Source organism: Delphinapterus leucas, chromosome 1 (assembly GCF_059928025.1).
Source record: "Delphinapterus leucas isolate spDelLeu-1000000601 "Yukka" chromosome 1, BTC_Dleu_Yukka2, whole genome shotgun sequence".
In the NCBI taxonomy this organism is placed as follows: domain Eukaryota; kingdom Metazoa; phylum Chordata; class Mammalia; order Artiodactyla; family Monodontidae; genus Delphinapterus; species Delphinapterus leucas.
Window position 1 is genome coordinate 152,087,470 of NC_143129.1, and position 69,164 is coordinate 152,156,633.

The 69,164-nt window shown below is 51.7% G+C and overlaps 3 protein-coding genes across 7 annotated transcripts; all 3 read left to right on the forward strand.

Moving 5' to 3' along the window:
- Nucleotides 1-542: 542 nt before the first annotated feature.
- MKNK1 (MAPK interacting serine/threonine kinase 1) lies at nt 543-33,771 on the forward strand. 3 transcript variants are annotated; one of them, XM_022575613.3, is made up of 13 exons: nt 546-651; nt 8,291-8,398; nt 10,575-10,676; nt 13,222-13,319; nt 16,076-16,155; nt 17,718-17,791; nt 19,865-19,969; nt 23,062-23,117; nt 26,345-26,440; nt 28,573-28,767; nt 29,446-29,610; nt 31,069-31,112; nt 32,468-33,771. In XM_022575613.3, the coding sequence occupies exons 2-13, from the start codon at nt 8,383-8,385 to the stop codon at nt 32,742-32,744; spliced, it is 1,308 nt and encodes a 435-aa protein (XP_022431321.1). In that variant the 5' UTR covers nt 546-651; nt 8,291-8,382; the 3' UTR covers nt 32,745-33,771. The 3 variants fall into 3 exon arrangements, with proteins under 3 accessions (XP_089779327.1, XP_022431321.1, XP_022431323.1); XM_089923201.1 differs by lacking the exon at nt 8,291-8,398 and having other exon boundaries at nt 543-651; XM_022575615.2 differs by lacking the exons at nt 546-651; nt 8,291-8,398; nt 10,575-10,676 and having other exon boundaries at nt 13,222-13,357.
- Nucleotides 33,772-38,092: 4,321 nt separating this feature from the next.
- Nucleotides 38,093-45,789, forward strand: KNCN (kinocilin). 3 transcript variants are annotated; one of them, XM_022575618.2, is made up of 4 exons: nt 38,093-39,660; nt 40,739-40,807; nt 41,499-41,573; nt 42,366-45,789. In XM_022575618.2, the coding sequence occupies exons 1-4, from the start codon at nt 39,510-39,512 to the stop codon at nt 42,443-42,445; spliced, it is 375 nt and encodes a 124-aa protein (XP_022431326.1). In that variant the 5' UTR covers nt 38,093-39,509; the 3' UTR covers nt 42,446-45,789. The 3 variants fall into 3 exon arrangements, with proteins under 3 accessions (XP_022431326.1, XP_022431325.2, XP_089779381.1); XM_022575617.2 differs by lacking the exon at nt 38,093-39,660 and having other exon boundaries at nt 39,830-40,807; XM_089923255.1 differs by lacking the exons at nt 38,093-39,660; nt 42,366-45,789 and having other exon boundaries at nt 39,830-40,807; nt 41,499-42,358.
- A 9,156-nt stretch (nt 45,790-54,945) lies between these two features.
- On the forward strand, nt 54,946-55,862 carry TMEM275 (transmembrane protein 275). Its single transcript, XM_089897473.1, has one exon. It carries the CDS (start codon nt 55,285-55,287, stop codon nt 55,816-55,818), a length of 534 nt encoding a protein of 177 aa, XP_089753599.1. The 5' UTR covers nt 54,946-55,284; the 3' UTR covers nt 55,819-55,862.
- The last annotated feature ends 13,302 nt before the right edge of the window (nt 55,863-69,164 follow it).

Below are 69,164 nucleotides of genomic sequence, written 5' to 3' on the forward strand. Positions count from 1 at the left end.
TGTTCATGCCACCTGCTGCTCTCTGCATCTACTCTGCCTTTCTGACTCTGGTGCCTCCTGCCTGTGAGTCTCGGACCTAACCACTAGGAGGTGAAACCAGAGCTCATTCATCTCTAAAAAAGTGGACAACAGAAAAGTGGCAGCTTTTACCTTCCATGTGAGTCTCCTCAGTGTACAGAGGTGCCCATGTCTGTCATTCAGGTCCAGTTATATCTTTTTGGTTCTGGAATCTCACAATGGAAGCATAATCCGAAAACTTTTACCCAGACCCTTGTTAAATCTTCACATGCTTTGTGTCAGCATTTTACATACTCCAATTTTAAAGACTGGGGAAATCTGTGATTGCCTTGTGATTACTTACTTACTGGTGTAACACATAGATTTGGGGAACACAAGTTGATCTTTATCTTCTCTGGTCATTTTTTTTAAGTCAGCATTTTTACATCCTTTCTGTTTCTGCTTTCTGAAGATTTTCATGCCAGGTATAATGAAGCAGAGGCCAGTGGAAAACTGAAGAATGTCTGCTATGTACAGAGGCCATTGAAACACTTCCTGCAACTGGAAGACAGCAGCCCCCTGACAGGAGCATTACTGCATTTGGAATTTCAAGTTTACAGAGGGTCTGCTTCGCAAAGTTGGGCAGACCTATAGGTAAGATTGGATGCACATTTTATTTAACCTTTTAGATTGCATCAGGTTGAAATTGCAGATTCCCCCACTATCTGAAAGTTGAGTGTTCCCATGAAACCTTTCTTAAGCAGAAATGGTGTAAAGCAATCATCTTAGGACACATGTTGCTAACGGATGCACAGAATAAACGGAGGTCAAGCATAGATGCTCACAGACACAGTTCCAAGCTCTGTCAGCTTGATGCCGAGTGTAGTTCCTGGGGAGGGAGCTTGGCAGTGCCACTCTCACTGCTCCTGGTGCATGGTTCCTCTGTAATGTTCACTGGAAGACAAATGCTGAACCCTATTTTCACTTTTCACCCTTTCTCGTAAATATGAAAATCCTCTTAGTATGTCTTGGAAACAGGTACTTACTAATGTAGGTCTTGCATAAAAGCAAAGTGGTGTGAAGCGAACTTTCCAAAAGTTGGGAGACCTGTATCTGATATTTCCGGAGGAAGGGGTGAGTCAGAGACTCCAGTGTTCAGTTGGGCAGCTGGGATTAGCTGGGCTTTCTGGCATGCCTAAGACAGTTACTCAGTAGGGTGGAGCACATTTCTACCAGAATAAACTGGCAGAGAGGGTCATAAGGAAAACTATGCAGTAAGGAAAACATATTTATTCCCTTTTAATTATAAAGGTAAAATGACTGTATCATAACAAAACAAAATCAAGTACAACCGAAGTATCAAAAGTAAAATTCTGTATCCACTCAATTTCATTCTCCCAAAGTTAACTATTGTTAATAATGGCTTGAGACGTATCTTTCCAGGTTTTAAAAATTTGTGACATATCTGAGGACATTTTGAAGTGTTCTGTATGACACAGTATCCTGAGGTCTCATCATGCCTGGTGGGTTATAAACAATGCCTCATTGTAGATTGTTTCAGATGAGGGCTAGGTGAGAATGGCTTTAGCCTGTTCTGAGAGTTTTCAGACTTTGCTGCTATGTCACCCTCCTTCAACTGAAGCTTTCCCGGGGCACAGTCTTCCCCTGCTCCCCATCCCCAGCCAGCTTCCCTTCCTGAATTCTCCCCTTCTTTGATGGTACTACTGCTCTTACAGTTACCTGATTTTGGTTACTAAGCATATATCGAGGTCCCCCTGTGTGCCTGGTTCCATACAGGGCAGTGGGGATAGAGAGAAATTAGACTCCGTGCCTTCCCTTCAAGGAGGATAGTGGTCTTGGACTCCTCCACCATCTCCAGTCATTGGGCAGGACCAGGACCAGCTTTGCCTCTCTGGCTTCATTACCTCTCCCCATCACACCCCTCACCTCTTCCTCTTCCTTTCTATCCCCACCTCAGCCACACACCTTCCCTGCCTTCCTCCGGGTTGTTGCCACAGCCTTGCTCTGCCCTCTCATCCCCCTCCAGCCTCCAGTTTGTTCTGCCATCACAGCTGGTTTGATGGCCCTAAAGCATAGCTCCAGTGGGGCCCAGTCCCTCCCCATTGCCTAGAATAGTGGTTCACAAGTGTGCTCTACAGACCCTGGGGATCCTTGAAAACCTTTCAGGTATCTGCAAGGTCAAAACTACTTTTACAATAGTGCCAAGATGCTATTTGTTGTTGCAAAGCAACAGTGGGCAAAACTGCTGATGCCTTAGCGCGAATCAAGGCAGTGGCGCTGAACTGCACTAGCAGTCATTGTATTCTTATTGCTATGCACTCACAGTTTTTAAAAAATGCCGTTTCACTTAAGTATGTCCTTGATGAAGCAGTAAACGTTATTAATCTTATTGAATCTCAGCCCTTGAGTACACATCTTTTTAATGTTCTGCGTGACACAGTGGAAATGCTCGAAAGCACTCCTGCTGCATACCAAAGCACAGCGCTTGTCTCAAGGAAAAGCACTTGTGAGGTTGTGAACTGCAAGCTGAACTACCTACTATTTTCATTTTTCCTTGAAAGAATGACTGACTGATGGTTAGTGAGGCTAGAAAGTAGACAGGCACTGGATGTTGGAGGGCCTTGTAGGCCGTATTAATAAGCTTGGATGAGCTGACTTCAGCCTTTTTCAGCTTTTTATACAGTCCTGCTTACACAAATCCAGTCCTTTACTCCTACTTGCTATTTCTTTCTTTCTTTTTTAAAAAAATTAAGGTATAATTGACATAACATTATATTAGTTTCAAGTGTACAACATAATGATTTGACGTTTGTGAAATAATCACCACAATGTCTCATTAGCATCTATCACCATACATAGTTACAGAATTTTTGTGTGTGATGAGAACTTTTAAGATCTACTCTCCTAGCAACTTTCAAATATGCAGTACAGTATTATTAACTGTAGTTGCCATGCTGTACATTCATCCCATGACTTATTTATTTTATGACTGGAATTTTGTACCTTTTGACCCCTTTTACCCCCAATCTCACCTGCCCTCCACCTGCCACCTCCAGGAATCACCAATCTGTTCTCTGTGTCTATAAGCTTGTTTTTTGGTTTTGTTTTTAAGATTTCACATATAAGTGAAATCCTGTGGATCATATAGTATTTGTCTTTCTCTGTCTGACTTATTTCACTTAGCCTGATACCCTCAAGGACCATACATATTGTTGCAGACTGCAAGATGTCATTCTTTTTTATGGCTGAATACTATTCCATTGTATGTATATGTGTATGTGTGTGTGTATCTCCCACTCTTTATCTGCTCATTCATCAGTGGACACTTAGGTTGTTTACTTATGGGGAGCAGATATCTTTTCAGTTTAGTGCTTTCATTTTCTTCAGAAAAATACCCGGACGCGGAATTGCTACGTCATATGGTAGTTCTGTTTTCCTCCTTGCTGTTTCTTAAGTACACACTCCCTTTACCCCCTGCACCATTCCTGTTCTCATTCCTTCCACCAGGTGATGCAGTGACAGCTCTGAAGGCTGCATATGATCCCAGAATCAGAACCGAGGAAGAAGGGGGGCCTGAAGCTAGACCTTTTGCCCCTGGGAATCTTACCATCCCAGCCCTGTTTGAGGCCTGTTGTGAATCACCATCTCTCTGGCACCTTAGTGGGCCTCAAGCTGCTTTCACTGTAGTTGAGTGAGAGACTGCAATCTGCGTAATGCTGCCCAGCCCCACTACACGCTGGACTCTGTGGCAAACCTGTGAAATACCTTAGCCCCTTGGAACCACATTAACAGACCGCCCTTTGGTCAGGACAAGCTGATTTCACAGGGGGACTCCTTTCATCTACCGTGTGTTAAATTTGACTAGCTTCCATTTGAGTGTACCCTTGACCTTGTCCCCTACGTGGTAGTGATACCATCAGAAACCAAATCAACCAACTAATAGGTCAGACAAAAGAAGAATACAGTAGCCTTGTCCTGATACCAGAACTGCCGTGGAATAATGTGGTTGGACTGGCTTGTAGCTCATCCTACAAAACAGGCCAAAACACAGAATACAAAGCTATCTCAGAGCAAGGAGAGGAAACTTCTGATAAATTAGATTTTAGAGTAATATAATAGTGATAATATGGTCGTAATGCCCTTGTGTTTAAGCTGGAGCAGTGCCACCCAACCTTTTGGACATCGTAGCACACAGAGAAAATGATGTTGTTCAGCCTGGTGAGAGGATCAATATCTCACTCACAGCACATCACTGGGGAGGCTCTGTGCTAAGGTTTCTAAATAAAAGCATTCTTGTTGGTGCCCAGCTAACTCTGACTGGCTGTCCCCTTCTGCCTTTCAGCATTAATGTTTAAGTATGCTGTAATAGTTAAAAGCTTGAATTCTGAGCCAGACTGTTTAGATTTAAATCTCAGCTCTGCCACTTACTAGCGATGTGATCGTGGCAACTTACTTAATCTTTTTGCACCCAGTTTCTTCATCTGTAAAATGTGGATAATAATTATACTTACCTCATAGAGTTGTGAAGGTTAAGTAAGTCAGTATATGTAAACTGTGGTATTTGTAAAATGCCTAGAACATTGCCTGGCATGGAATAAGTACCATGTAAGTGTGTGTACTACCACTACTATTACTACTGCTTCAGAGAAGTAAGTGTCCCGGGCTAGTCTCCTCATTCCTCCTCACTGCCTCCTCCTCTGCTCAGATTTCTTAATCTTGGCCTCTTCCTTAGGAGTGTCCATCCCCCTTCCTTTCATTTCCTCAGTTCCCTTTCGTTTTCTCAGTTCTCCATTTGTTTGGGGGCCCTCAGCCAGCTGATGACTGAGAAGGCAGATGAATTGATAATTACCCTCAGCAGCTTACTGTCACCACTATTCCTTCTCTAGAAAGCTCTAGCGACTGAGGGAACTAGCTGTCACACGTTGGGAATTGAATCATAGATCTTGAAAAGAACTCTAGGGTGGTTGGGAGAGGAGCATGAGCTAAGTTTGTCAAGCTGAGTTAGCCAGCAGAGTCATGTTCTTGGGGAAGAATGATCGTCTTTGGTGTGACATACCAGATGTTAGAGCTGCTTAGTTCTCTCTAAGCTCTACCAAAAGGTGGAGAACAGATCTAGTGCCTTTTGGGGGCCATGTGGCTCATAAGACCTCATGGAGAAATGACACAGTTCTTTCAGAAGGGGGGCCTTGAGGTCGACTTGTGGGCTGTACGGTGGCTCAGTACTGGCATGTTAGGAATATCTGTGGCTCTGGTAGTCCCCCCGGGTGAGATCCCTCAGCCACTCCTCATCTGCTCTGTGGGTCCTCTGGGCCCTCTCCCCGTGAAGGAGCCAGGTTGGTGGTTGGATCTGTATCTTTAGCACCTACTACGCCTCCAATGAATACCTGTTTTACAAAGAAAGGAGAATATGCATCCCTACACTTACTTTAATGGAGAAAACAAGATAAACTTATGCCTAGGAATAGAAACACATAATAGTGATGATGGTGATGATACTATGGTGGTGAAGCTGCAAATGATCTGCCCCTGCTCACCCCTTCAGCTGACTTGTCATCACTCCCCACATACTCTATGCTCCAGCCAGCCTGAACAGTTTGCAGTGGCACTAGCCGGCCATGCTGCCTCTCCTTCAGGCCTTAGCTCATGCACCTCCTCTGTCTCTCTTCCCAGCCCCCACCCTGGCTGGTACCTGCTCATCCTTCAGGTGTCAGCTTAGCTGTCCCTTCTTCTAGTGACCAAACTGGTCACTAGTGACCTGTAGTGAGTTAGCCGCCTGTCTTTTGCTCCACAGCACCTGGTACCCCTGTCATAGCACTTGTCCCACTGAATTGAAATCGTTTTACATGTCAGTGGATTTAAATTCCATAAGGGCAGAGACTGTGTCTTCTCTTATATTCTCACTGTCTAGCACTGGACAATCAGTAGGTGCCAAATAAAAAACAGTATTTGTTGAATGAGTAAGTCAGCAGTGCTTTCACTTCTCCTTTCTTATTTGATCCTCACAAAAGCCTTGTGATCTAGGGAGGCCAGGCCTTACTCTGACCTTATTTTGTATATGAAGAAACTGATACTCAGAGAAACTAAGCAACTTGCCAAAGCTCACACAGTGTGAAGACCAGGATTTAAAAGGGTGTATCTCAGGTGCAGATGTTCAGTGCATTATTTGGGGGTTTTTTCACAAAGTTTTTCCTTTTAAAACATAGCATTTATAAAGATAAAAGTTAAAATGCCATTTGTTGTTTTTCCAAGATTATAAAAATTCAGGGCCCCAATATTCCTGAAATGTTTTTTCTTTACCTGCTGTTGAATTTCAATATAAAGAAATCTAGGTATAATTTGTAAAACTGTACAATCGGACTCTAAATTCCAGTGTGCACTGGAGAAATGTTACTGTGTATTTTGTTAAAAATGAAACTTGACTGAAACAATAATAGCACTTTAAAAAAGTAATAAACATCATTGTATACAATTTGGAGAATACTGAAGAATATAAAGAAGAAAATAAAAATCACCCTATCACACAGAGAAAACTACTATAGATAAGATGTGACCTGGACTTGAAAGGGCAGCATTGTGTTTGAATCCAAGTTAAACCACTAACTAGATGTTTGGTGTTTGGTAGATAATTTAACCTCTGAGCCTCAGTTTCCTCACTTGAAATATGGTGAAATATTTACTTTGGAGATTAGTGTAAGAATTAGAGATAATGTATGTAAAATACCTGTGCTTGGCACATAATAGGCACTCTTTCAGATTGTAGTAGTTTAACAATTTTGTGTATTTCTGTTTAATCTTTCTACTCTGTTGTATGTGCATACAGACTTATGCATACATATATGTTTTTTTTGTTTTTTGGGGGGTTTTTTGCGGTACGTGGGCCTCTCACTGTTGTGGCCTCTCCCGTTGCGGAGCACAGGCTCCAGACGCGCAGGCTCAGCGGCCATGGCTCACGGGCCCAGCCGCTCCGCGGCATGTGGGATCTTCCCGGACCAGGGCACGAACCCGTGTCCCCTGCATCGGCAGGCGGACTCTCAACCACTGTGCCACCAGGGAAGCCCCATATATGTTTTTTTGAAGTGCATTTATATTAAGTAGTTCACTGGGTCCTCACAGCATTGCTGGAAAGGGCAGGTATTATTTTTAAACCTAACCTGTAGATGAGGAAACGGAGACTCTAAGAGGCAAAGTAACTTGGTCTTGGTGCTACGTCTGGTAATATCTGAACCGGACTTTCACTTAGGTCTCCTGATGCCAAGCCCACGAGCCTTCCCTGTCAGCAGTGTGCTTCCTCTCCAGCTCTGCCTCCACGGATACACAAGTAGTGGACCGACCACCAAGCCTGGCCCAAGAGGAAAGCAAGGGCTGGAGACAGTGAAGGGCTGGAGGCAGTGAAGTGCTGGGAGCCTCCATGCCAGCTGAGGTCTGTCTACAGACATGAAGGAAGTGCTCACTCCCTCCTCTGAAATAGCAGACACATCGCCCAATCCTATAGCAAAGACCAGGCTTCTTGCTAGAAAGTTAAGGACGTTTTGAGTCATAGGGCTTTGTTGAGAGGGAGTTTATCAGGGAATTCATAGACTGGGTAAAGCCTTACTCTGTGCTGCCTGCAGGGCAAAGGTGCACCTACGTTTCTTTCAGTGTGTGCACTCGTCACCTAGAGGGCCTGGGTGACAGGCCTGCACCTAACCCCGAGGATGTGCGTCCTCTCATATTCTCATTTCAGTACACGTTTTCTGATGCCTGATACATGTCTGACACCACACCACGACTTATAGGAGACGCAGAGATGAACAGGCAAGGATAGCCCTGGCCTTTAGGAACAGTAGAGAGAGCTCAAGGCCAAATAAAACCAGTGCTCTAGTGTAGCTGCTAGCAGGGTGTTCGGGAACAGAGGATGGAGCACCGGATTCGAGCTCTGTGCAGCAACACCATCTGTTTGCATAGATTTCAAAAGTTTGTGCAAACCTTAACTTACTCTAAGGTGGGGAGACTTTTGAGCTGGGTTTTAATGGCTGAGAGGAGTTCTTAGGCCAAAGGAAGGAGGTAAGCCAGCTTGATTGTGGAGCCTCACACCCTGAGGAAGCCTTTCTCAAATGATTGCATGCATAATAAACTAAGGTCCCAATAGAGTGTATTGGACAGGCTCCAGGTGAAGAGCTTTCAGCCCTTTGGTAAGATTATGACACATCTCCATGCCGCTCCTCCGCTGTAAACAGGGAAGTTAAGCATGTTTTTTTCACTTCACTGTCTTCCTACATTTTTTTCTTCCTAGTTTCAAAAACAACTCTCCTTCAACAAGTTCTGTTTCCAAGGAAAAGTCTTAACCATTTGTCCCTTCTGGCGCACCCTCTTCCATTGAAATCTATGCAGAATAGACCAGGTACTCGATCTTTTTGTGTGTGAAGCCATAAAATCTAATACCATGTATGCGGCAGTGCTCAGAGGTATGCTTCTTCCACGAGAGGCTCCCTCAGCCCTGCTGTGGTGAAAACCAAGTATAAATTGCAGCTAACGGGGTTTTCTAGCTAGAGTCATAAGTATGTCTGCGTGTCCCCCATGAACTATAACACCACCAGCTGTCTTGCTGCTCCTCTCCATTGCTGCCTTTGGGCTGTTTTGCTTGTACTTTGGCCCTCCTTCAGAGTGTGGGCAGGGGAAGGAGGAAGAGAAGTGAATCCCAAATCTGTCCCCTCTGCACTCAGCTCGCAGTGCTGGTGAGAAAATAGATGGGGTGGGGAGGGGTGCCACTGGACTGCACTCAAGGGCAGGGCAAGAGGGACAGTGGTCCCTCCTTCTCAGCTGCTGTCCCAATGGCCAGCACCCCTCTCCTGGGGTCCTGGAGATGAGTGACCCTTGTTTTATTTCTGTAGAATTTCTCACTGTGTTGGGCAGCTTTTTTCCTTTTGATTTCCCTTGGTGAGGGTGGATCTTTGGCTGCTGATGTTTGAGTTCGGTTCTTTGAATTCATAGCATGTCGCAGTCCCCAGGTATATCTTGTGCTTGAAGCTGTTGGCTAGAGTAATACTTGGAGATCCTCTGTGGATTCCTTTTCTCCACATGTTTATCTTCTCTAAAGTGTAAATGAAAGTCTACTGTCATCAGATCCTAAAAATGGGAGGAAGAATGCAGCTCCATTGAGCTGTCAGACACTTGGCTGCTTAACCAGGTTCTGGATTGTGGCATTGAAACACGCCGTTGTTCTGTGTGCTTTCTCCTAATGGTTGTGTGTACTCGCTTCTGAGAACAGTGTGCAGTAGACGTGCGTAGGCTCTAATCAATCTTCCTGAGCAGACTTGCCATTTTTCTGATCATGTTCAGCTGGAGTCCTCTGAGAAGAGAGTGGGCCTTTCCCCTCAATGGGCAAAGAGCCAGCTTCCATTTCAAAATCTCAGAAAAAAAAACCTAGCAACCCGGAGCCTGTGTTTATTGAAGGTTGGTCTAAAAGTCTCTCACATTGTATGCCCCATCAGTGCTCGACCGCCTCTATTTTAGAAGGATGTAAAGGTTTAATCACCCTGGTGGGGATTTAGACCCAGAGACTTCAGAGAAATCTTATTATTTCTAACTGCAGGCGAAGAGTATTAAGGCTCCACTCTGGATCAAGGGCATGGCATGTTCTATAAGTAATTTATCTTTAACATGGGAAGGCCCTTACTCCAGTGTCTTAGAAACAGGACTATGATTGGCTGCTGGTTCATTATTCCTCCTTTTCTCTTTCCCCCTCTCAGTCTTCATGCTTATTCTTTCTGTCCCCACCCTTTCCTGCCCAATCTGTCCAATGTCTGAATGTCTGCCTCACAAATCCTCCCTTTAAGGTGGGGAGCCAGGTGCTTGCCAGAGAGATAATAATGTTTTTGCAATAAATGACTGCATCCAGCAACCCGGTGTAGACCCGTCAACTGCAGGCTTCTGAATGGACCCTACCTGCCTCCTCTCAAATAAGGAGCTGAGGAGGGAGAGTATGCGCTGGCCTCCCAAGCACTCAAGTCTGTGCTCTCGGACATGAAGGAATTTAGGGCCATCCTCAAACCCATCCCCTGCCCTGTTGTACCATCACAGAGGCAGCCTCCACTGAGGACCTTTTGAGTCCCTATGCACATCCACAGGGATGTTACTGAGCAGCATACGATTTCATTTGCATGGACCCCCCCCCCGCCCCCGCAAACCCGCCTCCCTTCCTGCTTAAGCTCCCTGGGTCCTGCCTTTCTGGTGCTGAGGCTGAAGGAGGATGTCACATGTGGGATTCTGCTTAAGGATTCGTTGTTCAGTTTGGGGGCAGATCTAAATCCATGTGCTAATGAGCTTGGTTACAGCAGGCTTCTGCTATCCTCTTTTAATCTAGCGTATCTGTCTGAGTTCCTTTCCACAGTTAATGATCTATAATGGTTTTGCTTTTAGTTTTGCCTCTTGGGTCAAAACAGATAAATAGCCCTCATAGATATTTTTAAAATGTGAGTGGAAAGCTCCTGGGTCCCCCCCTCCTTTTTTCCTTTTGGGTGAACTTATAGCCTGATCAGTCTAGTGATATTTCCCTTCTATCTCCTCTTTTCTCCCAGAGATGGGCAGCAGTGAACCTGTTCCCATTGCAGAAAGTGACAAGAGGAAGAAGAAGAAGCGGAAGGCCCGGGCCACTGACTCCTTGCCAGGAAAGTTTGAAGGTTTGTCACTCTCTTTGATCTCTTAGAGCTGGGTTGGTGGCTTCCCAGGCATGGGAGGAGTGTCCTGGTAGCCCAGGGGTAAAGGTCATAGGATGCATCATCTTAGAGCCAGCTTCATGGTTCTCCGTGTGATAGGCGTGAAAGATAGGGGTGAGAGAGTTTACGGAAAGGGGTGATAGAGAGTGCAGGGATGGGAGAAGCTCTTGGATGGTGCACAAGCCTCCTCTGAATGGTCTGAGCATTTCATCAGGGAGCAGAAAGGCCAGTGTGTCACAGTTGCACGTGGAGTGAGATCGCCTGGTATGCTTCAGCTGCTTTTCAGATGTGATCTTTCCCTCAGCTGGTCCTGGAGGAGCTGCCGAGAGGTAGAACAGCCATGTCAGAGGAAGAGGGAACGTCAAGGGCCATGGCTGCAAATGAAACTGAAATCTTCTAGGGAATTCCCTTACGGTCCAGTGGTTAGGACTCTGTGCTTTCACTGCCGTCGCCAGGGTTCAGTCCCTGGTTGGGGAACTAAGATCCCGCAAACCACGTGGCGCGGCAGAAAGGAAAGAGAGAGGGAGGGAGGGAGGCAGGGAGGGAAGAAGGAAGGAGGAAAGAAAGAAAGAAGGAAAGAAACTTCAGTATTCTATAAGCAGAGAATTCAGCTTATAGAGATTGCAACTACTTGTGCTGGATGAGTTTGACTCTGTTTAATAGTGCATGTTGTGTTCAGGGGACACGATGTTGAGTTGTCAAACATTTTGAACAGTGTGTGTGAGGCACCAGGCTCAGTGCTGGTCCTTTTATCACTGGGCACCAGATGGGATGAAGTGACTCATTGGACACTCCTGCGAAGGACTGAAAGGATAAGTAGCTCCTCCTAGAAGTGACCGAGCCCCCATCATCTATTTTGTTTCTTTCATTGTGAAACTTGAAATAGCTTCTCTTTACGGTCCCTCTTTCCAACACTGCAGACATACTGGTGAACTGACTGTTTTGTAGAGTGGTCCTAAAAACAAGCCCTTTATGAGTCAGGAATATTGGACCTCCAGCCACCAACCTATCCTGACACACGCAAAGGCTAATACCCAAGTGTCCATTGTAAGAGAAGCACATCATTTAAAATACTTACAGCTGTGAGACCAAACCTTGATGGAACCAACAGGGTGCTTAGTGTAGGTTTTGTCTGTTTGTCTTTAACAGTAGATGTGTGTGTATGGCAGAGGGGGTTGGGGAATGAACAGAAGTCGCAAGGTTTTTTAGAATAGTTTCCAAATCAACAGGTCTTCCTCTTTCAATGAACACGAGAGTATTTCCTGTTATTCAGGGATGGCTTGTGCAGTTATGGGGTTTCTCATGACTAAGAGTGATAAAATCTAATTTCGTGGTTAAAAGTATTCTTCTCAGTAGTCTGTAGGTTTAAATGCTAGGCTGCCTCAAGAGGAAAAAGCTGAAGAATGGAGACCAAGAGAGGAGAGGCCTCGGCAGAGACCATGATAGAGCTATGGCTTCCTTTGGAAGGGGGTCAGAGAGTTTGTGCTCTTTGTGAGGAGCGGGCCTTGGGCAGGCCACCTAAATATACTTTCACCCCGGCCTATTGCTGTGTTAGAGCCGCTCTGACTCAGCACCCTAAAAACCTCAAGGCATCCGTTTGCATCTTACTCCTGTCTCCTGTTTCCTGCCGGTGACTTCTGAAAATGTCTCAAAAACCTCCGACTTAGGGCTTCCCTGGTGGCGCAGTGGTTGAGAGTCCGCCTGCCGATGCAGGGGACACGGGTTCGTGCCCTGGTCCGGGAGGATCCCACATGCCGCGGAGCGGCTGGACCCGTGGGCCATGGCCGCTGGGCCTGCGCGTCCGGAGCCTGTGCTCCGCAACGGGAGGGGCCGTGGCGGTGCGAGGCCCACGTACCGCAAAAAAAAAACCTCCGACTTCCATTGTGTGTGGTATAAAATAAAACAGTGCTTTATTCCCCTTTGTATCACCAGTTCCTAGCACAGAGCTGGGCACATAGCAGGTGCTCAACAAATAAGTAAATGAATGAATGATGTCCATTCAAATCACATTCCTTCCGTGAGGATCCCCCAGACTCCCTCAACAGATTTAACCTTTCCCTTCCCCCGCTTTTTTTTACTATGTCTCGTCCCTCTGTGATAATAGAGTGCTGACCACTGCCTGGTTTATTCTGGGGTCACTTGTGTATGTGTCTGTCTTCCCCACTGGATCGTGACTCTCAAAGGGCAGGGACTATACTTTATTCCTCGCTGTGTCCCCATCGATGTCGTCTGGCACATAGTAGGTACTCGGGAAGCGTGTGCCGAATTGAACCTCTTTCACTGACCTCATCTCTAAAATGAGGAACAAGATCCTTCAGCGATGTGGCCTGGTTGTTGTGAAGCCGAGTCCCAAGGCGGCTTGGGAGCACTAGACTCTCGTCATTGAGCACTGCAGAGTCCTCGTGCGCCTGCGCTGTCAGACTGGGGAAGCCAAGTGACACAGCTCTTCTTTCCTTCTATGCAAAGGGGTGACTCATCTTGTTATTCTTCTCACCCATTTCACCTCTAGATACGTACAAACTGACCTCTGAGCTGCTTGGAGAGGGAGCCTATGCCAAAGTTCAAGGTGCCGTGAGCCTGCAGAATGGCAAGGAGTATGCTGTCAAAGTGAGTGTCTCATCTGGATGCCAGGCTTTACTTTGCAGGTAGTCAGTCTTAGCTTGTCCTAAACCAGATAAATTTTATATTCTGCGATATAGTGGCTTAATAAGAATGGGAGCTCTGAAGCTGGATTCACTGGATTCACTGGTTTCTCTACTTAGTTGCCATGTAACATTGGGCAAGTTACTTAACCTCTTTGTCCTTCAGTTTCCTCATCTGTATAATGAGTGTAATAACAGAACCGATATAGTATATAGTATTGTCATGAGGATTAAATAAGTTAATATGTGTGAAGTGCTTAGAACAATGCCTCTAATGAATGAAGTTAGCTTCAGGGAGCAGACAGTCAGATTTGGAATTAGAGGGCCTATCTGAATCTCTGTTTTGACAAACTACTACTGTTTGACTTGGGGCAAGTCACTGAACCTCTTTCAGCCTCAGTTCCCGCGTCTCTAGAATGAAGATAATAATACCTGCCCTTCCTGTCTCATGGAGTAGTTATGAAGATGAAAACAAAAATGAACTGGTAGAAGTAGAAACATTTTATAAATTACAAGATGCTATACAAGTGATGTACAGCAATGTGGTGATGAGGACCGAGCACTCAGCTTTGTGGCAGGAGAGGTGACTTCCAGCTGCATGACCGTGGAGTGGCTCACCGTATCCCTCTGTGCTTCCGTTTGCCGACTCTACATGGAAGAAGAGATGGATCTAGAGCAGTGGTTCTCAAAGTGTGGTCCCTGCACCAGCAGTACCAGCATGGCCTGGGAACTTGTTAGAGATACAAATTATCTGGCCCTATCCTAGACCTCCTGAATCAGAAACTAGGGGTAGGCCCCAGCAACATTAATTTTAACAAGCTGTCCGGGCGATTCTGGTATCCAGCAGAGTTTTCAAATCATCTGCCGGAGCCACCACGTCTAAGTGCTGCCTCATATGGGCAAACGCAGCCACACTGGCTCCTGAAAGAAATGTTTCCTCTTTTAACCAACTGGTCATAGTCCTAGTCCCAGCTGGATTTATAAAGGAGAACACTTCTGCTAAGCCATGTCCCTTTTTGCTGGAGTGTTGCTTCATATGGTAACAAAAGCATTATCTCGATTCCTTGTTGGAAACAGGTCAGTATAAATTACAAGTAATTTTTTTAAAAAAATATGCCTAAGTGTGGTAAAAAAACACAAATGTAAATTGATTTTCAAAGATGTGAATACATTTATGGATGACAGAACTATTTCTTCAAGGCTGCCTTTCCTTCATGTTCCATGGCATCTTTGGGCAAATACCAGACCTGGGCTTCGCAATTCTTTGGTTTCAGCAGTTCCGCCCATGTCTCATGTCTCTTCTGTTCTTTGAAAGCTCCCCAGACGTGGGCTACTTCTCCAGCCTGGCTCCACAGTACTTGGTTTTATTAGGACTTTCCCTACAGGCATCCAACTGATGAATCCTAGAGTCTCACGGTTGGAATGGAATTTCAAGGTAATCTGGTCCTCAGCCTCCCCTGTAACTCTTCACATAGTTTTCCGTGTTTGGCACCCACCACCCCCATCTCTGGTAGCAGGAGCTCATTACCTCCTCAGAAAAGTATGCCGTTGCTGAATAGTTGCCTGCTAGAAAGTTCTTCCTGACTTTGATCTGCTTGGTGAACAAACGAGCTGAATAGCTTCTGTGCTCCAGCACCTCACCTCTCTGACAGCTCAGAAAATGGGTTCAGTGGTCTACTAACAGACATGTACTTATTTAGAAAATTACTTGATTGTGGATGTTTGTGCTGCTGCATATTGGAAAAGTGTGAAGTGTCCTTGACAGCAGTCTTAGAATGAAGGAACCAGATGTCTGCCCACTCCGCCCATGGAACTATAAGGCAGAGCCAGCTCTGCAGAAGACTTGCCCACAGGCTCTACTAGCAACGGTTTGGGGCTCTGGATGGGTCTGTAGAGATGTGCACGGTCAGCCAGTCCCTGTGTAAACCACCTGCTCAGCTGTTGGCTCCCCCATTCCTTCAGTCAGTACTTGCCAAGCATCTCCACGTACAGGTGGGGAGGGGGAGCAGCCCACAGTATCGTAGGAGAGACAGAGCCTCTAGGTTCTGTGAGAAAAAGCTGTGTAGGATATAAGCAGGTATAGGATAGCAAGGGCTTTGGAGGCAGCTCTGGGCTTGAATTGCAGCCCTGCCACTTACCAGAGCTGTGGGCAAAATGTTTTACCTCTGCCTATCTTTCGGGATTGTAAGGATTAAGGATTAAGGATTAACTGAGATTATGTACCTAAATGACTTAATACGGTGCCTGCCAAAGGTAGATTCTCAGAAGAATTGCAGAGGTGGCATCTGAGCTGGGCCTTGGGGCTTTAGTTCCTCTTCACTGTATCCCTTATTCCCCTTGCTCTTCCTCCAGCACTAGAAGATCCTTTAGTAGAGCTTGTAAATTCTTATCCTTAAAGCAGACAGAGATGTTTTCAGGGTAGGAGTTTGGTAGAGCTGGTTCTTTGTCTTGCTGGTTGCCTCGGTCTCCCCTGGGCGGCTGGGGGTAGCAACCTCACAGGCTTCGATGGTGATGTACTTGGCCAGAGTCAAACAAGCCCAGGTGAGCTAGAAAGCCCTGGGGCCAGTCGGTTGCTTTGCTGACAGAGCCACAAGGCCTACTCCAGACTTGCGCTTGAAACTGGATTTGGGCTGAATTTGGCCTTGCACTGTCCCAGAGGGCACCCACTGAGAGGTGTTTTGACCAGGTGGGTGTATATGACAGATTTTATTTTTCACACAGATCATTGAAAAACATGCAGGACACAGTCGGAGTAGGGTATTTCGGGAGGTGGAGACGCTGTATCAGTGTCAAGGAAACAAGTGAGTATAGTGTTGGGTTACTTGCTGCTTCTCTGGGGGGATGCTTGGCTGCAGAAAAGGAAGTTATTCTTACCGTCTCCTGACCCCAGCAGTTAGCTCTCACTCTTTTCCCCAGAACTGTGTATAACTCCTTCCATCTTTCAGTGTTGAGAGAGAGAGAGAGAGAGGAGAAGCAGCAGCAGCAAAGAAGCTGTCTTCTATTTAGGCTGAAATACTGTACATATCAGGAATTTATGCAAGTTAGAAGAGCAAGCAATCTGAATCAGTGGCTGCTTGGGAGAAAACGGGGCTTTATTTCTTTCAAGCGCCTGTGGAAAGCAGGCTGACTGAGTGTTGCCTAGTAGAAATCTGTAGGGACCTGCTTTAGTTAATAGATGAGGATGATGAGAACTATTAAGACTATTTGCACTTTCTGTTCCTAGCGTATTTATATACGTGCAGCTACTACTAAGGGTCCTGAAACCTTGTTTAACACTCGTTGCTTGATAACTGGGCCAAGGTGGTCTCTAGCCCCGTCTTAGTCTACTCACCACCCTCTCCAAATGAATGGCTCTCCCACTGTGGCTTTAAATCAGGGTGACCTCTAAGACACCGCTCCCCCCTCTCTCTCCCTCCATGGCAAGGGTCAGCAGGGAGCCAGTGGCCAGTATTGATGGTTTTGTCATTAAGCTTGGAGGAAGGGGGCTGCTGTTGATTTAACTCCAGGCACTGCCTCTACAATCTTCTTTCAAATTAGGCCATTTGGCCATCTTATTCGGACGCGCTTTTGCTAGTAAATGTCCGGTGTCTCCCAAAATGGTCAGCATTTTTTATGAGGAACAGATTTTTATTTTCAGCCCTGCAGCTTCTGAGTTCAGCATTACAGACTCCACTTGGTTTATTTCGTTCTTTAAAAGAAAAAAAGCCCCCAACACCTCCAATATCCAGGCTGGTGGCTTCCCTACTGAGTTACAAGACGACCTTGTTGGCAGAGCGCAGGAACGCTCAGGCAGGCAGAGAGTGCTCACCAGGGAAGGCCACAAGTGCTACAGTGGCCGGGAACGCAGCCGTTTCATTAAGTAGCGCTTAGCAGTTAGGGTCTAGCGGTGCCCACGTTAGGCCCCAAGTCTATTTGACAGATGTTTCCATTTTCTCCAGGCAATGTAAATACTGCCCCGTGATTTATGGGCAAGAGGGAGGGCAGGTAATTATTTGCTGCTTGCCTCCAGGACACACACCTACTATTCAGTGTTATTAGCCGCAATTGCTTCCAGTCGGCTGCAGATTTTATTCAGTTTAATGTGACTGGGACTTTTTTATAACTCTACCTAGTGGGTTTTGGGGTTGGGGTTTGACAGCACAGACTTGGTGAAAACACCAGAGACTAAACATTATGGAAAGATAAGGTGACCTGAATCTTGCTAACACCATTGGCTACTTCTCAAACATGGGGCTTTAATAAGCATTCTGATTTCAAGTTGATTTCTGCCCTGTTACAGGGCATTGGTTTTTGTTTTGCTTTGTTTTTTCATTGTGTATTTGTAAGTGGGCTTCAATATATAATACTGTTTTCCCTATTTAAGGAACATTTTGGAGCTGATTGAGTTCTTTGAAGACGACACAAGGTTTTACTTGGTCTTTGAGAAATTGCAAGGAGGTACTTACTGTTGAGTATGTGTTTGGACTTCTGATTAAGACCCAGGGCGGTGATCATCCATCATGAATCCCAGAGACTTCTAAAATGAGTCAAGCTAATAAAAAGGATGAAGGACTTAAAACTGCCCTTGATTTGGGAGAAGGGAGGCCGGAGGGAAGGATGTAATTAGCATTTTGCAGAACTCAGAATGTCACCTGTGTGGACTTCTATAAATGCCTTCTCATTATAATAGGACTCATATATAGATACATTTAGTCATCAATTTATCAATCCATTGTTTTGATACATTCACTAGTTAATGAAGTTAATTATGGGGTCGGAGCTCTTGCATTCATTGTGAAGTCTAAAAAGGCTCACCAGAAGGTGCCATCCTTCAGATGGACAGATGGTATTCTCGACCATCACCACTATCACCCACACACATAATCACCGGAATATATATTTAAGTTGCTTTTCTGACATAGAGAAGCCCTTTCTCTCCCCATCACTCACCCAGCCCTAGGAAGCATTTGCAAGGTGAAGGTTAGGGAGGATGTCTGGAGCCTAGAGGAGGGCTACACGGAGGGGTTTGGTGGTTAAGGGAGCTCCATCACTTACTAGCTGTGTGACCTTGAGCAAGTCACGTAATCTTTCCCAACGGTATTCTGTTGGGAATTTCCCAACAGTAAATAAGGATAATGACAGCACCTACCTCCTTGAGACACTGTGCAGATTAAATGAGATAATTCATGTGAAATGCTTAGCTCAGTGCCCCATAGGCACTAAGGGTTCAATAAATGTCAGCTGTAACAATTGGGTATGCTGGGGGCTGTCTTAGAAGTGTGTAGAGTATTACTCGCCACTCTCCCTTTTAACAAATTTGAAAACGAGAGACTCACTACAGTAGAGCAAGCCTGAGACCTAGCCAAGAGCCAGTTTTCTCAGAATGTTCCACAGCGTGTTGGGTTGCTTTGATAGTTTAATCTGGCAAGTGAAAGATCTTTCATCCCCTCCCCATGACAAAAACCAGAGATAATAAGTAAACATGTGCCATTTTTAGGATACAGAGATGACACCTTCTGCCCCAAAATGCTGGCTTCCAGTGGTGAGCACAGACCACATGGAGCCAAGCCATATGTTCGTGCCTGTGTCTACCCCGCCCCTCCCAACCACACCACCACCATGAATTACCTATCTGAGACGCTTGATGCAGCCGGGGTCATCAGTAACTATATCACTTAGAGCGCAGCTCTACTGAGGGCAGACTCAGCGGGTAAAGAGAGTATGTGGTTGGCTCAGGAAAACCCATTCCCCCCAGGAGTCAGACCATAGGTCCTGCTGAGGAGAAGTCTGCACAGGCTCCGAGACCTGACTTACTGGGCTTGGGTCCTGAGGATGCCACCACTTCCTGGTGTATGATCTTGAGCAAGTTGCTTAACCTTTCTTGGCTTCAGGTTCCCCATCTATAGCTATGTAGTGGGGATGACTCTCTTTTGTACATTTTGTACAATTGCAGTGAGGATAAGATAATCTATTTAAAGAGTATCACATAGTGCTTTGTATATAGTTAACTACCTAGTAAATGTTAGCCATTGACAACAAAATAATAATAATAATAATAAATGGGAAAGTTCAGGGGGAAAGCCATTTTTTTCCCTTTGCTAGACCTTTACATAACGCGTAAAGGTGTGGCTTTTCCATTTGAAGGCATGTGCTTTTGTTTGGACTGAGATCAGGTGCAAGGGAGGAAAAGTTCCTCTAGAGAGGCCCCCAACCTCGTGTGGATTCACTTTTAGTTCTTTTCAATTTCAGAAGCCGAATCTGCCCCAGTGGCATTAATATTTTTTGGTCACTTAAATGGTATTCTCTCTCCCTTCTGTGCTTATCATAGACAGATACGGAAGATAGGCTTCCAGTTCTGTTTGGTCCAGTTTTGTGCTGGTACCTGCTCTGTGCCAGGTACCACACTGCTGCTGGACATTTAGCGATGAATAAGCCTATGTCCCCACCCCAAACTTTTGAAAACTTGGCCTCTGAGAAGTTACACTTACTAGAGCCTGAAAAGGCATTCCTCTGTGTCCCTCTGCTCTCCAGGCTCCATCCTGACCCACATCCAGAAGCAGAAGCAATTCAACGAGCGAGAAGCCAGCCGAGTGGTGCAGGATGTTGCCGCAGCCCTTGACTTCCTGCACACCAAAGGTTAGCCAGGCCTTGGCCGTGGTGGGTGGATTGGGCTGGTTGCCTCTGAGGACCAAGGGAGAGGGGCAGGCCAGATAGAGGGCTGGGCCAGGAGCTGGTACAGCTGGCAGGCCCACCCAGGTGGGTGAGGGGGCAGGCCAGGGTGGCTTCTAGATCTCTGATGTGAATGGTGGGTAGACATGGAGCTATTAAGCAGGATAGGGATACAGGAGAAAGAGCAAGGAGTAAAAAACAATGAATTTCATGGTGAACAAGGTATGTCTGAGTGTGTGTATGTGAATGATCCTTTACTAATGAAGAATGCAAAACTCATGCATAATATGACCTAGACTCTAATATAAATATTTGGGTATTATTCAGTCTAGTCTTTTAAAATATATCACCTGTATTTCTCTTTTCAAAATTGGCATGGTAGTATACCTGTAGTTTTATATCTTGTTCACAAATGGGAAATGCATTTTTCTATTAACATGGTGAGTTTGAGGTATCTGTTGAACACTGTGTAAATAGCAAGGTACTATTGTTTGAATTACACTTCAGTTTACAGTTCCTTAGCTAGGACTTTTGTAGTAGATTAAATATTTTTGCAAATTATATGTTTTTGCATTTCTTGAAATATGTTTGACTATTACATATGTTTTTAAAATTTGCCTAACAGCAGTGCCATGGCAAAAATGAATTCTGGCTTCACCTTTTTACCAGCTGTGTGCTCTCTCAGTAACAATGCCTACCTCCTAGAGCTATGGTGAGAATTAAGAGAGATAATAATGACATCATCAACAGTAGCTAACACTTACGTAGCCCTTGTTATGTGCCAGGCACTATCCTGGGCCTTTTATATGTATTGATTCACTTACATAATTGTGTGTCTCTTGTGTATGTGTTGTATACTTATAACATATACATATATAGGTGGAGCATAGTGCCCAGCACATAGTAGTTCTTCAGTAACATTTCTTCCACCCTCCTCCCCCACCAGGCAGAAGGCATTTTTACTCCGCATACTGATTCCCTTAAAATTACGCACTCTGCCTGGCGGGCGTGGGGGTCTCATGCTCTGAGACTTAGTTCTGCTCCCTTCACTTCCATGGACGTTGGCCAGCCTCATTGGTTGTGAGCACTCAGGTCCACTTGCAGGCATGCTGCTCCCGCATACCACTATGTGCCAGTGATACCGTGCAGACTGGTGAGACGTGCCGGAGGGGAGGTTCACCAGTCCACCTCGCTTCCTCCCGTGGCTGAGGAGAGTGCTCCATGCTGATGCTGCCCATGTTGGGGGCCTGACTTGCACATGGGATGAAAGTTCCTAGAAGGGGGTGTCTGTACTTTGCACAGCATGATGAATAGCAGCAGTTCTGTTTCTGAAAGCTGGGATGCATGTACGTAACACCGGCCTGACAGAGATTTACAACTGCTCCCCAAGCTGCCTCTGTAGATTGCAAAACTGGGTCACACTTTTTATAAGATCCATACCTTGGAGGGGGGTAAAGGCAGGTTTTTTTGTGTGTTTTTTTTGTGTTTGTTTTTTTTTTTTTTTTACCAGAATGCACTACAGGGAACAGAGGCTGGTGGTGTCTTAGGAGTTCTGAAGTGCTAGTTAACATCTAGCTGGCCAGCTGCCCATGTGACTAGAAGTTGGAGGGGATGAAAAACGATTTGCAGCTGAACTTGGCTGTTTTCTAAATAACTTTATGCTGGAAAGATGAATTGGGCTAGAACGGGTCAGCCTGAAACAAGTTCCGTATTTTAAATACTGGACATACTGCAGCTCAACCTCTGGGAAATGAACCGGAGCAGTTCGATGGCCGGTGTGCTCACGGAGGAGGCCCACTATTACAGCCTGACTCTCAGTTCGCAGGCCGGGGGACAACGGGGCCATCGGCACCTATTTGGAGAGTAAGCCTCCACGTGTGGCTCATGATCCTTTTGTGGGAGCATTTGCTGTAATGGAAAATATCTTTCACTTTTAACGCAGCGAGCTGCAGCCCAGCTCAATTTGTGCAGCCTGGACGTAGTCGCTCTGGGTTCTCATTCAATTATGTGAGTGATGAAGTTACTTAGGCTGCTGGAGCTCAGGTTCTTCTTCCCTAGTGGAGTGCCTCCTGCTGGGGATCTAGAGGGCTGCCTGAGAAGTTGATCAGCAAGGGAGTTGTAGTGAAGCAGAGTCTGCTTTTCCCCATTATTCCACGAATCCTCTGCTGCTTCCCAGTACTTCCAAGCAGTAGCTGTTTGGCTTTTGCTTGACTTTACAGCCCTCTATCTCTGTGCCGTACACTCTGCAGGAGGAAAAAGGAATGGGAGGTTTCTGTGTCCACCACTAGAACACCATGGCCATGAGTTGGTTCTTTGTCTCTGTCTTTGGTTAAAGGGGTTTGCCCCCAGGTGCCTTCTTGGCCAGTTCAGCAACTTTTAATGCCTCACAGGGTAGGCTGTAAATCTGCAGTCTTCTTCAGGGAGGTCTGACCAAAATACAGGAGAGGTTTCTCTTAAGAACAGCACCCTCGGGCCAAAGCTGTCCTTGCTGAGCTTCTGGCAGGACTGTCTTGGACATGCAGAGCAGGTGAGAAGGGAACCAGACAAGCTTTGGGAGACTTGTTAACTAACGCTTGATCCTCTGAACATTCAGGGAGTCCCACTGAAGGAATCTTTTTTTTTTTTTGAATCGGCCACACAAGAAGAAATGAGGTAGAGCAGTCCCAGCCCCCTGAGATGCTCTTAAACAAGGCACTAATTATTTCTTCATTGCTGTTCCAAGCATCGCTGTTTGCAGGGCTCTTTGCTCTGCTTCATATTAGACTGCTTATTCTGGGTTGTCAGTGCGGTGCTGAGAGGTAGGCTGGCTGGGATTCATTTAGCCCTTCTTATCCCTGACTGACTTCTAAAGCTTTCGCTTCAAAAGAACTTGCAGAATCAACTGTGCTTTTGGTTTGCGTCTCTGGTTACTTCTGCCTCCTGCAGCTAGTTGATTTTTTAATGTACCATAATTGGGAATTAATTTGCGAACAACAGCATTTGGAAAAAATTAATTGTGTGTGGAATGTTTGATACTCAAGTGCATATGTTAACCATTTCTTTGCTGTTTGTCATTTCAGGCATTGCTCACCGCGATCTGAAGCCAGAAAATATATTGTGTGAATCTCCAGAAAAGGTACTTAGGGCCTGATTTGGGATGTCACGGTTCATACTGACTCAGGGAAGCCACCCTTACTTTCAGTGTAAATCATTAGCAGCTCTCTCGGCCTCAGGTACCAAGTTGAACTGATTATTATAGGCACATGAGAATATTATACCTAACGGGTAGTGTTTCTACATCCCAAGTAGGGCTAATCCTTGGCCCTTCGGTGCTCTTTATCAGCAGATTGGCTTAAGCCTGAGTGTTTGTAAAATATATGAGACCTGCACAAAATGAATGTTTTCTAATCCGATGCACCTACCTTTAGAGCAGTAGATGTGAGTCAGACAGCACCTCCATCTTACATCAAGCAGGTCCCTGTAAATGATGTTTATGTTATGCTATATATGCCTGCCGGTGTCCACCACTAGAAGTGATAATTAGGAAGCAAGTTCTTGAACAGGGTTTCTGCTTCCATTTTTACTTCCAAAGATGCCCATTAAAAAGAAGGCATTTATACTTGGTGTTGAACAAATGCAGCCTATTTTAATCTTTATCTTAATCTATTAGTAAATGGAAGTGTTTGCATCTTCATAGCATGTATGAATTTGACAAAGTCTTTGTTTGTTAGGAGGGACTTAGGCCCAGGTGGTTTTGATGGCCCACATTCCTAGCTGTGTGTGTATACATGTGCCTATGCATGACACACGTGTCTTGGTCTGGATTAGGGGAGAACTCATAAATAAGGAGTGGCTGTGAGGGAACATGTGAGTCAGCCTGCTACTTACAATGCTTTTGTGGGGAATAGAAATGTATTCGCTCAAATAAATCTTGTGACTTCCTGTCAGTGGCTCTGGCATAAAACTTTCTGATTTATCATGATTATCATTATGGTTATTATTAATAATTATGTTTAACATTTCTTGAGCACTTAACATTGTACCAGGCACTTACACTTGTTTTATCTAGTATTTATAAAATCTCATGAGCTAGACACTGTTATTATATTCATTTTATGGGGATAAGGAAACTGAAGCTTAGGTAGATTTAGAAACTTGCCCAAAGTCACTCAGCTGTTAAGTAGTAGAGATTAAAACTAAGGTAGTCTGACCCCAGACTCCACTGGTGCTCTGAACTACGCTGTCATAGTGCCTCTGGTTTACAGTGTACTTTCATGTCCTTTGTTTCATTTGATCTTCATGACACAGGTTTGTTGCCCCTTTTTATGGCTGACGTTAAAATTAAGAGAGACTGAGTGTAAAAAGACATCATCAAGAAAGTGAAAAAACAACCCATAGAATGGGAGAAAATATTTGCAAATCATATGTCTGATAAGGGTTTAATATCCAAAATATATAAAGAACTTCTAAAACTCAATATCAAAAAGACAACTTAATTTAAAAATGGGCAAAGGGCTTGAAAAGACATTTCTCCAAAGAAGGTATACAAATGGCCAGGAAGAACATGAAAAGGGGCTTCCCTGGTGGCGCAGTGGTTGGGAGTCCGCCTGCCGATGTAGGGGACGTGGGTTCGTGCCGTGGTCCGGGAAGATCCCACATGCCGCAGAGCGGCTGGGCCCATGAGCCATGGCCGCTGAGCCTGTGCGTCCAGAGCCTGTGCTCCACAGTGGGAGAGGCCACAACAGTGAGAGGCCCGCGTACCCCCCCAAAAAAAAAAAACAAAGAACATGAAAAGATGCTCAACATCCTTAGTCATCAGGGAAATGCAAATCAAAACCACAGTGAGATACCATGCCACACCTACTGGGATAGTTACAATACAGAAAATAGAAAATAAAAAGAGTTGATGAGGATGTGGGGAAATTGGGACTCTTCCCCATCGCTGGTGGGAATATAAAACAGTTCAGCCACTGTGGAAGACAGTTTGGCAGTTCCTCAAAAAGCTAAGCATAGCATTACCATAGCACTCAGCAATTCCACACCTGTGTATATACCCAAAAGAGTTGAAGACAGAGACTTGAACATCAATGTTCATAGCAGCACTAGTCATAATAGCCAAAGCCGGAAACAGCCCAAGTGTCCATCAACAGATGAATGGCTGAACAAAATGTGGTATATCTATATAATGGAATATTGTTCAGCCGTAAAACAGAATGAAGTTCTGACGCGTGCTACCACATGGATGAACCTTGAAACCAGTATGCTAAATGAAATAAAAGGACAAATTTTGTGTGATTCCACTTATATGAAATATCTGGAATAGGCAAATTCATAGAGACGAAAAGTAGATTAAATGTTACTGGGGCTGGAGAGAGGGGAAATGGGGAGTTATTGCTTAATGGGTAGAGTTTCTGTTTGATGTGATGTGAGTTTTGGAAACATACTGGTAATGGTTGCCCAACAGCATGAGTGTAATAATGCTACTGAATTGTACACTTGAAAATGGTTAAAATGGCATGTTTCTGTTATATATATTTTAACCACAGTGAAAAAGAGAAGCTAAGTGAAAAAGAAAAGAAGAAAGCTAGAATGTAAGGCAGAGAAAAGGGAGGGAGGAAAGAAAGAGAGGTGGGAGCTGCAGTAGGTAAATGGCAAATGGGGCCTAGCACTTTTGACTGGCTGCTGTGCTATTCCACCACGCAGGCCATTCTCATGCACTCGCACAGCGCCTCCCACTTGGCTCCAGAGATGACTCATGCTCTCTGCAGTCTCAGGCGCAGCATCTAGTCCCAGTGGACTGGGCTGCTATGTTGATGCTGCCTAGAGTGACCAACCATCCCAGTTTGCTCGGGCCTAAGGGATTTCCTGGAATGCAGGACTTCCGGTGCTTAAACCCAACAAAACCCCAAGTAAGCAAAGACGGGTTGGCCACCCTAAGCCACCTGAGGTGGTCAAGGGTTTTATGCAAAACTCCTTTGCCCTGCAGTGAGTGAGCTACAAGGAGTCTTTCAGGAATACGTGCTAACTTCTCTAACTTCTGAGTTGCAACCTACATTGTTGGCGAGAGTTCCATAGGTTTGCTCCTTGTCTTATACGAAGTTCGCAACCACAGTCTGACCCCGTGTAGTGCACACATTTTCTCCTAGTCGGGAAATAAGGAAAGAGCATGGAGAAGAGGACACCTTAGGACAAATCCTCAGGTGATTTCTAGTTCACTCAAGAAGAGGAAACATGACTGCCAGGTAAAGCTGGGCTTCAGTGTGGCAGCCACACTGTGGCAGTATATACCCACATAGACACGCTGTCTCCTTACGCCCCTTGGCTGCTCCTATTTGTAACGTTGCTTCCTGCTTTCCGTTTCAGGTGTCTCCGGTGAAAATATGTGACTTTGACTTGGGCAGTGGGGTGAAACTGAACAACTCCTGCACCCCCATAACCACACCAGAGCTGACCACTCCAGTATGTATGGCTGGGCACCTGTGCCCTCTCCTTCTGAGCTCCTGTCCCTAATGCTCTGGAGACCAGAACAGAGGGCTAAGGAAGGGAAACCAAGTGTATCTGCTGCTGCCTGAGTTGTTGTTTGGCCTCACTTCTTATCTTCACAACCACCCCCATCCCCCACCCCTCCCCTGCTTAGGTGCTAGTGGAACTGACATTAGAGCTTTCAGTTTGGGGTGGGTGCACTGCTAATGCGGAGACTAATTATACCCATAAGAACGGGCTCAGCCCTGACTCCTGACCCAGGTGAAGACAGACACTGCTCTCAGCCCACTCTTGCATATGAGCATGTGGACAGCTCCCATTCCCGTGGTGGAGTCGGGGCACGTCCACCTTACGGTGAAGGTTAGGGAGCGTGGCCTCTGGCAAGAACTGAGAGGTCTTTGCACGTAAGGGCCTGGCTGAGTTATCCTGTTGCTTCTCTTACTTCCCATTTCCTGCCCAGATGGTGCTGCTGGGAGCTATTTCTTACTAAGACATCTCTTGTACATACTGGATATACTATAATTATTATAATTCTTTTGAGATTTGCACACTTCAAAAGTGAGTTTTCCTAATTTTTTTTTTTTTTTTTTTTTTGGCTGCATTGGACCTTTGTTTCTGTGCGCGGGCTTTCTCAAGTTGCGATAAGCAGGGGGCTACTCTTCGTTGCAGCACGCGGGCTCAGTAGTTGCAGCACACAGGCTCAGCAGTGGCGGCGCACGAGCTTAGCTGCTCTGCGGCACGTGGGATCTTCCCAGACCAGGGCTCAAACCCGTGTCCCCTGCATTGGCAGGCGGATTCTTAACCACTGCTCCCCCAGGGAAGTCCCTAATAATCTTTTTTTAAGACGTTTTAAAATATGCCCATGTCTCATTCTAAGCAACATTATTAGAGATGTCTCTGTATTAGCTTCTACTACACTGAGCTACCTTATTCTCAAAGGCATTAACTCTGATTGCCAATAACAAAGAAAATGTCCTTTCTCCACTCACCATCTTCCCATCAAATTAGTTGTGTGTGTTGCAAGGCTGGGGGGAGGGTTGCCTCCTGGTGAGCCTGAAATAATGAAGAGGGAAGCAAAAAGTTTGTTTTGTTTTTATCAGCAGTCTTCTATGCAAGTATGGGAGGAAGGACTCCTGGATTCTTGTCCTGGGTTTGCCACTGATGTGCTTGAACAAATCCCTGTCCCATTCTAGTCCTTGGTTTTCCCATCCATAAATGGGAGAAGTGAGGAGATCAGCTTTGTTCTAAGAGCTCTCCTAGCTTTGATGGTCTCTTAATTCTAAATTCTTATTCTTCCATGCTCAAAGCTAGCAGGGAAGCTTGGCAGGACTTCACTTTAAGAAATCCTTGCTGGGCTTCCCTGGTGGCGCAGTGGTTAAAAATCCACCTGCCAATGCAGGGGACACAGGTTTGATCCCTGGTCCGGGAAGATCCCACTTGCCACAGAGCAACTAAGCCTGTGTGCCACAACTACTGAGCCTGCGCTCTAGAGCCCATGAGCCACAACTACTGAAGCCCGCATGCCTAGAGCCCGTGCTCCGCAAGAAGAGAAGCCACCACAATGAGAAGCCCGTGCACCGCAACCAAGAGTAGCCCCCGCTCGCCGCAACTAGAGAAAAGCCCGCGTGCAACAACAAAGACCCAACTCAGCCATAAATAAATAAATAAATAAATTTATAAAAAGAAAAAGAAAGAAAGAAATCCTTGCTTTATGGAATTGGATCTCCTCCCAAGAGCTATGCTCCTGGTACATTGAAGTATCTGCTCACTGAGTGACTGTTTACAGAGAGCCAGGGCAGGGAGAGATTCCTGGAGCTTCTTGACCAAGGGTCTCTGCCTACTGGAGAAGGACCTGAGAAGATAAGGTGACCTGGAACTAACTGGTCCTGTGGATTGTGGGGAATGATAGGACTCAGTTTACAAATGTCTAGTGGCCCAGCTTTTCTAAGTGCCTGGGTGGCACCAGTCAAGCTCTCTGGCTGACTTTCTCAACAGCTTCTTACTCTGCAACTCCATCCTCTTGCTCAAGTCCCATTACGGTCCCCTCCCTGTGACTAAGCCTCTCTCTTCTCTGCCATTTCCCCATCTCCACCTCTGGCCCCGCCCAGTGTGGCTCTGCAGAGTATATGGCCCCTGAGGTGGTAGAAGTCTTCACGGATAAGGCCACTTTTTACGACAAGCGCTGTGACCTGTGGAGCCTGGGTGTGGTCCTCTACATCATGCTGAGTGGCTACCCGCCCTTTGTGGGTCACTGCGGAGCCGACTGTGGCTGGGACCGGGGAGAGGTCTGCACAGTGTGCCAGGTGAGCACAGGGCCTGCTGGGAGGTCAGGTGGCTGGGGGAGGCCAAGCAGGACTGGGCTTGGTGATTGTGCCTGATCTGGAATGGGGTGTATCGTGCCCTTCCCTCTCAGTCCAAGAGCAGCCACCAGGTGAGATGGAGATCATCAGGCCCTCAGTCCAGAGAGGAGTTCAGGGGAGGATTGTTAGAGAATATCATTCCTGAGCTGAGTGAGTCTCAAAGGAGGAGTCTGGCCCCCTCCAGGAGGGGAAGAGAGGCAAGAAATGCAAGCAGAAGGAACAGCACGAGCAAAGATAGGAGGTTTGAAACAGTGGTGTATGTTGAGGGAGGAAGAGGAAGGATAAGGATTCTGGTGGCGGGAGATGAGCCCGGTCATCTGGATGGAGGGCCCTGGATGAAAGGCCGAGGAATTGGGCATTGTTCTCTAGTTGACATTCCTCACTCATCACCCACCTGGCCCTCCAAGTAGCATTGCCATCCCACCCACCCAGGGTGTTCTCTGTGGTTGGATGATTTAGGGGAGGGTGGGGGTTGGGGAAGGGGCCCTAGTCTGGGAAATACCCAGGCCACTAGCCGCAGGTGCAGCTGAGGTCGATTGGACCCACATGATCAGACCATGACAGGCACACCCTGCCCATCCCCTGGCCAGTGTGGCCTCAGTAGGAATTTTCTTTACCTAGAACAAGCTGTTTGAGAGCATCCAGGAAGGCAAGTATGAGTTTCCTGACAAGGACTGGGCTCATATCTCCAACGAGGCCAAAGACCTCATCTCCAAGCTCCTGGTTCGAGACGTGAAACAGAGACTGAGTGCCGCCCAAGTTCTGCAGCACCCGTGGGTGCAGGGGGTGAGTGACTGGTTGGGGGGGTGGGGGCGTCCACCTCTTCAGGGCTGCTGCAAGGCATGAGGAAGCTCTGACACCCCCGTGGCTGATCTCAGCTGGAGGGAGCCGGATGGCAGCTTCAACCCCTGTGCACGTAGAACTGAACTGACCCCTGGCCTAACCCCACACCGAGTGCCTTACAGATATCACTGACTCGGCTCTAACCTTGGCCACAGACTAAGCCCCAGGCGGCGCATGCCCCTCTGGAATGGAAGAGGCCTCTGGGAGATTCTCCATGTGCGTCCCACTATTGGCAGAGGCACCCAGCAGAGGGAGCAGCCTGGATGGTAGCACCATCCCCTTATACAGAAATTTCCTTAGCTGAGAGCACGCAGAAACAAGGCCTTTCCACCCTGCTTGCTGTGCGGCTGCACTGGGGGCTCATAGGTTCCCCTTGTGCTGCTGGGGTCTGGCTGCAGCTTTCCTGAAAGGCAAAGGCTGGTGTTTTCCCCAAAGGAAAGCTCCAAGTCTTCACTAGAAAACATTTTTAACCATCCTCCTCAGTTAATCATGATACCAGACCTCTGTCCCTCCAAAGGGTCTGCCAAACCTCCTGTGATTTACTGTGTCTTCTTGGTCTGCCAGTCCCTAGCCAGCCTCAGTGGAAGGAAGCAAGCGTTGCCAGCCCCAGTTACAGGTGGGAACCCAATCCATGGGTCTCCAAGTGGCTGATTCCCAACCACCCAAGAGCTGCTGCAGCCACCCAAGTGCTGCACCACTGAGCACTTACCACATGCCAGACACTGGCAGTAGTGGGAGGAGCGAGACCCAAGCTCTGTCTTCATGTTCTGATGGGGAGAGGGAACCAAGGGAATAAATGATAGGATAGTACGTCAAAAGTGTTATCAAAAGTGTTCAGGGGCTTCCCTGGTGGCGCAGTGGTTGAGAGTCTGCTTGCCGATGCAGGGGACACAGGTTCGCGCCCCGGTCCGGGAAGATCCCACATGCCGCAGAGCGGCTGGGCCCGTGAACCATGGCCACTGATCCTGCGCGTCCGGAGCCTGTGCTCTGCAACGGGAGAGGCCACAACAGTGAGAGGCCCGCGTACCGCAAAAAAACAAAACAAAACAAAAAAGTGTTCAGGGCACCAAAGGACAAGGACCCACCTCTGCTTGGGACAGGGGTTGGGGGGCAGCAAGGAAGGGGGACTGTCTCATGGGAGAAGTGACCCTGGAGCTGGGTCTCGGAGGGTGATTAGGACTTTGCCAGGTAAAGAGAGGGCTCTCCATGCAGAGGCAGCTCGGTTGGGGTCTGTACCTTGCTTTCTGTCTCCTTGGAAGGTCTGACCCTGCAGGCATGCATGGGCAAGTCCCTGTGCTGGGCCCGAGCCTCTAGTACCCTACCCACTCTGCTGGCTTGGGTGGGGGCAGCTCTTGAAAGAGGGAGCAGCGCTTACCCACACATCTGTCCTTCCCGTTCTAGCAAGCTCCAGAAAGGGGACTCCCCACGCCGCAAGTCCTCCAGAGGTAAATGCTCCTGCTGCACTCCACGCCCTTGCTCATTTGGCTTTGACTTCCCCTCAAGCTCTCAGCCACACTGGGGCCCATCCCCCTGTGGGGGACGGGGAGTCCATCTCTAGGCGCAGGTATCCTCTTCCTGAATGGGCTCCTGGCCCCCCTCTCCTTGCTCCTCTTCCTTGTCTCCCTCTACACTAGGTCTGGCTCCCTCTCTTCTCTTCTTCCACCTGGATGGCTTCCCCTGCCCCAGCATCTTTAAGATCCCGCCTTAGGCTGTTTGCAGGAGAAAAACCTGTTTTCTGGATCCACATGAATCCTAACTGGAAATCACTATTTACAGCCCGAAGCATACCAAGGTTTCCTTCTACCACTGCGGGTTGGTGAAAGTAGCAGGAACCTGGGGCCTTGTAAGGCAGAGAGACCAAGTGTCATATATACTGCTAGACAAACAATAATAATGGCCACTGTATAGGAAATACTTAACCACCCGCCAGGTATCGTACTAAGGGCTTTACATATATTGAATCTCATAAGCTTTATGATACATTTAAAAAAGAGGTGCTCCTATTGCCCCATTTTATAGATGAGAAAACTGAGGTATAGATAAATCAAGTTAACTTACTCAAGGCTACACAGTAGCCTAGGGAGTGGGACTTTGAACGCAGATGTGTTTGACTCTAGTGCCTTTTAACACTAGATCATGTTCCCAGTGAGCACTCCCTATTCCCCAAGGGCCAGGGCTAAATAAAGCCTCATGGGAAGCCCTCTGGGAACCAACCTCCTGGCCAGTTTCCGGGAGTTAAACAGGGAAGTATTACACCTTTATAGTCACAGTTCATTTGAGCCCAGCTTGGGTTCCTCCCTGATTCTTTAGAGCTGCATCCAGATGCCTTGAGGCTCCAAACCTCAGATCCACCTTAGAAAACTGATTCAGCAAACCCAGAGTGCCCGTTACATGCTAGCCCTGAGCTGGGTTCTGGGGACACAGACGTAAAGGCACAGCCCCTGCTCTTGGAGCCCCCTGTCCTGACAGGGGAGAGCGATGTACGTGGGTGAGTTTCAAGTGCCATGACCCTTCCTCTGGTAGAGCGTGTGCAGGGCTCAGAAGAGGGGGCTCTGGATGGAAGGCGGCACTTGTCCCAACTCTTAAGTCCAGAGACTGTCCTTGAGGCTCAAAGCCTTTCCAGCCCCAGTGAAGTCAGATTCCAAACCCATGCAAGAACTTCAGAGAGCAGCCTGTGCCAGCTCAGAAAATTCCAGTGGGAGCATAGTACTGCAGCAACTGGTGCGGGTGTCGAGGAGCTGGCTGGCGGACCCCACTGAGCCCTGCCTCCCTCTCTTCTCTGCTTCCCCCATCCCTGCAGAAATAGCAGCACAATGGACCTGACGCTCTTTGCGGCCGAGGCCATCGCCCTTAACCGCCAGCTGTCTCAGCATGAGGAGAATGAACTGGCGAAGGAGTCAGAGGCGCTGGCCGAGGGCCTCTGCTCCGTGAAGCTTTCCCCTCCCTCCAAGTCACGTCTGGCCCGCCGGAGGGCGCTGACCCAGGCAGGCCGCAGTGGAGACACGCAACCGAGCCCAACACCCACAGCGCTCTGTCCCACTCCGGGCCCCAGGCCTGGCCCCACTGGAAACCTGTGAGGGGCCTGCTCTGCGGCTCCATCCAGGCCTTTTCATCCACAAAGGCTCTCGTCCTCCTTTCCCCAGAGTCCTCAAGGAAAAAGCTTTTTCCTAAGGGGTTGTCTTTGAAAGGCAAACTATCACTTGTCACTTTGCATAATTGCCTGCGGCAGGGACATCTCTTTACTGGGCTCCTGCCCACCTGCTCACCCGCCTGCGGATCGAGGATCCAGCCCGCTCTCACCGGCTGGGGCTGCGGCCTTCAGGGAGCCAGCCTTGAGAAGCGTCAGTTGACAGAGGCTCTTCCCTCTCTCTGCACTGTCACCCCCCTCTGGCGGTCCTTCCACCTTCCTCTGTCCTCCGGACGTCCTCCCCCTTGGCTGAGGGAAGCCGTCCCCTCGATTCAGGGGAGGGCAGGGAGCCTTCTGCATTCAGGAGGCCGGATCCGTCTTCCAGTCGATGGCTCAGAGAAGCACATAATCTTTCTTTGCCATGACCAAAATGTGTCCGTCATTTATCATCCTCTACTTTGTTTGGGATTGCTGCTGAAGTCAGTATTATTTCGTGTTTTACAATATTTGGCATTTTTTCTAACCGTGCTCTTCCGACAAAGATGAGACTTTAAACTCCCACTGTGAGCCCACGGACTTTGCAGAGCTCTTAGGGTTCATTTTTCTCTCCTGAACCTCCATGCACTTGGAGGGTTTTAATGAGCTACTTCCTGTTACTCTAACTGGTTTTAAGCTGTTCAGATGATGAGTGACTCAGAGACCAGTGTGTCTGCTGCTACCTTCCTCGAGCCTGGTGTGGAGGGCAGCGCAGGTCTGGGGCACTGAGGAGCTCTGTGCCTGATGTGGAGCCAGTCCGGAGGCTGCCCAGCCACCCTGGTCTGAGCCGTGTGGTGCCTTCTGCTGGGGAGCTGATAGCTGAGCATCAGCGGAGCTGCTTAGTTATCTAAGAAAATCGGTTTGCATATGTCAGATGTTTTGACAACACAAGGATGTTATTATGCATTGTGCTTATTTTAATAAAACTGTTTTAAATTCTAGTGCCTTCCTGGTGGTCCTTTCTTCACCTGCAACCCTGAGGAGGAGACAGGCCTTCTAGAGAGGGGCTGGGTCCAGCCAAGGGGGGTTGCCCCTTGTCAAGACCTCTGAATATAGCACAAGGTGAAGAAGGGATCATTGCTTCTCTTTTTTCGGTGAGGAAATGAAATTCATCAAACATTTGTCAATCTCCTTTTCTGTGCCAGGACCCAGAGATAAGTGGGAAACAGCCTCTGCCTTTTAGGATCTCCCTATCCAGTGGAAGAGGCCGTGTCAGCAACCATCACACAAGCTGGCTTCAAAAAGCACTTTAACAGGCGTGCCCTGTACCCAGCGCAGCCCACCCACCCAAGTGGAGCAGAGTCCCGTCTGTCTGAAGCAGCACTAAGCCTTTCTTGTGGCTCCATCGTGTGCCTGGGACTGTGCTTGTCCTGCCAGCGTTAGTAACAAAGAAAAATGGCCCCTCGATCCACAGTCCTCACGTTCTTCGAGCAGAAGGCTTCTGTGCGCATTGCCTTAGTAATCCTCAGAACCAGACTCAGAGGACTGTATGGGGAGGGCCTTTAGAAATTCCCAAGGAGGTGGCAGAGGGAGGTCTGAGTGTCAGGGCAGAAGACTGAGCGCTGCTGCCAGCTTTGCTCCCTGTGGGAGCAGAGAGCCGAGATGGGGTGCGGGGCTCTTCCCTGTGGGGGCAGGTCATGGGCCAGGCTGCCAGGTGTTCTGCACTGTGAATCCTCCATGTCAACGAGGACATACTTTTTGTTGATGGTCCTTCCTTTGCAGGAACCCGTACCATCCTCACGTCCCCTCTTCATCTACCCGGTGTGGGATGGGCTGGATAAATTGGCCTGCAGAATCTGAGCCTTTTGACCCAAAGTCTCCTTGTCCCTGGAGACTGGGAAGCAGGGTGTGACTTTTGTCTCTGGACTCCAGCCCCACCCTGGTCAATCCTCCAGGTTGGTCCAGCAGGGATGTGACTTACAGGAGCTTCCTGGACCGAGTATTCCACCCATCCCACTCCCCAGGTCCACCTGGCAAGGCCTCTCTCATCCACAGCTCTGCTTAAATGCTACTGTGCCTACTTTGGTTTTGCTGGCGTTATTGTGCACTTACTAAGTAACAAGTGCTTTCTGAGAAGCTCACAGGCATTATCTCATTTAATTCTCAGAGCAGTTATATGAGGTAAGGTGCTATTTTACCCCACTTAACATGAAAAAACAAGGGGAAAAAGGAAAAAAATAGCTTGCCCACAGCTGTAGAGCTAGGAAGGTAGAACTGGAATTCTTCCCAGAGACCTGATACCCAGAGCTGTGCTACCTGGGTTCAAATCCCAGCTCTTCCACTTACTGGCCTTGGGCCCTGGGCAAGTTACACAATCTCTGAGGGCCTCAGCTTCTTAAACCAAAAATTGGGGAGGCTAGTGCTTACCTCGTGGTGCTACTGTGAAAGTTACAAATTAATAAATGTAAAGTGCTTAGAGCAGTTCCAAGCACACATAGTAAGTGCTCAATAAATATTACAGTAGCCGTGATGGTTGTAGTTACTTTTATTGTTGTCTCCTAGGGCAGAATTGCTCAACTGGGCCCCAGTGATGGAGATGAGGAAACCTTCTTCTTGGCTTGTGTGGGTGGAGATGTGTCTGGCCTTTCCACACGGGGCTGGCCTCTGGCCTTTTGTGGGATCCTCCTGCTGGCAGGCTGCTCTGTCCCTCTTGGTGGGGGTCCCTGTCCCCACGGGGCAGCTGTTATGCCACGGGAAGAGCCAGGTTGGGGGCTGGGGCCCTGGGTCCTAGTCCTTCCTTTACCACTGTTCACTAGGTGACCTTGGGAAGTCCCTTGCCCTTTCTGGGGACCAGGCCATGTGCCTGGCTCTGCTGGGCAGAGGCAGACATGCTGAGGGAGGCTCTGGGGCCTGGAACTGTGGCAGCCAGAGCCCCAGCTCTAGGGCTCACGTGCGGGCTGCCCTTAGGAGAGGGCTGGAGTGTCCTGGACCTCAGGCTTCTTGCCTCAAATCCAGTCTCGGCAGGCCTCGGCCCCAGCCCGTCCTGATTCAAATGGACCCTGAGGACTCCTGTCTGAGCTCCGTCTGGGGGCTCAGGTACAGGGATGGAGTCTTTCTCCCTCCAAGTGTCCACCTGCCTGAGCTCTGAGGTCCCCTCCTCCCTTCTGGCTGACTGCCCCTCTCCAGATCCAGCTTGGTGAACAGCAGTGCCCTAGTCCCATGCCAACTGCTCCAGCTGCTGAGGTCTGAGGGGAGCAGCGAGAAGCAAGGTCCCCCCACGGCTGGCACTCTTGTTGCCATGGTAGCAGTTGCCTTGGAAGCCACTTCCCTGACTTCAGCTTCCAAACAGTCCGGGAAAGCTGCCTGTCCCCCAGGGGATCGGTGAATTAATCAAGCTCTTTTCCAAGGTCCTCACCCCTCAAGGAAAATAAACAGAACTAAACCAAGCTGAGGCCTTTTCACCCACTCTTTCTCCCCACCCCCATGCCACCCTTGGACTTGGTGCTTCCAGGAAGGAAAGAGCATAGGCAGGCACCCTCCAGCCCTGGCCTCCCTGTCAGACAAAGAGATTTTGTGACAGAATTCAGCAGTGGCTCACGGCCTAGCCACTCTCTGGATCTGGGGGCCTGGAGGATCGAGGCTTCAGCTAGGAGGGCTCTGAGCTCGGGGATGGGGAAGTGTGGGGTGGTCAGGCTCTAGAGCCTTGGGCTCCCATCTCGTCCACCTGTGCCAGTAAGCTCATCACCCAAGGGCAAGCACGCACTTTCTTCTTCAGAGCTGGTACAGCCAGTATTGAGGAAAGAATTGGCAAGTCTCCCTCTCTACATTTGTAATCAACAGAGGAGCAGGTGTCACAAGTTTCCAGTAGCCTTTAGTGATACTCCTGTCATGCGGGAACGACGCAGGCCTCGACTGATTCTTCTGAACACCATGTCTCCCTCTAATGATGGGGTTGCCAATTCCTCCCACCTCAAATAAGATAATTTAGAGATGTGCTAGCGTACTTCCCAGCTGAGCGGGGAATCTGGACGTTGGGTTCCATCATGGACCCTGAAGCCGTCCTTCCACCTCCCCATGTCTCGGTTTCCCTATCTGTTCTGGAAAGGAGCTGGGAGGTTCTGTGATCTTGTAACCGATGGTGGCTTAATGTGTCTCTCCTCCATATGCTCAGCTCTGCCTCTGTGCCCTGAGGGATTTACAGTGTCAAAGGAAAACTCTAATTTAGAATTTGTCTCCAGTTTTTAGAGGTCAGGGTGTTCTGGAATCTGAAACTCACAAGGCACAGGCATCCCTGACTCTGGCCCCTGCCATCCCCATCCCCATTCACCAGATGAGCAAAGTGAGTCCCACAGTGCAAGGTTCCCACCTCGGAGATGTGGCCGGGGAGCCTCTGTCTTGCTGATGGTATGGGAGCGTCGCCCTCAGCCTGACACCAGGAGAGGAGCCGGCACAGGCCCTGCCCGGCCGGAGTTATGCAAACACTTAATAGGGGTGGGGGGGGGGCGCATTGTGGAGGGTGTTCAGGTTCCCAAAGCTTCATGTCTCAGGAATACGTTTTCATGGACAACTATTTTGATGGCTCCTTCTAAAACTAGTCAGTGGGGGATAAATTGTATGACACGGACATGGGTTGTCATTTGATGCCTAATTAGAGGAATAATCAGACCTCATCCTGGCGAGAGGCACAGGGGATGTTGGCAGCAGCAGCTGTGGCTGGGATGCCCACCTCCAGGGCCTTCCTCGTATGGGGGCCGGGAACATGGCCCTGGGGTCCATCAGTGCTCTGCGGTCACCCCTCCTCTCTTCAAACCTTTGAGTTCACACGTGTCCCCGCCCAGGCCTCACTCCAGCTTCCTGACAGGGCCTTCCCTCAGTTGAAGCTCAGTCAGATGACCCTGGCCTTCCCAGGCCCCTACCCCCACCCAGGAAAGCCTCCTGTTAGAGACAGAGGTCCCATGGTGCCCGCGGCCCTCCTCTTTGCCGACCTGAGGTGGTCGTACAGGTCCAAGCCCTCCCCGAGCTCTGTCCTTGTGTCCAGAAGCCCAGCCCAGGTGCCCACTGGCCATTCAGTGGTGCTCACGCCCTGAACCTGCCCTCAGGGGGCTCACCGTCTACAGAGGAGACAGGTGGCAGGCACTTCAGTGTGGGGATGCAGCCACTCTGGTGCCATCAGGAATGGCTCTGCAGAGTTGGGGTTGCCCAAGCAGGGTCCTGCAGGATGAGGGTTCTCCAGATGGCAGAGGCCAGGTACACACTAGCAGAAGGGCCGCAGAGGAGAAGAGGGGGCCGGGGGCAGGAGGAGCTGTGGAGGCAGGTGGAGGCCAGAGGCCTTGGGCCTGGCTGCATCGGACGGCAGACATGGAGCGGAGAGACCGGAGATCCAAAGAGAGGCCAGTGGGGCTGGTGATGGGACCCTGGGAACTGTGCTGATACATTAACGGCCAGAGAATGCAATTAGTGATGAGGGCTGGCACTGGGGTGCGGGGCCGGGCTGGGCTGGGTTACCGCTGCCCGGCCTTGACTTGGTGGCTTCTGCAAGTAGGTCAGACAGGCTGGGCAGAGCTCAGCCCAGAGGTCAGGAGGCGCCAGCCTTGTCCCCGTCTCCTGACCCTGACTGCTGACACCCAGCCCCTGCCAGTTCCTCTTCCCAACCCTAGCCCCCTAGCTTGCCTGTGTTTCCTCCCATCCCTGCACCCACCACTGTTCTTCCCTGTCAGCCCCCCGCCCGGGATCCCAGGGCAGATGGAAGGGCTCACCTTCTCAGTCCACTGGCAACTGAAAGGAAGCCTACCTGAGGAGGAGAGGGTCGCCTGAGATGGTCCTCATACTAGGACCTCTCAGCCCTGCCTGGGGGCCCAGGGGTTGATGGGAGGGGGGAGGGGGAGAGGTGGGGTTAGCGAGGGGACTTGGCAGGACCCTCTCCCCCTCCTCCTCCTGTCCCCGTCGCTGTTCCTGTCTCCTGAGCCTCGTCCAGGTCTCCTTCCATGCCTCTGTCTCTGAGTCCCCAAGCAGAGGCCCCCAGGTGCACCTCCAACCAAAGGGACAGCAGAGTGGGTCCTGAGCATGTGGCCAAGGAGTCTCCTCACGTCTCTGGCTGCCGAGCTGCATGTGAAGCCACCCGCTCATCCTGCCCCGTCCAGGACCAACAGTGGAACCTGGGCTGACTGCCCTAGTGGGCCTGTGGGCAGCAGCTCACATTGCAACCTCATAAATAACTCAGCACCTCCTGCCGCCTGCATCTCTGAGGAAGCCACGTCCTCTGGACCAGCCCCGCCTCCCACCTCCATTGCGTTAAACTTTAATAGGCGGAGGCTCAGTGGCAGCTGAGCAGGCTCCAGGGAGCTGGGGCAGGAGGTCCTGGGCAGGGGAGCTCTGGCTGAGCTCTCCCGAGAGGAGGCTGACAGGGGAGGAGCCCGTGGGGCAGTCCCAGCTCTCCAGAATTCTGGCAGCCAAGGCAGGATGTGACCAGGCAGAAGTTCCGAGAGTGGCTTCCAGCTTCAGGGGCCTTTAGGGGAGGAAGAGTAAGCTGGGGCGACCTGGGAGAGATCCTAGCTAAGACTATTGTCGGATAGGGTTGCAGATAAAGCCAAGGGTTACCAGCCCAGAATCTTACTGCCCAGAAACTCCCTTCCCTAAAGGTGGAGCTCCAGCAAGGAGACATCCAAGAGGACTGAGACCTCCAGGGCTCTTCAGGGGAAAAGGCTCCGCTGGCTGGAGACTGTGCCCCGGGTGGGCCTGCATGGACATCCCCATCAGCAGCAGAGACTTCCGCTGCCTGCAGCTGGCCTGCGTGGCCCTCGGCCTCGTGGCCGGCAGCATCATCATTGGTGTCTCCGTGTCCAAAGCTGCAGCTGCCGTGGGTGGAATCTTTATTGGTGCCGCTGCTGTGGGTGAGCAGGTGCTGGGCTCGGAGAGGGAGCCGGGGCCATGGTCAGGTGAACGAGAAATGGAGGGAAGAGCTGGGTCATCAGGAATTTGGTTGGGGAGGATGGAAGCAAGAGGTGTGAGCAAGGCAGCCATGGTGGGGGGGCGGGTACAGGGAGGGAGAAGGAGATTGGGGTGAGATTCCCGCAGTGCACTGCAGGGGTCGGCAGGTGTGGAGGAGGCGCTGGCGACCACTCCTCTTGGGCTACTCCAGCTCCAGCTCCCAGTCCCAAGCCCTGGGCTCTTGGGTTAGTGTTGGGACTCTTAAGCCTGCTGGGGCTGAGTTGATGCGGGGCAGGTGGAAGAGGACAGAGTCCTCTGTGGGACCCTCCTTGAGCCAGGACAGGATCCAGCTCAGAGAGAGGGCTTCCTTTTCTTTTCCCAAATGTCGCAGCAGCAGATCTGTCTGTCCAGGCATCTATCCGTCTATCTGGGCCAGTCCCACTCACCGTGGTGTTGGGTGCCATCCCTCGCCCCACTCCGCCACCCTGGGCCACAAGCAGAAGCAGAAGCACGAGGCTGGTGGGCTCTGGGCATCTGTACCTGTGAACTCAGGCCAAGGGCCACAGACCCTTGGGAGTGGGCAGAGCAGGACCCGCTCTTCTGCTACCCCCTCCCCAGGTCTGGGTGAAAAGGAGCACACTGAGGAGCACCCCCAGTCCTGCCCTGGGGGCCCTAGGGGAGGGTGGGACATCAGAGAGTTGGGGAGTGTCAATGGGCCCATTTCCAGCCAGCTGGGAAGGAAGAAAGCCAACCTGCTCATCACCTGGGCGGTGTGGAGCCAGGGGCCTGGGCCTTCACAGCCTGTAGCCCCTTCCGCAGAAGGCACTGCTCCCCAACCCCTCCTGGGGCCGGGTATTGGGGAACCCCCCACGCACACACTCACAGGCTGCATTTACACACCCACAGTCCCAACCCTGCCACTGGGGTTCCTCCCATGCTCACCCATAATCCACCCCCAGGCTCACAGCCCACAGCTTCATGCAGCTCAGACTAAACAGGCTCCCTCCCCATCACGGAACCCCTCTGTGTCTCTCTTCTCAGGGCTCCTCATCTTGGCCTACCCCTTCCTGAAGGCTCGGTTCAACCTGGACCACATCCTGCCTACGATAGGTGAGTCCTCTCCCCGGCCCCCAGCAGAGGACTGGGTGAGACGCTTTGTTTGTAAGTCTGTGGCCCACTCTGCAGTGGAGCCGAGCCCACGTGTGTCGCTAGTACTGGCTGTGTGTGAGACCTTAGGACCCTTGTACAGCTCCCCTCCTCTTCTCAGCTCCCCACATATGCGCTCCCATCTCCATCAATCCTGTGGGGCTACATATCCCTGGGTCTCCCCGGGACCTCCACCTCCTTAAAAATCTGCCACCTTGGGCTTCCCTGGTGGTGCAGTGGTTGAGAGTCCGCCTGCCGATGCAGGGGACACGGGTTCGTGCCCCAGTCCAGGAAGATTCCACATGCCGTGGAGCGGCTGGGCCCGTGAGCCATGGCCACTGAGCCTGCGCTTCCGGAGCCTGTGCTCCACAATGCGAGAGGCCAAAACAGTGAGAGGCCCATGCACCGCAAAAAAATAATAATAATAAAATAAAATAAAAATCTGCCACCTTCTCCTTCCAGGGCCCATTTCTTCCACCTTCACTCCTCTCCCCAGATCAGCTCAGATCACGTGGGAGGCGTAAAGGAATGTAGTGGAGCAAAGACAGCAGCAGGGATGGAGAGTAGATAACAGGAAGGCCTTCCCTTCCCAAAGCTGGACTTGATTTGAGAATGGCTTGGTAACCAGGGGGCTTGGGGTGGTCTCATCCTATAGGGAGCCTAAGAATCCACCCCCAGCCAGGGCCAGACCACGGGGAAGGAAGATCCAGCGCCAATGGTAATAAAGAAGGTAAGTTCCAGAAATCCAGGAGTCCATCTGCCATCTTCCCCCTCTGGGTGCACATCTCTGTGGGGCCCCAGAGAAACCTTGAGGGAAGTGCAGAGGGGACTTCTCCGATCACAGGGAGGCAGCAGCGTTGGGTATTTCTTCCATGAGCTTAGTCAAAACCCTTCTTGCTCCCAGCTGAGCTCAGCTCCTCTGGTCCCCAGGGTTTCTCTATCAGACCCAGCATGGCACCACACTGCCCCCTTCCCTCCCCTAGGCCCCATGCCCGCTTATTTTCTCACTCTCCTCTTCCATTGTGGAATCCAGCTGTCAGAGCTGGTACCTGAAACTGGGCATCTCCCTCCTCCCTCATCCCCACACACTGGAAGATGCCAGAGCAAGCGTTTCTCAAAGATGCCTCCATCCTGTGTCTGCTGCCGGTGGAAGTGCCTATACTCAGCAGAAGGTTCCATTCCAGACACCCTGCCAAGCACTTTACATATGTTAATTTGTTTCATTCTCAGAACAGCCATATGAGGCAGGTGCTATAATTAGCCCCACTTTGTATATGGGGCAACTGAGGCACAGGGAGATTACGTGAGGCAGCCGGGAGGTGGTGCGGCCAGAAACCAGGCCTTCAGCCCCGAGTCCTGCCTCTAACACCCACACCATGCTGCTGTCCTCCAGAAGGGCCACTCTGACCATCCCGCGCCTCCCTCCCTCCCCATTCTAGCCCGCTCTGACCCCGTGTCCCTCTGGGTGGCTCTGACCCGGGACCTGTCTACTCAGCAAGCCCTGTCCTGGTCTCTCCCGCAGGAGCCCGCAGCAGCCTGTCCACCGTGAGCAGAACCCTGGAGAAGCTGAAGCCAGGGGGCCGGGGGGCTGGGGAGGGCTGAGGCAGGGGCTGACGGGCTGCCCCCTGCGCTGCCCTCTCTTCCCACCCGCTACCCCAATCTCAGAGCCTGCCCGGGTCCAAACCAGAGATGAACCAGGTCCTGGAGATGCCAGACCTGCTTTCACCAAGGCCATTGGAAATGGATTCCCTGTAGTGGGGTGGGGCCTGGACCACGGTGTCTCTGGTTTCAGGCTCTTGACCTGGATTTTTCTCTCTGAACCGCAGCTTGGCTTTCTTCCCTTTTTGATCAACTGTCTGGATCCTCTGGAATTTGGGGCCCAGTGATACCCCAGTCTCTTGCTCCAGCCTGGCCAGGGAAGTGAACCACAGGCTCACAGGAACCACACCGGGTCTGGGCCTGGCCCTGGGCCTCAGGAGCTCACTGGCTGCATAGAGGGCCTGGACCAGACTCCCCTGAATATCAAAAGCTCCAGGCAGCTCCTCAGGAACGGGCCCTGAGCAGCAGTGAACCAGACAGCGGCATAGCCTAGAAAAACAAAATGGTCGCTGCCTTGACAGGAGCCCAGGTGACGCACGGGCCTGGAGGCTTCCAGGAGGAGGTGTCTCCTGAGCTGAGCCCTGTGCTGAGACTCTTGGGGTTTGACTCCACTATTTAAGGCTTTTCATGATCTGACTGCAAACAAGACCTCCAGCCTTCCTCTTCTCCCCACCCTCTCACTGCTCCTGAACCATCGAAACACGTTCCAGCTCCCAAGCCTTGGCCTGTGTTCTCCTGGGTGCCCCCCACTCTGCTCCTCTCTGCCTATCAAGTCCCCCATCCTTAAAGGCCTCCTTCCAAGTGTCCCCTTAACCACAATGCCCTCCTCATCCTCTTCCACCAGCCTCTGTCTCCCTCTCTCGACACCCTCCAGGCAGGTTGAAGTCTTCTTTTTCACAAAACAGTTACTAATCCTGTTTAAACCTGCTGTCTATTGCCCTTTTCCAGTTACCATCATGGTGCACAGTAAGTGCTCAATAAATGTTAAATGGCTTAAATTTAGTGGAAAAACAATTCCCTAGGCTTTCCCGGTAGAGCCACTTCAAGGCTCCACATGTGTACAGGGTTTGGAGCCAGGCTATACAGGAAACATTGCTCCTCCCTCCACGCCACTCCTCATACACCTGCGACCTCAGGGGGAAGCAGAGTTGTATGACCTCTGTGGAGACATCTTCTCCATGTGACCTCTGTCCTGGTTGGTGAGCAAAAGACAAGCTAGGAAGAGTCTCATTCTTCAAGAATCAGTGCAGATGACACCTCTTCTTGGAAGCCTCCCCTGACTTCTCTGTGCTCCCACAGCCCCAGGGCTCCCCTCCGTCACAGCTCCCAGCACTCTGAGTGGCCTCTGTCTATTTCCCCCTCACGAGAGTGGGGGCGCTGAGGGCCAGGCACGTGGAAGGTACCCACTGGATGTTGGAAAACCACACCAAAAGCAGGAGAGAGCACTCCATTGTACAGATGGGAAAGCTGAGGCCCTGCAGGAAAAGGACTCATCAAGTCCCATAGTGAGAGATTGTCCCAAACCTGGCACCCAGGCCTCTTCTCTCTCCCCACCCACGGCTCTACCCTCTGCTGTCCTCTACACAGGCCCCAGGGACCAACTCCTTGACCACAGTGGGACAGACCTCCATGGATAGAACAAATTTCACAAATGCTGCTGGGCTGGGGAGACTTGTGTTCCTCCAGCCCGAGGGAAGTCAGTGTCCCCCTCCTTGCATTTCCCTCCCGCCTGCTCCCTCTCCCTTCTCCTTTTCCTCAACATCATCGTCATCAACAATAACTCGGGCCTGGTTTCCTTGATCAGTAAGGAAATGCTTCCTCCGGTCCATCTTCATGCTCACCAGCAGCACCCCAAAGAGATGCCTAGGGGTGGATGGGGTGGAAGTGGGGAAGGGGTGCCTGAGCTGTAGGGATTGTGGTCCCCCCCCTCGCCCACCATCAACCCTTCCCAGCCATGATCTCCCCCAGGCAGGGCTATGGTATCCCAGATGCCTGGCAGGGCCAGGCACAGAGCAGCGTTGGGCATCAGAGCGGATTAAATTAGGAAATGAACACGTGAAAAGGCAAGAGCTATGTTCTTTGGGGAAGAACTGGGTGGGGCTCCAAGGACCCTTGAAACTCTGGGAGTTCTCAAGGCCTGGGCCTGTTTCCTCTCTTTCCCCTTCCATGGGCTTCCTGAGAACTCCTTTCCCCCAGTCCAGGTGAGTGTTCAGATACCTCCTCCCCAACTGCATCTCTACCCCTGACCCCCACCGCCTTCACCTGGTCCCAGTAGTGGCCCTGTGGAGACACGTGACTTCTCCCCATCCATGCTTTGGAAGAAGCTGAGGTTGGGCCAAGCAGGCAGGGGTGGTGCGGTGGGTAGTGTTAGGGGAAAGCGCCCTCTCCCCTCCGAGCAGGTTCAGAACCCTCCATTCAGTGCGGGGTGGGGGGGGACAGGGACAGGTTATAGGACAGTGGTCTGTTCAATAAATGAAATCAGTTCTATCCAATAGCCCTGTTCTGACCTCGACTGTGGATGTGACTAGCCAGCCTTGGGCTGGGTGCTGAGACTATACCAAAGGTGGGGAGTGCTTGGTCCAGGCAGCCCCCTGGAAGTCACCTTCCCACTGGGCCAACCTGGAGGACTGACCAGGCTGGAGCTGGAGTCTAGGGATAAGACTCACGTACTGGTTCAGCAACCCCTCTCCCCCCTCCAGGGCCTGGGCAAGAGACTGTGAGGCCTCGAGCCTCAGTTTCTTCATCTGCAGGTGGAAGGTGAGTGGTCCCTCCCAGGCCACTGTCAGGATGAAGGTGGCCTGGCGCGTGGTTCACATCAGGGCGGATTTATGAATGGATGAGTGAATGAATGAAGAGGGGGTTGGAGATGCTCCTCCAGCTGAACTCCCCCAGGTCCTGGAAAATCAACACCTCAGACTCCCACCCAGTCCTCGCCAACACAGTCCAGCCTGGAGGCAGGCCAAGCACTCCCTCCCCGCTCCCACCCCCGAAGAAACCCTTACAAATCCCACCAAATCCCACCAGGAGCTGTATAAGGGGCTCGTGGCCACACATCTTTCTAGGATGCAGGATTTGTGGAGGGTGATTGGAGAAGGGTTGCTGAAAACAAGCCCCATCCCCGGAAAAATCTTCCTGCTGTCACCGCTGCATCCCCCTCCCATCCGCCCCCCACGCCCCACCCCCGCCCAGGGTTGGGAATCCGCCAGAAACTGAAGACAGAGCCAGTGAGACCTACACCCGTCGCTCTAGAGTGAACGGCAATGTGTCCATCCCGGACTCACGAAGTCCAGACTGGAGAGTGTGTGGGCGGCTGGGAGTTCATTGCCAGGCGCTTGAAAAGCGTTAAAACCTAGAGGCGGGGAGGGGAGAAGGGCGGTGCGGAGCCGGAGCCAAAGAGAAGAGGAGAGACTTGGTGGGAACGCTGATCCGTGGGGGGTCAAAGGGAGCCGAGGGGCCGCAAGGAAGCTGAGATGGGCGCTCCGAACGGCGCAGCCCACAGCCAGGGCCCTCCTGGCACCTCCGGGTCCCTGGGAGCTGCTCCCTGGAGCCCCTCTGCCCTCACGCCCCCGCCCACCCGCTAAGCCGGGGATCTGCAAGCCGCCAGCCGGGTGAGTGAGGGGGGCCGGCCGCCGCTCCCTCCAGCACCCCTCTCCAAGTTGGCACCCCCCTGGCTGCCATCCTCTCTAGGGATCCTTCCTCCCCCTGGGGGTTCCTGGGGGCAGGACCAGCAGAGAAGTGTCCACTGGACCGGCTCAGGCAAGTGCAAGCTACAGGCGTTGGGGGAGGCTGGAGGGAGTGCAAGGAGATGAAAGGAGAAGGGAGACGATGGGGAGGGTAGCTTTAGGATTGGAGGAGATACTCTATATCCAGCCCTAAACCCCAGGGGAACTGAGTAGTGCCCAGACAAGAGGTCAAGCGCCTGTAGCCTTAAGCACAGTTCTCTGAAAAGAGAACGACAGAGAGGGAAACAGGGGAAGGGGGACACACAGCATGGAGAGGCTTCCCTGGGCCCCTCTGCTTTACCCTGATCCCTCCCCCGTCTTTAACTCAGTAAGAATCTGCCCTAGAATCCACCTCCAGTCCCCACCCAGCTGTCCACCACACCCTCCCAAGACCCAAAGTGAGGAGGGAATAGGGGGAAGTGGGCACCGAGTGACTTCAAAACCAAGAGACAGATAAAGGCAGGCCGCAGTGGCCCCTCTGACCTTAACCATTTGTCTAACCAATATTTCCTGGGCGCCTGGGGAGACCCAGACACTCCAGTGGGGATGTGACAGCAAACAAGGTGGATATAATCCTGGTCCTCAAGGTAGACCAGTGGGGGATACAGACCTGGACACAGCAGTTCCCCATCACCGAGGCAAAGGAAGGCTTCCTGAAGGAAGCGACGTCCCAGCTGCGCTCTGACGGTTGAGCTGGAGTTAGCCAGGTGAACGTAGAGGCAACAGGAGCAGCGTGGCCACCCGACCACACCTGGCGAGTTCTGCTCAGCTCCAGCAAAATCTAGAGGGCTGCCTGGAGGGAGCTAGGGCTGGGAGAGCCCAGGAGGGGTTTCAGCAGGGAGCGAAGGGGGAGGAGAGTGGAATGGGGTAGCAGTGAGTCTAGAGAGGAAGGGATGGGTTCTAGACCCCTGGAGGGAAGAATCTGCAGGGCTGGTGACAGACTAGATTGGAAATGTGGCGGGGAGAGCATGAGGGAGGAGGAGGTGCAAGGATGAAGCCAGGTTTCCGGCTGGGAGTCTGGGCTTTGTGGGAGAAGATGAAGTTTAATGGGCTTGTTTCTAAGAGGAAGAGAATGTTCCCAGGAGGGAGGGTTCAAGGGTCCAAAGCTGTGGAGAGGTCAAGTTAGCTAAGGACTGAACCGTCCTCACTGAATTCAGCACCGAGGAGGTGACTGGCGGCCTTGGAGCAAGCGCCTTCGGAGCGCGGTGGCACAGAAGCGCGACGGGAGTGGACTGACCTTTGAGAAGGAGGTACAGTAGGGAGCGCAGACAGTGCTCTCAAGATGCAGGCAGGTGTGGGGGAGGTGGGGGCTTTGTTTGGTTTCAAGAAGGAGAGGCTCGAGTGCCTCAGGGAGGTGCAGGCGCAGTGAGAAGGGCTGAGCACTGACTAGGAAGGGGGACGTTCCCCGGGATCCTTGAGGGCCCGAGTCATGCCAGAGACAGGGATGCACGAGGGCCCTGCTGCCCAGCTGGTGATTTTCTTTTCACCTACAAAGCTTAGCAGTTTGGGCACAAACGTGGAGGAGACAGAAAGCTGGACTGATGCAGGGTCGAGGCATCACTGGGCAGCTTTGGCAGAAGGACAAAGGAACAAGTTGCAAGACAAGGTAAACTGCAAGAGGGTAAGTGAAGTAAGGCAGTGGGGGTTCTCCGGTGGAAGCAGAAAGAAGCAGAGGTGAGAGGCTCATGGAGAAAATGTAGAGAGAGTTCCAGGATTGCATTAGATCAGAGCACTGTTACAGCAAGAGGCTGTGGAGTCGTGGTGAAGAACACAGATTTAGAAGACACACAGCCTAGGTCAGAATCCCAGCTCTGCCACATATTATCACCATGTCTGTGACCCTGGGCAAGTGATTCAACCTCTCTGAGCCTCTTTGTCCCCATCCAAAACTGGAGATGGCAATAGCATCTATCTATATGGTTGTCATAGGGCTTAAGTGAGGTAATAATATAAAGGGCTTAAAACAGTGTTTGGCACATAGTAGGTGCTGTGCAGGTGTTTCTATAGTGGTAGCCATGGGGTTTAGTCAAGAGTAGGATGGCTGGGTTTCTCAGAGGTGGAAGGATTCAGGGTGATGACAGGGGTGGTGAGGTCCTTGGGGTAACGAGGGGGAGTATAGTTGGGGTGGAACGGAGGAACTGGGCTTTGGAAATGAGGAGCCAAGGAACTAAGAGGGTGCAGGGTGGGGCGGTCGTGCAAAGGATGCTGAAGTCCCTCAGGGCACTTGGGCTGGAGGAGAAAGAGCGCCTCCCAAAGCCTTGGAAGGAGGTGGGCAGGAAGGGCAGTTCCACTGCTGCCAATCTGCAGTCCATCTCCACGCTCCCAGGCAAAGAGAAGTCTCCAGAGGTACCTCTGCTGGGCAACAGCTTTTTTCTACCAGATAGGCAGGCAACTGAGAGGGTCTTTGTGTCTGGCTATGTGTTTGCAACTCTCAGTGTGTAATGCATCTGGCTATGTGTTTGCAACTCTCAGTGTGTAATGCATCTGTGTGTGTGTTTCGGGATATGTCTGGCCACTGAGTGTACACGTGTGATGTGTGTGTGCACATGCACTCAGGGATGAGGATCATGGGGCCCAGGTGTCAGACGCAGGAGCTGGGAAGCTACACCTCCAGATTTCACTCTCTTCATTCTCTTGTTTCCAGCCTGGAGAATCTGGGTGAGCCTCGTGTGAGAGTGTGTGTGTGTGTGTGTGTGTGTGTGTGCGCGCAGAAGTAGGGGAGCCGTGGGATTGGCTAGGGTGGGGGTGGTGGCAGCTTTGGGGGCTCCCAGGAGGCAGAATTCAGTTGGCAGAAGCTGAGAGCTTCCAGGGTAGTGAACAAGCTGGCACTGAGTAATGGTGATGTAGGAGGTTCCCTGAGGATGGGGGTGGAATGGAGGGTGGTGGATGGGGAGGCCAGGGGAGGGGGCTGGCCCAGAATTTCTGGGACTGAAGGGGAACAGAAGGGCCAAAGCTAAGGAAAACAGAGGGGTTCACAGTGAGAGGAAAGAGCTCAGACTGAGCAAATGAGGGACTCAATCTCACATGGAAGACAGGGGGCTGGGACCAGTGCCTGATGCTTGGACCGAAGCCCCAGCCCCCTTGCCCAGAGGCTCTTGGGTCCTTGCAGCAGGAACCTGGCACCAGAAGGCCTGGAAACTGCCCCTGGTCAAGTAACTGCTCTAGAACAACACAGACATCCAAGATTCAGAGACTGGGTGGGTCAGGCTGACCTGAGGGGCTTCAGGCGGAGACCCCCTCTCTAGGAGCTCTGCATCCACCTATGGAGGACCATCCTCCCTGGGCCCCAAGCTTGTTGATGATTGGCTGGATAGTAATAATCAATTACTAATTTTTAAAATAATCAAGTATCTCTATACCTTCCGTAAGCAGAAATTCTGGTGTAGCAGAAACAACGTGGCTTTTCAATCTGACAGAACTGGGTTCAAATCCCAGCTTTACCTATCACAACTGAGTAAACCAGGGAATGTTCTTCACCTCTCCGAGCCTCAGTTTCTCACTGTGAACTGGGTTCAGGATGGCAACAGCTCAGGGGGTCATAGTAAAGATTAAATGTGTGAGTGCAGGGAAAGTGCTTAGCACTGTTCACTGTTCAACGTGAGTGCCCATCTCCCCAAAACCAGAGCTACCCCCCACCCCACCCCCACCCTGAACAGCAGAGCATCAGGTTACTTCTGCAGGGCAGGGTGAGGGGAATGACTTAATCCCAGCCCAAAGCAAAGAACAGCCATATTACAGATAAGTGTACAGTTTTTTGAGATCTTTTGCTATATTGGCAGTAATTTCTGATTGGTTTCCATGTCCACCTTCACAAACCACCAGCAGCAGGAGGACAGATTCAGAGACAATAATCTGGTTAAATCTTTCCCTTTACATTCAGCAGCTGAGGCCCAGAGAGGGGCCCTGGCCCTCCCAAGTTGCCCAACCAGACCAGAGTCAAGAACCCTGGTTATCTGAGGCCCAGCCCCTAGTGTCTGCCTCTGCCCCTAACTGCTTATGGCCTGGACTCCCAAATAGAGTCCACAAGGCCTCCCAGGCCAAGGCAGGGCAGGGGGGACTCTGGCTGCCTGACCAGGGTCATGCGCAGCTGAATGGCAATGGTCAGAGCCCTGGCTTTGTGGGAAAAGGCCAGGTTCTGGTCTGGCTTGGCCACAGACTCCCTCCATGAACTTCCTCACTCCTAGCCTCAGTGTCCCCCCTCTGCAGATGAAGGAATTGAATGAGATGATCTTTACAGGTTCAGCAGCTTGGGGTGCTCACTAAAGAGAAGGTTCCAATTCTAAAACTCAAGATTCAGAACAATGACCTTCCCTCCTGCTCAGGCAATGGAGTTGAAGACTGGCCTTGGGATGAGGTAGAAAGGGTTTGAAGGGATATTTGAAGGGATAGCAATAGCACCAACTAGGAGGGTCCTGCTTCTGAAATTAAATACTCCATCCTAGAAGTGACGAGTGTCACAACTCATTGGCCAGAACTAGTCACACAGCCCCACCTAATCACAAATTGGCCAGAAAGTGCAATCATAACATGTGTTCAGAAGGCGGGAGTATCAGAAAGATTTAGTGAACAGCACCAATGACACCCAGAGCACTCGCTACAAAACAGTATCCACCAGCCCCAGCTGGAGGGCCACAGTCCACCAGATGGAAACGGTGCTGCGGACTGAATTAACTGCAATAGCTGAACGACCTCAACACCTCACCCCTGTGTGCTCCAGATCCCAATTAACCAGGGTGGAGGCAACTTCAGGAATCAGCCCTTAGCCTGTTCTCTGCCTGGGGTGGAGACTCTGGGAGTAGTCTGTCTTCCAGAGTCAGTTCTGCCTCCCAGGAGCAGGTAAGAATCATTTGCTGGCAATTAGCCCCTGGAAGCTCAGCCCTTGGGCAGGTATTTGCTTTAGTTGAACTGAGTGTGCTAAGCCAAGGAAGGAGCAAAGTGAGTTTACCTTCCTTAACAGACACACAGAACACACCCTGTCCTCCTCTGCTGTTGATATTTGAGCAGCATAAGTACTGATTACAGGAGCTTATCTACGGAAGCCTCTGCCCTGTGCTTCTGTCATTCAACAAGCACTTAGCAAACCTAGCGCTATACTGGGTTGAGAACTCAGGCTTTGGTGTCAAGACACCAGTTTTCAAATCCTGGCACCACCACTGCCACTCAATGGTCTTGGGAAACTTGAATCTTTCTGTGCCTCAATATCCTCATATACAAAATGGGGATATGACAATAATACTTAATCTCATGCTGTGAAAATTAAATTAGATGTTATTGCAAGGTGCTCAACACAACACAACTAACTTGGTTAGCAGCCTGAAAGTGCTAATTTCAGATTCTCATCTAGACTTGTTTATGGCTAAGAAAGACTAGCTTGTATCAGACCAACTCACTCACTGAGGGTAACTAAAAAGGCTGGATTAAACATTTAAGAAATCTGTTTAAAGGCATGGGAGAGCTACCAAGGCAGTAAGGACCTGAGGGGCCAAGATCTTGGAGAGAAGAGAAATAATATTTTATTTCACTCTTTCCCTTAAGGCATTTTCCAGTTTGTAGGGGGCAGTGGCCATGGATTTGGGAAGTCATAATTGGAATTTAGGGCTTAAAAAGTGGAAAGGCCCTGTTAAACACCTCCAGCTTTTAGTTGGGGGCCCCAAAATGCTATCCTCTGCGAGTACTGGTTAACCAGATATAGACCAAACTCAGGAAGACTGAAACACAGCTCCCAGTCAGTGCAGTCCCAGATTGGGCCTGTCCCTTCTTCAGCTGCATGTCAGAAGCAAAAGTAAATCTTCTCTAAAGGAAGATAACATCACCCAGGACCTCAAGCTATCTCTACAATGTTGGGTGTTTAATAAAAAAGTGATCTGGCATTACAGGAGATAAGACTTAATGACCCCAAACCAAAAGCAATAAAACAGACAATAAAAACAAGAGATCCAGATGTTGGAGTTTTCAGACATGGACTTCAAAGAGTTTAATATGTTCAAGAAAATACATAAGAAGGAGTTTTTCAGAAGAAAACTGAAATCTATGAAAAAGAATCAAGTGGCAATACTAGAACTGAAAAGTTATAACAACTGAAATTAAGAACTGAATAGATGGATTTTACAGCAGAGAAGACACAGGTGAAGAGAGGATTAGTGAACTGGATGACAGATCGGTAGAAAAATAGCCAGAGAGAACCGGGGCGGGGTGGCGGGGGGGGAGGGCTAGAAAATACAGAATAGAGTATAAGAGATGTGTGGGACAATGTCAAATGGTTGAACATGTATGCAATTAGGTTTCCAGAAGGAGAGAAGAGAGAGAATAGAGGGAAAGATAATGGCTGAAAATTTTCCAAAAGAGGCAAAAATCAAGCCACAGATTGTAGAAGCATCAGGAAGCCCACAAAGGATAAATACAAAGAAAATCTCACCTTGGCACATCATAGTAAAACTGCCAAAACCCAAAGATAAAGAGTCTTCTCTATAAGGAAAAAGAAAGGAGAGCCTTGGATCCTCCAGCCACCTAGGCCTCCCCCCGCCACCCCCCGACCCTTGTCCAGTGTCAGCTTTCAGGAGTCTGCTGTGAGATAAGGTGAAAGGCCAGACACTATCCCCTCCATCAGGGGCTCCCTCCATCAGCCTCAGACAGAGCCTTCCCCATAGGAAGGACAATGTCAGATAATGATGAGGTACAGAAGGGGTGAAACTTGGGAATCTCACAGCACCTCCTGAGGGCAGCAGGAAGAAAGTGTTGGGATTTATCTCCACATCAACACCAAGGGGATCAAACGCTTCTCTTTAAAATGAAGCACGATTGCATACGTTGTGAACTGGACCATGTGTTCTCTGATTCTGGTCTTCCTTTTAGTCCAGGCACTAGACCCAGATCAACTTCCCTCTCTGAGCCTCCATTTCCTCAGTTGTAAGATGTGGCTGTTAATAAGTATCAAGCAGGTGTATCATTCAGTGATGTCATGCATGTGAAGCTGCTTTAAAAATTGTACCCCTTCAGCGGTTGCTATTGCTGCCTGGCAGAACCAACAGCTGCAGATCAAAGATGGTTCATGCAGGGCTTCCCTGGTGGCGCAGTGGTTGAGAGTCCACCTGCCGATGCAGGGGATACGGGTTCATGCCCCAGTCCGGGAAGATCCCACATGCTGCAGAGCAGCTAGGCCCATGAGCCATGGCCACTGAGCCTGTGCGTCCGGAGCCTGTGCTCCGCAACGGGAGAGGCCACAACAGTGAGAGGCCCGCGTACTGCAAAAAAAAAAAAAAAAAAAAGATGGTTCATGCAAATATGGAGCTTCCTGAGGAATCTGTGGTCGGTAGATGCCCTCAAGGGTCAACACATGCTTTCTTCACCAGGATTTGGGGATTTCTGAATTCCTGCCAGCTTACTGTGTCAGCCAGGAGCTTCTCGCTGGAGTTGCAGGACAGCTGTCACCTCCCCTGGTGCCACCTCCCACTGTGATGCCAGGGGAGGAAGCCCTGGAGTCATCACATTGGGCAGGCCCGGAGGTGGCCTCCAGACCCTCTGACCTGCTTGGGCCAAGCTGATTCCTACCTGTGTCCAGAGTGACAACCTGAGCTGCCCCTCCCCAGCACTAGTCCTCGTTTTCACACACCCCATCATCAAATTCTCTCCAACTCCTCTGTGTACAGGCTTTGGACTCGGGAAGGATAATTCAGGGCCTGTCCCTGAGGCACTTCCGTCTGAGGGACAGACTAACTGTTCTGTTTCTAAACTTGACATGACTGACCCCCCCAGATCTGAGACCTTAGAGCCCCTTCTTTATCAGCCACCACTACGACATGAGTAACATGGAAATCTCACTATGTCCTACACTGTTCTAAGCACGTGATTTAGCTTACAGCATTTAGTTATCACCACACCCTATCAGGTAGGTTCTCTTATTAGCCCCACATTACAGGTGTTAACACTGAGGCATAGAGAGTTAGGCCACTTGTCCAGGTCATGCTCCGTTACTCATCCAGCATGCTCCGTGCCAACCAGTAGTCCCATCAAATTACTCCCCTCCCACCCCAACTCAGAGCCCTTTTCCGACACTTTTTCACAATTCTAACACAGCTCCATGGCTATGATCTCATCCTTCGAGGGCCTTAATACCTGTGATTTCATGTTATAGAGCAGAATTCTCAAATAGAAGTCTTAAACTCCCCAGACTCTGATGACATTACCCTTGCTTCTGTACGCAGTCCCAGAATTATAGAATCCAGTGATAGATCCCACAACCAGATACAATGAGAAAATCCTAGAAAGGGATCCTAGTACCCAGTGATTGGGCTTTTGAGTCCAGGTTCAACACTAGACTCCCGGGGGATGGGATGGGGGTAGGAGTGGAATCTAATAGAATGCCCAGTCTGGGAAGGACCCGGGGCCTTGGGTCTGCTCCAGCCCAACCCACGTAGGGACTGTCTCTTCTCACTGACCATCTAAAACTTCAAGAGCTCCTCACTCTCATGTGGTCACTCACTCCAGGGCCTCATCTGATATTCGGGAAAGTTAATGTCATTGCTATGCCCGGATACTGGGTAAATCGCTAGATCTCTCAGCGCTTCAGTTTCCTCTTCTGGACGAGCTGGGGCTAGACCAGATGATTTCTAGGGCCTCTAACACTCAAGGGAGGAAGCTAAGTCCCAAGAGCTGCCACCTGGCCTCTGATTAGAACTACTGATCATGATTATCACTGTGCCGAGGACTTTACACCTATTTACTCACTTAATTAGCCCAAGAAGGCTTTCTGGAGGAGAGGAGGTGGAGGACTGGTGTCTGTCTGGAGGACATAAGGAAGTGGGGAGGGAGGGGAGATGGCAAGATTAGCCACGAGGAACTCCAGGGACCTGGTGGGATAAGGGAGTCTTCCCATGGGCGGTGAGCTGTTGCTTCCCAAAGGCAGAGGCAGAGACAGGGGCTGGCCAAGACGGCATGGCCTCTGCACTCCCAGGCACTGAACGTAGCCACAGAACGGAGAGTGGGGTTGGAAGCCCAGATGCCCAGCTGACCTCTCCCTTGATCTGTGCCCACAGGACTACTGTGAGCTGAGCCGCTGACATGTGGGCTGGCCGGGGCCGGCGGCAGGAGGGAGCTGGATGAGTGCCCGGAGTCCCCAGGCCGATGCCGCCCCCGGAGAAGAGCCAGGGCCCCCCGGCCCGGGCGCCCGCGGGCCGCGCTCAAGGCCGGCTGCCCGGCCCGCCGTCCCCGGCGCTGTTCTGCGCCTGCGGCCTGTGCGTGCTGCTGGCGGGCGTGAACGTGACGCTGGTGGGCGCCTTCGCTTCCTTCGTCCCGGGGCACAACGCGCCGCTCATCTTGGGGCCGGCGCTGCTCGTGCTGGCGCTCGGCTTCTTCGCGGCCTGCTGCGTGTGTAGCCGCCGCCGCGGGCCCGCGCCCCGTTCGCGCTCGACGGCGGCCGCGGGTCCCTGCCAGGGCGGGGGCGGCGGGCGGGTGGCGCTGGAGATGGAGAGCAGCGAGCGCACGGCGCAGGACACCACGGCCGTGCAGATCAGCCCCGCCCCCTCGGCCGCGTCGTCCGGCCGCTCAAGCCCCAGCCCCGGCCCCTTCGCCCTGGATGCCCCCGCGCCCGCAGCCCTCTACGCGCCGCGCGCCGATGGGGTCCGGCTCGGCCTGCCCCGGGAGGGCGTCGCCCCCTAGCCTCCTGGGTCCCCGGTCCTGACTCCCCTGTCCCGGTTCCCTCCCATCAGTGCCATTAGGAAAAAAGAGAGGGAGGAGGAGAGACAAGAAAAAGAAAACTTTCATACGGGTCCGGTGCTGGGCACAGGTGGCCTCCTCTGTCCCATCTCTGGAACTTCCGGGGGAGGGAGGGGGTAGTGTGAGGATGGTGTCCAGGCAGGGCCCTCAAAGGGTGGGGTCTGCTGGGCCCTAGTTTACCTCACTCCCCAGACGTCCGGAAACTGGACTGCTGGTCCTTCCCTCCCTGGGCACTGTGAGCAGAGCCACTCTGAGGGGCTCTCAGCAAGGCCCGCGCCCCCAAGGGGTGGGAGGAAGAGGGGGAGAAAGGATGGGTTCAGCCTGGGCTGTCTCCTGTCCCCGCCTAATGAGAAAGGCTGCCCGACCCCCTTCTGTCCCTCCCCGCCCTCCTTGTCTCTACCCCAACATTACCTTTTGGGATTAATGGGGGCAGGATCTGATCTGAGCCAGATCATCCCTAAGATAGAGCTGTGTTGAGCACACTCCACCCTTTCTGCCCGACTAGAGCAGGGGGAGCTGAGCTGGGGGCCGACAGGGAGGAGTGGTGAGTGGGCTCCTCCCACCCTGAAGGTCTTGAACCGCACTGTGTATTCCCGCTGTACCTCCCTCGCTCCTTAATAAATCACCTTTGGAGTCGTCCTCTGCCCTTCTGCAGTGCAGGAGGGAGGAGCTGACTGCGGGGCCTCTGACCCAGCACCCTGGAGTCTTCGGTCCCCCCACCCTGCGGCGGAGTGCTTCATCATCCCAGCACCAGCCCCCCTTGGAGACCTGGAAGGGAGCCCCAGGGAGAGGAGTATGTGACTGTGAACAAAAGACTGAGACTGTGGGTGCCTGTGAACATCTGTGGAAACAGGGTGTCGGATAGGGGGCTGGATGAGTATATAAGTGTGACTGTGGGTGAGACAGCCCGGCTACGTTATGAGATGGGGAGTGTGGGAGTATTTTGGGTGACACTGTCTGACATCACACCTGTGTGAGAGCGTGTGTGTGTGTGTGTGTGTGTGTGTGTGTGTGTGTGTGTGTGTGTTGGTGGTTGAGGGCTGGGTCACCCAGCAGGGATGATGAGGCAGAAGGGCTCCCCAGGTCTTGCAAAGCCTACACCTTTCTCCTGGCCTGGCTGAGCTTGGAGTCTGGGCTCAGCCTGTCCTCTGTCCAGGTGGGTGAGAGTGCCTGGTAGAGAAATGCAGGCTGCCCTGCAAGAAGAAACAAGGGGGCTGGGGGGAAAACACTGCAACCCTGGGCCAGCCCCTCCTCTCACTTCAGGGACCCAGGCAAGCTGTGCCCAGTGATGGTGGCACGCACTGGCCCACCACCCCTGGCTGGCCATGACTCCCTGTCCAGCTGCCCTTGGCTTCATCAGCCTCCCTTTCTCTTTCCAGGCTGGGTTCTGCTGCTCTTCTGCCCTGGCACAGGCACTTTCCACCAGCCCTGGAGCTCTTTCTTCCTCCCTTCCTCTGACCCTCTCTCTGCCTCTTCCTCTCCTGCTGTCTCCCTCCCACTGACCTGAAGAAGAGTGACTCCCTCTCAGTGGGCACTGAGCAGGTCAACTCTATTAATTAGCACGGGTCGATGGTCCTAACCTTTGAAGCATCTAGCCCGTGGAGCTGATGACCTCTTCTCAGAGCACTTCCCCACCCCCACCTGCATGCGTGTGTGTGTGTGTGTGTGTGTGTGTGTGTGTGTGTGTGTGTAAGGAAGGCCACCTCCCCAGGCTCCAGGCCTGTCTCTTCTGGTCCACTGGCAGCCTCGGACGCCACCTGCTGCCTTGGAAGAGTAGGAGGTGAGAGGGGCCACTGCTGATGCCGCCTTGGGGTGTGGACCACCCTTCTCCCACCACCTTCTTAAGAAGAGGCACCCTAGATTCTAGCCCGGGAATGCCAGGCCCAGCCCAAACCCCTCCCCCTCCTGCTGGCAGAGGCCTGGAGTTGCACCATCAGGGTTTCTTCCTCTTCTACAAGAAGACTTCCAGATCCTGTCTTGGAGCCTGGCTGCTGGGGAGGAGAGTGAGCATGTGATAGGCAGTGGGCCACAGATCGATGGTGCGAGTGAATAGAATGGGATCAACGTGGCAGCAGAAGGCGGGTTGTGGGGCATGGCTCCTTGGAGTCTCCCTTGCATTGTCACTGCCAGCTGAAGGTCATCTTTTGTCCCGTCTGTGCCTCCTCTCCCTCCCCAGGCACACCAGGAGATATGCTGTATACCCCAGGACCCACTTTCCAATCCGCCAGCCCTAGCAAAGCCCCCCAGTATCCCTCCAGGCCTGCCACACCTGGGGACTCCTTCCCTCATATCCCTTCAGGCCCCCCTAGGGCAATGCATCCACCGTGGAGCCAGCGAGGCCCAAGGGCAGCTGCAGTCTCCACACACAAGGAGGCTGGAGGATTGCCCTGTCTCCGCATGTCTGCAGTCCCCTCCCCGGCAGGCTCCAGGCGCTGAGGGCAGAGAGGGGCTCCAGGGCGCCACCAGGTGGGGAGCACGTTTCTGTGGAAGGAGAGGAGGTGATTCTGAAGGCACAGAGGCAGGAAGCTCCCTGCCCTTGAGGAATCTGAGCAGGGACTGGCACCTCCCGCTGGGACACTGACGAGGGGTCCTGGGATGAAGGCTAAGCCCTCCCACTCCCACTCCTGGCCCTGAGATTCAGAACTGAGGCACCAGGGTATGTCCTCAGAGGTCCAGGGGCTGCACACAGTCCTATGTGGAGGACACATAGCTGGTCCTTCTGAAAGGAGGGGTGCCGCCTGGGGCCTGGGGGAGCTCAGGGGTGGCACAGTGAGGCCACCTCCCAGAGGGCCAAGACAAGGGAGCCCACTAAGGACTGGGGACTCAGATCCTCTCCCTCTCTTCCCACTAGAAGAAATGAGGGCGGCCACTTAGGACCATTTTTTACTAATTAATTCAACAAATAATTCCTGAGCCCTACTATGAACCCATAGCTTGGTGAACAAGCTCTGGAGGAGCTTACGTTCTACTTGGGGGAGAATTAAAGCATTAAATAAGTAAGCAAACAAGACAAAAAATCCTAGCTAGTTGATAGTGCTGTGCAGAAAATCACAATAGGAAGGTGTGACAGAGGGACTTCGATGGCTGGAGAGGTCTTCTCTGAGAGGTGACATTTAAGCTGAGCTCTGACTGACAAGAGTTAGCCACGCATGGGTCTAGAGCAAGAGCATTTCATGCTCAGGAAAATGGCCAGTGCAACCCTAAGGTGAGAATGAACTTGGCTTCCATGTGTCAGACCAAGAAAGAAGGGCTGTAGAGACAAGGGTGGGAGATGAAGTTGGAGAAGGTGGGAGCGGGCATAGTGCTCAGCTCCTGTAAAGCTTAGTAAGCAGGGTGAGGAGCTGGGGTTTTATTCTCCGTGAGATGGGAGCCACTGGCGGGTTTTAAGCAGGGAAGTGACATGATCTGATTTATGATTGTACAGCTCACTCTGCCTGCTATGTGGAAAATAGATGTTGAGGGACACGAGGGAAAAGAGGGGCCAGGTTAGGAGGTCATTGCAGTGGGAAACGCTGGGAGTCAGGACCGGAGCGGTGGTTGTGAGCTGGGCCGATTCGACACCCATTTTTTTTTTTTTTTTTTGCGGTACGCGGACCTCCCACTGCTGCGGCCTCTCCCGTTGCGGAGCACAGGCTCCGGACGCGCAGGCTCAGCGGCCATGGCTCACGGGCCCGGCCCAGCCGCTCCGCGGCACGTGGGATCTTCCCGGACCGGGGCACGAACCCGTGTCCCCTGCATCGGCAGGCGGACTCTCAACCACTGCGCCACCAGGGAAGCCCTCGACACCCATTTTTGAGGTCTCCCTGTCAGGGGAGTTTAAGGGAGTGAAAGAGAGGAATCTGGAAGGAAGTTCTAGAATTTTGGTTTGAGCAGCTGGGCATATGGTGGAGGAAAAGCAAGGGCTGTTGTCAGATGAAAGGTCTGTAAACCCAGTGGAGCTGTCCTGTAGGAGCTGGAGCCGCAGGCCCGAGTTCCAGATGGAGAGCCCTGGGGAGGCAGATGCAGAAGCCATTGACCTGTGGGTGGTGGTGAAGCCATGAGTCCAGATGAGGCGTATGAGGAGAGATGAAGACCAGGAACCAGAACCTAGAGTAGTCCAACCTCTGACTCTTAGGGGAAAGAAGGGACTTGAAGTTGCCCAGTTCTGAATCTCACCTAACCTTCTGCTGACGCCAGTGCCTTTCTGTTGAGGTCTCTGCACTAGGAGTCGGGGATCAGGGAGAAGTGAGTAGAATGTGAGCTCAAAGAGGTTGGGACTTCTGGCTTATTCACAGCTGTGCACTCAGTGCCTACCTGGCACAAGGTAGGTGCCCCATAAATATTTGTCAAACGACTGAATGAGTAAAGGGTGTGAATGTTATCACACAGCTAAGATTCTGGGCCGCCAGAAACAGGGATTTATCAAGATGCCTGATTCTGGACAGGAAGGGAGAAAAGCTCCTTATGCGTGTGGGAGTTCTCCTGGCCAATTCCTGTTTTCTGCTTTGTGGGGAGGTGGGGTGACACAGGAATATAGAGCTGGCTAGATGAGCATTAATGGATGCACCTGAGGGCCAGGCAGGCTCCCCTGCATAGGAGATGGCCAGATGGATGGGCTAAGACTGAGGAAACCGGCACTGCTAGGGAGTGCCACCAGAGGGCACCCTGGGCACATGACAGGGGATAGAGGTGACAGCCCAGCCAGACTGCACAACTTTGCCTTTTCCTCTTCCGAGGAGGTGGGGAGTAGGGAGTTGGGTGTGCATGAAGGGGGTGGGTGTTAAAGTCACCCAGATTCACTAAGTGACACCTCCAACCCTGGAACCTGACCTTACGACAGAGGGAGGCCTGGTGCTGGACACAGACATCCTTTATCAAGGACACAGGTGAGTCCTGGGTCTGGTCCTGGACTGAGCCCTCCACTCTGATTTTAGACTAAGTCCTGACCTGAGCTTGATCCTGACCACATTCGGAGCCTTGACCCTGCCTGGGCCACACAGTGAACCCTGATCCTGATCTTAGACTGAGTTCTGACTTGAACGCTGACCTTTACCAAAAATTGAACCCTGATCTGGGCACAGACTGAGTCTTGGTCATGGACAAACATTAAGCCCTTATTCTGGGCACAGACAGCCCTGACCCTGATGCATGCACTAAGGCCTGATTCTAGTAACAGGTTGAGCCTGACGCTGGTCACAGAGCCCTGAATTTGGTCCCAACCTGAACTCTGACCCTAATCAATACACTGAATGCTGACCCTGAACTAAGACTGAGATTTCATCATGGTCACGGACTGAGCCTTGATCCCGAAGACTGGCTCCCACACACCCCATTGACTACAGGACCTTCCAGATGAGGTTCCCAGGCCAGGCTTCAGCCCCAGAAGGAAGTAACTTCTGGAAACACTTTGGAAGGGGAAAGAAGGAATTCTGGGTCTCTGAATGGTCCGGAAACTCCTAGACATTGCATCCCTGAGAGGCCAGACAGAGAAAGGCCGGTTCTAGGCTGTCCGGGACATGAGGGATGAAGGACAGCTGGGCCTTCTCCAGATACCCCTGGAGCTCCGGTGAGGCCTGCCCGCCTGCCTGTGTGTCTGGGGGCCTCCAGCCTGGGCGCCTCTTCCATCTGCACTTCTGACTCCCGCTAAAACCTGGGCAAGTCCCTTCCACTCACTGGGCTGTGCTCCACCCCCTTGTTACCTTTCAGGGCAAAAGGGAGAAGGTGACCAGGTCATGACTGAGGGTCCCGTGTCCCCACCGTGTACCCTGGCAGGAAGAGAAGCCCCCTCGCTCTGGCCGGTCACTGCAGACAAGCAAGAGAAAGTGAATCACACTCAAGGTGGCTCCAGCCAGACCTCAGCCTCAGGTTGGCAGTGGTGGGTGAGACAGGAGCAGGGAGGCGGGAAGGAGGAGTCCCGGAGGTCCCCGTACCCTCCCGGGGTCTGGTGTGTGTGTGTGAGGACAGGAAGGTCCGCGAGGCACCACGCAGCCCCTCCGCAGGGCACACTGCCCAGGTCAGGGCCGGCCCGGGGAGCCTCGGCCCTGCGGGGCCCGAGCGGGCCTCTGCCAGGCCCTCCCCAGGCTCACCTTGGGCGGCACTGGCGCGGGCGTGGGGGCCGAGCCAGGCGGGAGCCGGGGCGGGGGAGGGGCGGCTCGAGTCAAAAACGCTGACGCCGAAGACAATGAGCTCTCCCAGGCTGAGGCAACTCATTTGGTCCCGGCCACGCTTTATTAAATTCTCATAAACCTGTCAGGGGGGACAGGGCTCGCTTCAGTTTACCTCATTAGCCCGACACAATGACAGTGGGGGGGGGGTGGCGGGGGGTGGCGGCAAGGGGAGGCCCGCGCTCAGCTCTGAGAACCGAGCCAGCCGGGAAGATAATTGAATTAAGTGGCTTTTGTTAATGGTTTTTAGGACTCCGAAGTGTAAATAACATTTAGGGCCTTTCTTTTAACGGGGCTGGGGTTTCAGAGACCCGGGGAGCTTAGGGGAGGCCCAGCTCAGGTCCCTGCCCCTCTGCCCCGACCCCAGGGGAGCTTGGGAGGGGCGACCCGCCGGGCTGCCCCGGGATGCGGCGAAGTTACGCTGCGAGGAGCGAGGGGAGGGGCCAAAGAAGGTGCGACAACTTCCTGGTGGGGCTTTGAATAGAGACAGGGAGAGAGGGGGGCCGCGATCTCGAGCGGGCGGAGAGGCAGGGGCTGCCGGTGGTGAGCTGCCCAGGCCTGCAATGCCACCATTGGACAGAATGGCCAGGGCTATCCCTGGGGTGCTACTGGAGGCGTGGACTGTGAGGGTCAGGGGACCTGGCCTTCTGGGGGTGTGGGGTGGAGTAGTGTTCATTCCTCGCTGCGAGGGCAGCGGGACTAGGCGGGTATGGCTGTATTGCTTATGGCCGCTGGGAGGGGCCCCCCGGGAAAGAGTGGGAGCCCCTTCGCAGGACATGTGGGAAGCCTGTGGTGGCCGGTGGACTAGACCCCAGGCTTCCTGAAGGAGACTGGACTTGAACTGAGCTATAAGAGAACCTGCAGATAGGGGTGGGGAGTTCACGTCTCTGGGGGCACAGGGCCTGGGCAGCTGCATTCCGGGGAACAGGAACATGGAAAAGCTGCTTGGAAAGCTGTCCCCTGGCTGTCCTCAGTCACAGCTTCTCCCTCTCTGCAGACAGAACCAGGTCCAGGAGCTGATGGGGCTGGAGGCGAAGGGCTCTGGGCTAGGTCCCAAGGGGCTGGAGGGGGGGCGGGGCTTGCCCTAGGCCAGCCCACAAAGGGTTAAGGCATTAATCGCCCTTGCATGCGACAAAGGGAAGTGAGTTTTCTGATCCAGAAAGGATCAGTCCCTGGGACGCCCCATCAGGCTCTTCAGCGTGAAATTACACCCCAGCGGGGGTGCTCCCCTCCCCTCCCCCACACACACACTACCCGCCTAGGCCTGGTACAGGATTAGGGCCTGGAGTCATCAGCTTAATAGATCCCACCCACCCCCCCACCCCTTCTCCCCCAGAGCCTTCAGTGGAGCCTTCAGTGGAGCCTCCAGGCCTGCACCAGCCTGTCTGTCGACCTGATCTGTCTGGTCCTCTCTGGCCTCACTCTTGGTCTGCTCCTTCCATCCGTCTCCTCAGCTGCACCCTGACCCCACTCTCTGTTTGAGTTTCTTCATAACCTTTAATCAGCACCCCAAACATATTTGTTTCAGCACCTATCTACCTGTTGTCTGTCTCCCCACCAGCAATGAGTGCCTTGGGAGCAGGGACAGTCTCGTTCAGCACTGCATCTCCAGTTCCCAGGCTATGTCTGGCATATAGATGGTGCTCAATAAACATTAGTTGACTGAGGCCCCTCCCAACCACCTCACAAAGACTGGTGGCGGGTGGTCCCTAAAGTGTGGGCACTGGGACTCAAGACTGAGAGGAGGGAGCTAAAGCCTGTGCCAAGACAGGGCCACATCCTCAGGAAGAGAAGAGACAGGAAGAGACAGGGACTGGGCTACAGCCTCAGCCTCAAGCCCAGCCTCATCTCTAAAGGAGAAGGGCGAGGCCCTGCATGGCCAAAGGGTGCTCACTGGTCCTTGGGCACCATCCCTGGACACCCCTTCATCCCACTTCCTTGGGCAGCTGCTGGGCCTTTGCCACGAGTGCCTCCAAGCCCCATCTGCACCCACAGCGGGTCATATGGTCCAGCATGGGGAGAGGCCCTGGATGGAACAACTGAGGAAACTGGGGGGTGAATATCACACAGAAGAGAAAACTCAGCAGGATATTCAGAAAGCAAGGCCGTCCAAGGCAGGCGGGTGGCCTGAATAGACTACCCTCCAACCTCTACACAGGAAACAGAGGCCCAGAAAAGGCCAGGGCTTGCCCAGGGCCACAGAGCAAGGCCAGACAGGAACTGGGCTCCCAGGGTCCGAGGCAGAGCCCGCCCCTCATGCTGCACCTCCAGTTCAGTTAGACAGGTGCAGTATTGGTTCCACAACAACTCTGAGCCTGGCTCTGCTCGTGCCAAGTCCTGTTCAGGGAGCTCCATCTGGGTGTCCCTGGGTGGCCAAGAGGGGTCAAGAGAGGGAGGGGCTGAGTGATCAGGCGAGGCTTCCTGGCGAGGGTGCATATGGATGGGTTGTGAAGAGTGAACAGGCTTTCCCCAGAAGGCCTGATCAGCAAGAGCAGACAGGTGGGAAGGGGCACAGTGAGTGCGGGAGGTGCCACGTGGTCCAGTTTGGTTGGACGTCCCAGAACAGTGTGAATAGATGTCTTCTGTGTGCACACCACCCCCACCCCCCAGGCCAGGCCTGATGAGGAGGAGGCAGGTTTCAGCTCAAATGAGGAAGAACTTCCCAGTCAGACCTGGAGCAGGCTGCCCTGCAAGGTAATGAGCTTCCCGTCCCCGCGGGTTTGTGGCAGGGGCTGGGTGTTAGTGACTCCTGCCCAAATGGGGACTGAACTGGAGGGGCCCTGAGGATGTCTGTTCTGAGAACCTGTAGCAGGAACCCCCAGACCATCCACACACCAGGCCCTCCAGTAGGCCACCGCCAGCCCACACTTGTCCATTCGCTTGGGCTTAGTGGGATCCTGGCAGCTAGAACAGGAGAAAGGGAGAGGAAAAGACAGGCAGAAAGACTCCTTTTGCAGGTCTGGCTACTCCAGGTCCTGCCTGTATATCTGGAGCTTCCACCCAGTGCAGTCAGGGGCTTCAGTCCAAGCCCAACTTAAACACAGGGACTGAGGCCCAGAGAGGGACTTCTCCCATGTCCCACAGTCCGAGAGGCAGGTCGGGGCTTGCTGGCTGCACAGTCTCTCTCTAGGTGGCTTACCAAGAGCAGACTGAAGGTAAGTCTGAATGAGGCAAGCCTCTCAGGTATCTTGTCGGCCCTGCCTCCAGAGGGTCCGTGTATGCTGGGGAGGGACCCCAGGGCCAAGGATGCCCTGCACCTGCTAAAAGAACCAAAACTCCCTTTCATCTCTCCCATGTTGTCAAGCATCCACCTCAGCCTAGCCTACATTGTTCCTGAGGCACTAGGGCTCCTGTTTCTTGGAGCTCTCTCCTCCGGGAAAATCTTAAGGTAAAAAAGTGTTCCCGCCCTCCTGGCTGCCCAGCACATCTGTGTGGAGGCGATGGATGGATGGGCTGAACTCTGAAGGACCCAGGCTTCCAGGTCTGCAGCCGCTCAGGTGGGGACGGCAACAAAGAGCAGCTTTGTAAGCACATGCTCACACTCACACACACCCGCACACGCCCCACACGAGCTCTTTCCAAGAATGGCTCTTCAAACCTGGTTGCCAAGATAAAGGAACCACTGGGCAGTCAGTCCCCAGGAGGAAATATCGCTCCCGTGGCCTTTGTTGTTCAAAGGGCTTTGCAAAGTCTCCAGACTCCTCTTGGAAAGGATCCCAGGCTGGGGTGGCGAGTTCCCCACAGCTGGGGACTTAGGTGAGGATGGCACGGCCTCCCCAGCCCGGCAGGGGGAGGAGCACCCCAGGGGGCCAGGCTTAGAATCATTAGCAGCTGTGGCAGCGGTTCAATCCTCCGCTTCCATTATTAGCTCACTGGATTCCCACGGGCTGGGGGTAGACAGAGATCTCCCCATTTTACAGATGATAAAACAGAGGTTCACAGAAGCCTAGCAGCTTATTAAAACAGCCCCACAGTGAGCCACTGCTAGAAATGAAATTGACTTGGTACCAGTGACAGACTTAGCTCAGCCCTGCCCCGAATTGAGCTCTGCCCTGGCCCCATTCTGAGCCCCAACTCTGACCTCTAATTGAGCTGTGATTTGCCCTAGACTGAGCCCTACCCCCGGCCCCACATGATCCCTGATCCCAGCCACACACAAAGCTTTGACCCTGGCCCCATTCTGAGCCCCACCTCTGTCCCCTAACCCATGTGCCCCGGGCTGATCCCTGATTCTAGCCTCAGACTTATTCCTGGCCCTGTTCCAGACCAATCCCTGACCCTTGCCTCAGATCGCCTCTCCTGTTAACTGTAAACCTCACGAGGTTAGACACCTGTGCTCCTCACCCACTGCTCCTACCTCACATTTATGTATGTGTGATTATTCGCGCAATCTCTACTTTACCCACTAGACGATCATAGGGCCAGTCTAGTTTCGTTCGCCAGCACTTATCAGAATGTGATCATAGCAATAATAACAAGTATTTATTGAGTATTTACTAAATGCCAGGCTTTGTGCTAAGTGTTTTACAGATGTTATTTAAACCTCACAAAGAGCCCCGAAGTCAGCGTTATCATTAGGCTGTTTTACAGATGAGGACACTGAGCCCCAAGATCGCACTAGGAGGAGGTATATAGAAGTGTAGTATATTCTTAGTAGTTCCCTCCACCCATCACATTCAGCTGCCCGGTGAGGGATGGGGGTGGACAGGGAAGGCTCAGCTGTAAGACGAAGCGAGGCATTCGGGCAGGTGGGAGAAGTTGAGGGCTTTCTGGAGACTCGGAGTTTCTAAAGCCTCAGAAGGGCCGAGTGAGTCAGGCTGAGGGAGATTGTGATGAGGGCGTGAGAGCCGCTCCATAATTGGTGGAGTCCGGGGCAATATGAAAATGCAGGGTCCTTTGTTTAAAAGTTAAGGATTTGGGGGCTTCCCTGGTGGCGCAGTGGTTGAGAGTCCGCCTGCCGATGCAGGGGACACAGGTTCGTGCCCCGGTCCGGGAGGATCCCACATGCCACGGAGCGGCTGGGCCCGTGAGCCATGGCTGCTGAGCCTGCGCGTCCGGAGCCTGTGCTCCGCAACGGGAGAGGCCGCAACAGGGAGAGGCCCACGTACCGCAAAAAAAAAAAAAAAAAGTTAAGGATTTTGAAATGGAGACATCAGAACAATACAGGGCTTGAGCCCAGGGGCCTATGTGTCCCCAAGGTGTCCTCAAGAGAGCAGATGGTGTGTGAGGATGGATGCATGGAGTCAGGGAATAAACGGCAGCTCGGGCCCGGGTCTGACTCTCGTGTGGGTATCTGGGCAGTGTCTTCAGCAGGCCCAGGGCAGCAATCGTGGAGAATCTCCAGGCACCAAGCTGGCAGTGTGGCTTGGAGGCCTGTGTGTAGGGGGGAGTTGGAGCCACTGTCCCAGCGTTGGGGGGATGCTGTCCGGAGTGTAAGCCAGGGAGAGTGCACATCTGGGAGTGGGGCAAGTGTGCAACCTCCAGGCGAGGCTGAGGGCTTGTATGGGTGGTGTGTGCAAGCATAGCAGAGACAGACACGCAGACACCCTGAGACTGTGTGGTGCAATGCAGAAGTCAGCACGTCCCGTGTGTATCACAGAGAGGATACGTGTGTGAGTGTGTGTGTGGTTGTGAGCGGGGGAGGGTATGAGCGTCCCTGGGAGTTGGGAGTGTGTGTGTGACTGTGGGTGAGAATGTATGCAGATCCCCACCTGACCTCCTGGGGCTGGCCCTGTCCCCGTTAGGAGGGGATCCCAGGGGGAGATGTCTCCCAGCCTGCCAGCCCCCAGGCCTTGGAGGGGCCAGGTCCCCTCTGGGAGACCTTCCTGCCTGCATAGGGTGAGCAGAGCTGCACAGCCGCCTCCTAGGCTGCCCGGGTGATCCTGGGCCCGTGGTGTCAGGTTCCTGGTGCCGGGCCCTCCCTCTGCAGCCCTCTGAGGGCCTTTGTTGGAAGTTCAGACAAACTTGTCAGGCGGGCGGGCAGGAGGCTGCCTCCTAATCGGCTTTCCCAGAAGGGAGCAGAGAATGAGAGATGGGGTGGGGTGGGGGTGGGGGAGCTCCAGGCCCGGCAGCTCTGTGGGAAACGGGGGAGGGGCGGACCCCACCCCGCCCCGCCCTAAAGGGGTCCATCCCCCAGGACCCTCTCAGATGGTGCCCCTTCCACAGGGCCCCCAAAGAACCCTGGACCGAAGGAAAACACGGGCCAAGGTCTAAGGAAATGAGGATTCAGGGAGAAGCTCCAGGGAGCCCCCATGCCTTTCTCATCTCACCCACCGTGGGCTGTCTGAGCACCTACTGCGTGCCGGGCACAGGCCACTCAGCCCCTCGGCCTCCTCCAGACCCTTCTCCTCTTGGTCTCACCTAAGCCTCCCAGGAAGCAGGCTGGACATAGTTAATGATTCCCAGTCAACAGAAAAGGAAACTGAGGACTAGAAAGGGGCAGTTATTTGCCCAAAGTCACCAGCAAGCCAGGAGCGGCTTGTCCCAACTCCATAACAGAATTTTCTTTGCTTTGTAGTCAGTGTTTCCCTGAGGTCCCATCCTCAGAGTCCCCTGTGTAATCTTACTTAGTGACATGGTTTCATTCTCTGTCTCTGTTGACAACCACCAAGGTGAAGTGCATGGATTCTGAGGTTAGCCAGGTTCATACCTTGGTTTGCCCAATACTTAGCTGTGTGGTCATGGGCAAGTTATTTAACCTCTCTGCGCCTCAGTTTCTTTATCTGTTAAATGGGGATAATAATACCACATAGAGCTATGTGAGTATTAAATGACAATATCTGTGAGGTGCCAGTCACAGAGAAAGTGTTACGTAAGTACTTATAAAATAAAGTCTAAGCAACGCAGACAGACCCCTCTTTTGCGCCCTGATCTAGTATATCCCAATATCTTCCCTTGAATAAATTAAAGGTGCCCCAAAGACCAGTCTAACTCGGGCTCATTCCCCTCACCCCAGCCCAAGGGTCCCCATCCACCAAGCCAGAGACTCAGGAGCACCCTTGACCCCTCCTAAACCTGCAGTAACCATAGTAATTCTACTTCCTTCCCCCACCCCTCCTCCCCTAGTCCACATTGATGTCACCCTCCTCCCACCAGGATGTGACAGTGGCCTCCTCTCCGGTCTCCTTACCTCCTCCTGAGCCACCA

Coding starts and splice junctions, on each gene's coding strand:
- MKNK1 (XM_022575613.3), top strand. Junction 16,156..17,717: donor TATCAGTGTCAAGGAAACAA/GTGAGTATAGTG, acceptor TCCCTATTTAAG/GAACATTTTGGAGCTGATTG. Junction 28,768..29,445: donor AGGTCTGCACAGTGTGCCAG/GTGAGCACAGGG, acceptor TTCTTTACCTAG/AACAAGCTGTTTGAGAGCAT.
- KNCN (XM_089923255.1), top strand. CDS start 39,982: ATGCGGGGCAGGTGGAAGAGGACAGAGTCCTCTGTGGGACCCTCCTTG. Junction 40,808..41,498: donor CCACATCCTGCCTACGATAG/GTGAGTCCTCTC, acceptor CTCATCCTATAG/GGAGCCTAAGAATCCACCCC.
- TMEM275 (XM_089897473.1), top strand. CDS start 55,285: ATGCCGCCCCCGGAGAAGAGCCAGGGCCCCCCGGCCCGGGCGCCCGCG.